At 44.9% G+C, this 72085-nt stretch overlaps 1 protein-coding gene across 1 annotated transcript; it reads left to right on the top strand.

Moving 5' to 3' along the window:
- The first annotated feature begins 13519 nt into the window (after nucleotides 1–13519).
- On the top strand, nucleotides 13520–68055 carry STOX1 (storkhead box 1). Its single transcript, XM_054983954.1, has 4 exons — nucleotides 13520–13841; nucleotides 61190–61342; nucleotides 64337–66677; nucleotides 67730–68055. Exons 1-4 carry the CDS (start codon nucleotides 13520–13522, stop codon nucleotides 67887–67889), a joined length of 2976 nt encoding a protein of 991 aa, XP_054839929.1. The 3' UTR covers nucleotides 67890–68055.
- Nucleotides 68056–72085: the final 4030 nt, after the last annotated feature.

Genomic DNA, 72085 nt, shown 5'->3' with positions numbered 1-72085 from the left:
TTAACTTTATCGACTGATAATTCTTGGTGGAATTCTGGTGAGATTTTAAAATTATACTATTGTTTCCTTCTTTTTGAAACTTTCCACAGACTGGCAGTTGAGGGCTCACAGTCCTCCACTGAGTACCAGTGATCTGGGGTTGAGCATTCCAATAAATCTATAACTAGTATTTTAGGTTTGTCAGTTCCCAGAGTTCTTTTCATTGCCAGCATTTTCAGCTGTATACTGAAAATGGAATCACTGGGGGGTTCTTGGGCTCCTCCTTCTCCCTCAGAACTATTGTGAGGTGAAAGGAATGAGAAGTAGGCTGAACTGGGCTTAGGTCATTCAAATTAGGTCCCTTCCAAAGCTGATGTTTGTGTGGAGTAGGCAGGGCTTATTGCAAAGACACATGGACTAAAATATTCACAAAGTGAAAACTGCAGTAGTAAGAGAGATGATGAAGTTTGTTCCCTATAGTCTAATGACATGTTTTAAGTATTCTTCAACGTAGCCTATGAGTAGACAATAGAGAAAGGGCTCTGAATAGTATTCCTGGCTGCCGTCTTTGTTTCTCATCTCTTCAACTGTGCAAAATTACTGTACTCATTGGCCTACTTTCTTCTTCAGAACTATAGCTGAAACAGAAGCTTTTGTGGGTGACCTAAATAAAAGCCTGATACATCTGTGCCAAACACCCCAAATCATTCCAGCTGCAGGTTTTTTTATAGCTTTATTTTTTATAATTTTTTCAACATTAACAATATATAAACTTTTAACACCAAATGAATGAATTATATTACAATATTTGAGATATTGAGCTAAATAACCTAATATAGCAGGTTTTTTTAATTGTTTTGATTCCCCTTTGAAAACCTCTGATCCCTAAGGCAGAGTCTGTGTTCCTCCTGCTGATGACCACTGCAATCCTAAGCAGAGTTACTGCAGTCTGTGTTACATGCTGTCAAGCCGCCTCTGACCTTTGCCGACCCTATGAATGAAAGACCTCCAAAACATCCTATCATTAACAGACTTGCTCAGATCCTGCAAACTGGAGGACATGGCATACTTCAGTCTAAGCTCATTGATTTCAATGGGCTTAGACTGGAGTATCTCTTCTTAGGATTGTGCTGTACCAGACTTCCCATGAATTGTAAAGGACAGTGGTGGGAAGTGTGTGTAGGGCTCTAGCAATAAAAACAACAAACTTTGTGACTTTACCTTTAGAGCCAGTTCTGTTTACAACATGCTTCAGGGTTTAGGTAGTCTATGTATACTTTGACCTTTTAATTGCTGGAATAAGAGGTAAACTTAATGTGTGGATGGTGCCACTAAGGAGGCAGTGCTGTCTAAATTGAACTATTTATTCCAAAATGTCCCAATCAATATACTAGTGTTAACTGTAGTCTGGGAAAAGAAAATACCAAGGATAGATAGGACTTTGGTTGAAGAAAAATTGAAGTTACAGTGGGCTAGCTCTATGTACCAAATCTGACATTTATTTTGCTATCAGGGTGGTTAAATATCAGGATGGTTAAAAATAAGTCTGTAGCCATACTGATCAAACTATTGATCAGATCAAGTGAAATTAGCTTTAAAAGCTTGGGCATCCCTAAAGAAAATAGAAAGGAAGAAATGTTATGGCCCGTGACTTATACGCAGTGATACGGCAGGCCCTTATATTTGGTTGGTCTAGGTTAGAGAGCAAGTGATCAGAGGGAGGATGCTTGGTTAAGCAACTACAATGAATTAATTCAAGAAAGGAAAGAAATTTCTTATGAAAAAGTATCAACAGCCTCTCAGTTATTATCCAATTTCATTTATTATCTAATTATTATTAGTTTTCTCACACAATGGATGTGCAGTGGAAAATTTTTAAGAGAGATGGGTGAGTTTGAACTGTTTGTACTTAAATTTTTTTTTTTAATAACAAACTTTTAGGGTTCATAGAATTATCCCATAGATCGACTTCAACTTTTGTTTAAGAACGCCATGATGTCTGGGTTATGATACCTATTCTAATGTCTGGTCTTTATGATTAACTAGTTCTTACTAGCCTCTTGTTAAGAGAGAGTCTACGCTAAATGCTGCGTCAATGTTATTTGTCATCTCTGAGACTTGCTAGTAAGGGTGTGCACTGCCAAAAAATTCGGGTTTCCTGCTTCAGTGGAAAAACTCCGTATGCGCCGTAAAGATTTGGAGGATGCTGAAGTTAGGGGGAGCAACCCCCCCACCCCTCCGGGGCAAACCCCCACCCCCGGGGCAAACTCCCCACCCCACTTACCTGGCAGGCAGGGAGAGGAGAGGCTGATGATCATCTGGGCAGCACAGAAGTGCAGAGCCAGCTCCTGCGGGGCCCGTGCTGCTTCCTCCACCACTGCGTGGCCCTGCAGGGCAGTGGGGAGGGCTGGAGCTGGCTCCTGTGGGGCTCACGCCTCCTCCTCTGCTGCTGTGCGGCCCCGCAGGGTGGCAGGGAAGGCCGGAGCCAGCTTCTCCAGCCCTTCCTGCCCCTCGAATGGCCAGCACGGTGGCCATTTGAGGGGCAGGAACAGCCACTGCCACACCACCTCCTCCAGGCCCGCAGCAGCCCCACAGGGCAACAGGGAAGGCCAGAGCCAGCTTCTCCAGCCCTTGCCCCTCAAATGGCCACCGCGGTGGCCATATGAGGGGCAGGAAGGCTCTTCTCCATCTCCTCCGCCACCCCGCAACGGGGAGGGCTGGAGAAGCCACTGCTCCCAGCACACCACCTCCTCCGGGCTTTCAGCAGCCCACAGGGTAGCTGAGAAGGCCAGATCCAGCGGCCCGCAGGACGGCAGGGAAGGCTGGAGCCACCACTGCCGCGCCATGGCCTCCACCACTGCAGCAGCGGAGCCAAGGTAAATGGGGTGTGTGGGGGGTGTTTAAAGGGCCCTGCTACTTGCAACCAGCAGGCCCCTTTAAACTATCAGCTGTCAGGTGGGGGGATTCCCCCCCCAGCCGCCTGCCAGCTGATAGTTTAAAGGGACCTGCCGCTTGCAAGAAGCAGGAAAGGGGCCCTTTAAACTATCAGCTGTCAGGTGGCGGGGGATCTCCCCCCCCCCACTTGCCAGCTTATAAAGGGACCTGCAAGAGGCAGGGAAAGGGCCCTTTAAACTTGGCCCGAAGCTTCTCGAAGCAACCCGAATACTTCGGGGAAGTTTTGATTCGGGATTTTCAAATTAGGGGCCATCATTCTGGCCCCAATTCGGGAATCCCAAATCTTTACAAATCGGGTCCTTTCTTTATTATTATTACAGTACTTAGCCAGTACGTTAACCATAAAATTTAAGTGCACATCAAATCGGGTCCGATTCGAGTATTTATCCAAATCGGAAACCTGAAGCGCACACCCCTACTTGCTAGGATGTACAAAAATAATACAAATGACTGTGGTTCTGTGATGAACTAGGGGCTGACTTTTGGAAAGATGGAAGGCTGAGTCAACCTTGAGCTGGCTACCTGAACCCAGCTTCTGCCGGGATCGAACTCAGGTTGTGAGCTGAGCTTGGACTGTATCATATGCATCTGAATGGGCTATATATGCTCTATGTATACCATTTCAAAGTTTGCAGGAGGAAAGCTAGAATGAATTTAAGTCTGTTGCTGATTATCTGAGAGCCAAGCTACAAGTGACGAATTACACTTGTCTGGCAAGTGAACAGACTCACGTGTATTCCTCCCTGTTGGAGGGCAAGTGAACAGAGAGGAATACACGTGAGTCTGTTCACTTGCTAGGCAAGTGTAATTCGTCACTTGTAGCTTGGCTCTCAGTCTTACAGGACTGAGGAAACACATCAGCTCTTCCCCCCTGTAATAGTTGCCATCTTGCAAAGAGATTGTTTAAGTTGTAATGGTCTCTGGGTTTCTTTTCAAGATTAACCTAAGACTTGACGTTGTGTTGCTATTGTGAAGAGTTAGCAGGGAGCACAGCTTTAAGCAAACTTAAAAACACAACTTGGAGTAATAAATTATTTTAGCATTTGCAAAAGTCATAACCTAAAAGAAATTCAAGTCCAAATCCAAGGAAAGGCATTGTGTTTCCTCCAAATCTTCCTGGTTCTAAGTCTGTCAAGTCAATATGTGGAATAATAAATTGGCTGGCCACTGTATGGATAACAAAAGCCTTACAACAAGACCACATTGGGAGCTGCTGCAGTGCAGGCCAAGTCTGACGATGCTGGGGATTCTGATTTTTAAAATCAAAAAGAGTCCAGTAGCACCATTAAGACTAACCAACTTTATTGTAGCATAAGCTTTCGAGAATCACAGTTCTTCGTCAGATGCATCCGTCCTGTGATTCTCGAAAGCTTATGCTACAATAAAGTTGGTTAGTCTTAAAGGTGCTACTGGACTCTTTGATTTTGCTACTACAGACTAACACGGCTAACTCCTCTGCATCTATGATTTTTAAAAAGCTCTATGCTCTTATCACAGAAATCCCAATATCTTGTCTGATTTGGCTTTGAATGGCCAAGGAAAATGGGTTAGTTGTAGTTTTGAGGAGAAATCCATCAGCCCCAAGCTCTAGAGAATAACCTTTGTGTGGAAGAATTTGAGAGTGGGATTTCCAGATTGTTTCATAACCTGCACCCCAGCTTGCCTAACACTAATAAGCAACTCTAGATACTAGAGTGGGGAATATTTTGAAACTACTCTCTTCCAAGTCTTTATCTCTCAGTAAGTTTTATAGGAAAGAGAAAACCTTTGTTCTTAGAACTCAGAGTAGGTATTTGTAGAATTTGGCTCTCTTTCGATAATGAAGTGTTAAATGTCCTTTGTGTGGAGAAGATAAAGAGGCCATTTATCTGTCTTGGCTAACATTTTAAAGAATGACCCTGTGTTTCTATTCTGCTAAAATAGTCTGGATAATTTAAGCCAGAGAATCATATTTTCCACAGGATAGTGCCACACTTAGGAAATTACGAGACAAAAGTGAAATATTGCTTATTACAGAGCAAAAAGTGTTTTGACATATAGGTATTATATGATAGACTTGTGCAGGAAGGGGAAATCCCTTCTCTCTTGCTATGCACCTAGCCCTCCCTTTTACATACCTTCCTCCCCTCCTTAGCTGCTCCCTACCTTTTTCTCTTGTACACATTTCTTTTAACATTTCAATTTACTTAGGGTTGTGTGCAGGGCTTTTTTTCAGGGGGAACGCGGGGGAACGGAGTTCCGGAACCTCTTGAAAATGGTCACATGGCTGGTGGCCCCGCCCCCTGATCTCCAGACAGAGGGGAGTTTAGATTGCCCTCCGCGCCATTCAGCGGCGGAGCCACCAGCCATGTGGTGGGGCCACCAGCCATGTGACCATTTTCTCTGAGGGCAACCACTGCCGGCACCAGGGTTTCTGGCGCCTGTGGGACCGCGTGATGATGTCATCACACAGCGCAAGCTGGGGGCATTCGCCGGGGGATGGCTGGGGTGGTGGGCGGAGGCTGCTCTGCGCTCTGCACGCCGCCCCGGCAGCGGCTGGGTCGTGTGGCGGCGGCGGCAGCAGCACGGGGCTGGCTGGCTGCAGCAGCTGCGGGCCAGCCATGCCAGCTTTGCGGCATGCGCCTCCGCCCGACATCCCCTCCGGTGCCTCTCCAGTGCTCTCGCACCTGAGGCCGCCGCCTACCTGGCCTCTATGGGCGCGCTGGCCCTGAGGGCAACCCACTGAGTTCCACCACCTCTTTTCCCAGAAAAAAAGCCCTGGTTGTGTGGTTAAGACCCCATTATATATAGTGGTTTATATTTTTCTGTAAACCTGATGATTAATCTCATGTTTGCAAAAACATACCCCATCCCTGAGTGGTGCACCCTTGCAATTTTTTGGATCTGCATGGTAAAGCCTCTAGGGAATTAGAGAGATTAATGTTCAATACTTGGCTGATACAAAATTCAGTATCCTTGTAAACCCCCTTCCCCACGTTTCAAATTACAGTAGACAGGAGGGTGGAATTATGGAGGTATGGCACGTGTGGATATTGTGACTATTAAACCCACAAGCGCACATTTCAGTTTCCAGCTTACCCTGTTAGCCACCCACCCCTTACAGTTTATTCACTAGAAGAGAGGAACTTAATTCAGAGAATATGCATCTTATAAGATTATACTGCTCTAGACCCTTGGACTCGTGGAGAGGCAATCACCTTAAAATGTCTCTGGGAACTGGAGTTGGACTCAGAGGGCACGTATTTGTCAAACGCTGTTCCATCTAACCTTTCTGATTTGGGCTGTAGAGATGCATGTGGCTTTTTTTGCAGGCAACCCTCAGTCCTTGCCCATTTTTGGAAACGCAAGGTTTTCTTGCATACCTCAGGACCACCTCCAGTCCTTTGCCTTCTCCTGTTCTGGCCCCCAAACCATCTCCTTGTGGAGCACCCATTTCGCAAGCACAGAGATCTGTGTAGGCATACTTCTGCTTTCATGAGGCCACAAAGGACTACAGAATCATTCATCTATTTTCTCAGCCCCTTTGAGAGGGCTTGGATAGTGGCCAGCCCTATTTACATATAAAATTCCAAAACTGCCACACATTTAACTGGTGAATGAATTATTAGAAATTGAACCACTGTATATAAATTAATGCATTAAACTGAAATTGTATTTCCTGAGATAATTTCCTGATAACCTCCACATATAGACATTTTAACAGACCTGGTATATGAATAGAAAAATCGGTCAGATCACTTGTTATGCCTGAAGAAGAACCATCCATAACATTTAAGTATGTGCGGAAAAAAATCAAATGCACATCTATAAAACTTTAATTTCTCTCAATATGGCAATGGGCTGAAAGGTCTGTTTAGTTCTGTTTGGCATTGTACACTAGTTTTGGAAGGAACTGGCAGCGTATGCCTGCTTGGCAGTTAATGAATAAAGTAAATAAACCAATTACAATATTTATAGCCCTTCTTGCACAACAAAATATATTCCCTCCCCACTTTTTAAGTGTTCATCACTGCAAATGCAGTTATACACGTAACAAATACCCAGAGGAGTTAGCCATGTTAGTCTGTAGTTGCAAAAGAGTAGAGTCCCGTAGCACCTTTAAGACTAACCAACTTTATTGTAGCAGAAGCTTTCGAGAACCACAGCTCTCTTTGTCAGATTCCAAGATGCAAAATAGTAGAGACTAGTAGCGCCTTTAAGACTATCCAACTTTATTGTAGAATAAGCTTTTGAGAACCATAACAAATATGATTGCCATGTAAAGTGTGGACTGTCCCTTAGTTTTGGGACCATGACAGGATAACTATAGAATGAATGGCTGCAGGATTACATTGCTGTAGTCAAGTCAAGTCAAGTTTATTATTACAGTCTGCGACCAGTACATATAAAACCATTTGCAAATCAGTTTAAAAACAGTTGAGACTGGATACAGGGGAAGAACGATGAATAAATATAAGAGTAAAAAAATAAAATCATCATAAATTAGTTAAAAGGTTAAAATACATTCAGTCTGCCTTATGCAATTTATGTTGCTTGTGGACCTGGGCACAGAATCTTGCTACTTGACATGTTGTCTGGTGATTCCGATCAGACAAAAGATAATCAAGTTTGATTTTATTTGAACTTCCAGGGAATCTTTCTACTAATGGACTGATGGTTTCCGCTCTAATTTTACTATGACTTGGGCAGTTAAAGAAGATGTGCTCCATTGAGTCAATTTCTCTTAGGGGATAGGAGCAAAACCTAAGAGAGTAATGGACAGCTTTAAACTTTCCTTCCAGAACGGCAGAGGGTAGAGTTGAACTTCTAGCTAAACTAAATGCCCTTCTGGAGTTACTGGATTCAAGAAAGTAAAAATAGGCTGCAGGAGCGGCAATATATTTAGTAGAATCTGAGGAAATAAAACCTGGTGCTCTAAATAAATCTGTCTCTCAATGTCACTCTCTGCTTGCCCGGTCTAACCCCATGACCAGCAAACTTTGAGGGGAAAGACCCAATTTTCCCAGGGATTTCAGAGTCGCTTTTTGCCAATTAGATTGAAATTTGTCTTGGAATAACAGAGGGAGCAGACCTTGCGGGTTTAGACGTCCTGACAGCCATTTGAAAATTGAAAGGATGGTGATTCTGGCCTCTACCCTTAACATTCCTGTTTCCAGTCTAACCCATGAGTTAGGCACACATTTGGGCTGTTGTAATAGGGCTCTAAGGAATTTGGAGAGCACTCTCTCAAGTTGAGAGAAAGAGGAGGATGGCAGCCCCAAGAATGATCCATATACTAATTGGGCCAGTGGTTTGGCTTTAAACAATCTGAGTGCAGCCGGTACATACTGCCCCCCTTGTGATAGATAGAATTTCAGTATACTGTTTGCTGTTTTTTCTCCCACATCAGCAACGAAGCTGCTGTGTGTTGTTTTGGTACCTGAGGCTTGCAAAACTACACCCAAATATTTGAAGCTGGTAACTTGTTCTAAGTGATGCCCCTGAAGCTCCCATTGTCTGATCTTTGGATTTTTACCGAAAGCCAGGATCTTAGTTTTTTGGTAATTAATTAGAAGGTGTTCAGTATCACAGAATTGGGAGAATTTTTTTAGGGCTCGTTTCAGCCCTATTGGAGTCCTAGAAAGTAATACAGCATCATCTGCATACAGCAGTACATGAATGTGCCTATTAGCTAATTTGGGAGGGTGCAATCCAGGGTCATTCAAAAGGTTTACCAAATTCTTGATGTAGAAGATAAACAGAAAGGGGGCTAGAAGGCACCCCTGCCTGACTCCCTTGTAAGTTTGAATGGGGTCAGTTAAATGCCCAATTCTGCTGCACCTCACAGTGCATGGCCCAAATAAGGAACAGCAGTCGCCTATCAATAGAGGAGGCCTGCAGTTTTTCCCAAAGTCTATTTCTAGAGACTGTGTCAAAAGCTGCTTTTAAATCAACAAATCCCTGGTAAAGTGATGCTTGGCCTCCTGTAGCGTATTTCTCTACAAGGTGTTGCATTACTAGGCAGTGATCTATTGTTGACCTGCCAGCTCTAAACCCAGCTTGCTCATCAGCAATTATATCCTCCTGTTCTAGCCAGTCTAAAAATTTCTCCAGCAGATGTTTTGTATACAACTTGCTTACAATGCTTAGTAAGCTGATTGGTCTATAATTGGATGGATCCTCCTTCTTTCCCTTCTTATGGAAGGGGACTACTATAGCCATTCCCCAATCTTTGGGGATGTGGCCGGTTTCATCAATATAAGTAAATAGGGAGGCTAGGAAAGTTTCCCACCAGTCCTTATTTGCTTTTAGTAATTCTGGAGATATTTCATCAAGCCCAGGGGCTTTTGCGTTCTTTAACTGCCTAATATAAGCTTTTACCTCTTCGGCATGAACTGAGGGCCATTTGGCCAGATTTTCTATTGTTAGGATAGGGGGGTGGTTGAATAGGATTGTCATACATTTTTTGGAAAAAAGAAGTCCATTTATCTGGGGGGATACAGGAAGCCAAGGAGGAGGCGGCTGTGGAGGCGCGGTTTGACACTAGTTTCCAGAACACCACTGAGTTTTTGCTCTTAGCTGGTTCAATTATATTGGCCCACAGTTTCCTGGTATGTTCTTTCTTACAGTGGGAAACCAGTGATTGATATTCCTTTTTTAAAAATGAAAGAGAACGATATGCATCCTGTCTGGTCTTTTCATCAGCTCTCAGTGCTAGCTTATAGGCATAGATTAAAGCATTTTTAGCACAAATACAGCTTTGATCAAACCAAGGTTTAGATGACAAATTGGTCTTGACCGGTTTTCCCTCTCGAGCACCTACCAAAACGTGACATTAAGGACTGGACGAAGTCATCATAACTCTTTAAAGGATTTTCAGATTTTGAGGAAACCTTAAAAGCTTGACTATATAGCTGTAGGTTCTCAGCTGTTAGCACTTCCTTCACCTTGAGATCTAACTTAGGGGGCCATTTAATACGACAGCCTTGGCATTCTAATGGCAGAATATAGGGTACATAGATTGTAATACCCTGATGTCTAGGCATACCTGAAGAAATAGTGGGAAATGGTCACCCTCTAGGTAAGGGAGAATTTGGAAATTTTCTACCTGTGGTAGCAAAAGCTTTGTCCAACAGCATATAATCAACTGTGCTAGTTCTTGACCCTGCCATAAATGTGTATTCACCTGGGATGTCTACTGATAGAGCCGTTTAAGATGTGCAGGCTTAACCTGAACACAAATTTTGACGGACAAGCCCCTGCATAATTTGAGGACTGATCCTTAAAGCTCCGTGATTGGCATGGAGGTTCAGGGGCCATTTCCATTAAGTCCAGGAGTGTCTTGTATTTAGAGGCCAAAGAGGGGTTATTGGGCCCTAATTGAGCATTTAAGTCTCCTGCCACCAGAACTTTGGCCCCCGGATGTTCAATAATAAGAAACCTAACATATTGTTCCAGCCGCCGCCAATTTCCTTCAATCTCTGCCCTTTTGCTTGTGGGTGGAAGATAAGAGTTTATAATTAGAAAACTATCTTTGGGCCAGGTAAGAATGACGGCCATCACTAATTGTTTCAGAGGTGGTGGTAACTCCATACAATCTGCTTTAAGGGAGGTAGAGACAAGAATACCCAACCCCCCTTAAGCCTATCTGGACCCCGACCTGGAACTGCCTTGACTGCATATGTGAGATACCCATCTAATTCTAGAGCAACTGCAGTCCAGATCTCCTGAAGCACAAGAACATCAAAGTTTTGGCGAAAAAAGGGGATTGCCGTCATCTGATCCCAAGATTTAAACAAGCAGCTATCCCATTCTGAGCCTATACCAGCTGGTAGGCTGGTTACTAATGCAGCACTGCTAGACTATATTCAGTCTTCTCATCTGCAGTTTCAGCTCTTTGGCAATGAGGTGTTGGCTACTGTAGTTAAGCCCAGGAATTCCCCAATGCATCTAGCCTGGGTTGTCCTCCCCCATTACTGAAAGAGCCATTTCCTCTTTTCAATGTGATCAGGGAAACAAAAAACAAAAGGGCACTTTCCTAGCCTACACTGTAATTCTGAACATGTTTGCTCAGAAATAAACCCTGCTGTGTTCAGTGGGCATTATTCCTTAGTAAATGTGTTTCGGAGGGCAGCCTCAACGAACTCTCAAGCTAAATCTTGATGACACAAAAATAGGAGTTGCCTTGATTTTGTTTACCTTGAGTTGCAGGAACAAGAAATAGAATTTTTTAAAAGGACTTTGTTTGATAAGAAAAAAAATTATGTAACAATGCCTACCATTTCTACCTTTAACCAAGCACATCTTTTAGTATCTCCAAGCACATCTTCATATCACGGAAAGTAAACAGTTGAGATGGGGGGACTGACCAACTTATTCCAGTAATCCTATGCAGGTCAACTCAGAATCCTACTCAAGTATATTAAATGGGGCTTACTCCCAGGAAAGGGTTTTTTTAGGATTACTGCTAGAGCCATTTGGGCCTCTAGGAAAAGTTAAGTGACTCCATTTACAGATAATTTTAAAATCCTGTAGCTTTCAAAATAGAGAGGATTAGCTGAATGAAATCCTCAGATTTAATAATGTATGCTTGTGGATTTAACCAGCATTCTCTAATCACCCACTGCAGCAACACTTTCAGAAAATGGATATTGCCATGATGACACCACCAAGCCATCTCTTTCTGTTTCTACAACAAAAGAATCTAAACTTTAACATTTTTAGAAGCATATCACTCATGCAGAATATGCAAACCATAAATTGCAATGGTCCCATCACTAAGCAGAGAAGAAAACTAATCGAACATGGCTGTTTATACAGTAGGGTACCCCCTGTGTTGTATTGTTTTGATCTGATGTGCTAAAAAGCTTGCTGACAACTATTATTTATTGATTTGGTGGAATCATGACTATTTGCGTTCATCTTTGCTCTTGCATTAGCTGATGACACTACTGGATGAAGGATTTGGTGTACCTCAAATGCCTGTATATTCTTATTCCAAGTTATTCCAAAAAAGTATACCACCCTAACTATTCTGTCTTTTGTACAACATGGGACTCAGAAGCATGCCCCCATGATGCCACAGGAATTTATAGCAGCATGCTTAAGGTTTGCAGCCTTATGATATAGGACTAATGAGCATCAACGGTCTTCATCAACATTCATGCAAAAATCATCAAACTGAAGTTTTAAATCAGTTGCCCTTTTAACAATGCCTTAAACAAGTAGCCAAAGCAAGACATTCATTTGCAAACAGTTGAGGTCGATTTGGATCATGCAAAATCTTACAAGTAAGCCTAACAACATGAGGAACAGCTTAAGAAGTTTCTTCCATGAATCCACTGAATAATTTGGCTATCAAATGTGAAATAATGAAGCCAAATTGCATCTTAGTGCAGTCCTGGAAGAGTGAGTGTGAAAAACTGCAAATCATCTGATTTAAAGCTTTTTTTTTTAAAAAATGGTAACCTTGGCTCCCACTCCTTCCCCATCTGTGGTGATTGTTTAGGCCAATTTTATTTATTTTAATAACTTTTAAAACATTCTTCAGGCAATGCACTGGCTGGATCTGTGCACTTTTAATAAGTGCATGGCAGGCAGAGACTCAACAGAGACAACTGAAGTGCAGAGGTGACGAAAATGTTGTCCTTTTTGAATTGTTGAAGGAGCAAGAATCTTGGCAGGGGAAAAATGCAGCCACCCTAGAAAATGCATTCTCCTGACAGAAAACACCACACCTGTAATACACTTGGCTGCTTTGCATCATTAGAATTGTTCCCCCTTTTTTCTTTCTTTATATTTAATTGCCACTATCTGACACTTGGCTGAAATGCCATATAATTTTGGGGATGTGATTTCCACTCCCACATCGTTTTTATCTTTCTCCCTGGCAGCGGTTGATATAGCTGTCCAGAGTACTGTACCGCATTTCTGCTGTAATCCTGAAAACTTTCGTGTGGGGTAAACCCCAGAGAATAAAACGGGGCTTACTTCTGAACAGCCCTGCTCAGGACTGCTTTTGCCCTCTGCTTCCTGGGCCAAACAATACGTGAGAAAGCGGCAACTGAGCCAGCAGTCTGATATCCCAGCTTTTGACTATATTGTATTCACTTGCAGTACGTAATCCGCCTTCGATCCCGGTGAGAAAGGACTAAAAATAAACAGCAACAATAATAATATTCCTTCGCACATCACTTTGCCGGCGACAGAGCCATTATTTATTTACTGGCATAAACACGGTAGAGGTAGACTTCATCTCGGCTCTCCCAACAACTGGAGGAAGGATCTGGCGTGATCCCAAAGTTTGCACAGCCCACCACAGAAGGAAGACGAAGAGTTCGGCGGCACTGGAAAGCGTGCGCGCTGTCGGGCTTTGCCATCCCCAGCGCCGCTGCCTACTTTTAGGGCGGGGCAATTTCGGACCGCGCGCCGGGAAAGCCTCGGCCAGTCGCCTGCCGGCTGGGGCTGGGGCGGCAGCAGGTGGCTCGCCCTCCGCCGCGAGCCGCAGCCGCTCCTTCCCCGCCCCCTGCCTCTCCGCCCGAGCCGCGTTCCCTTGGCAGCGCGCTGAGCGCCGGGCGGCGGCGGGCTGCGCGCTCGCCGCTCCGGGATGCCGCCTCCGCCGCGGCGGGCCGTGCAGCTGGCGCCGAGCTCGCTGGCTCTGGTGCTGCGCCGGCGGCGGGAGCAGGACGGCGGGCCCGGCGGCGACGAGGCGAGCGGCGCGGCCGTCTTCCAGGCGTTCCGGCGCGCCAACGCCGCCTGCTACTGGAACGCCGGGCTGGCGCGCGCCGTGGCGCGGGTCTGGCTGCAGGGCTGGCTGCGCGGCGGCGTCCTCCTGCTGCAGGGCCCCGCCGCCCCGCTGCAGCTGCTCCGCGACGCCTGGCTCCGCAGGGCGCTGCGCCCGCCCGAGGGCTTCCTCATCAGGGCGGTGGGTGAGTCCGGGGCGCCGCGGGACGGGGCAGGGGCGGCTGCCCGGGCGGGGGCTCCTGGCTCGTCCCTTTGGCCCACCTTCGGGGAGCTGCTCTCTGGTTGCCCTCAGGTTAGCCGGCGACCCGCCCCATCCCGGGACAAGAGGCGCCGAGGCACCGCCGGCGGTGAGGGTGTTTCATGGAGCCTGTGCTCGGGCATTCGGGGAAGGGGCTTGCGGGATGACAACCCCCGCCATGCCCACCCCCTTCCTGTAGGATGCTTCACCGGTTTTGCATGTAGAATGGGGAAAGTATGGGGCCAGTTCAATATAAAATGAAATAATGATCTTGTTGTTTATAACATAAGGCAAAATCTGGCTACAGGTGGAGTGAGCTGGTTGAGAACTCTCTTATATACCCAAGGGGGAGAGCACAATGCCCTTGTAAGAGAAGTTACATCCTTCTAAGCCCGTTGATTTAAGTGGATTCAGAAGGGTGTCACTCCGCTTAGGATGGCCCTGTGTGCCATGTCTTTCGCAGTTGTCTGAAGAGGATCTTGGACAGATTGGAAGGTAGCAGGGCGCTTGTAGTTTGGAACTGTTTTCAATGCCAGGACTCCACCTCTGTACTTGTGGAAGAGTCATGTGCACACACAGAATGCATGTGTAGTGGAAGGGTGGCTCACTGACACAGCGTCTGCTTGGTATGCTTTGGTATGGAGCTTGGTATGGACTTCAGTCTGCAGTTCAAAGCAGATGATGCAGAAGCGCTCCAATTGAGATCCTAGCGAGTTGCTGCCAGCCAGAGTGAACAAGACAGACCTTGGTGTATCTGTATCTCTTTATACTGATAGATAGATTCTCTCTCTCTCTCTCTCTCTCTCTCTCTCTCTCTCTCTCTGGCTTTGCTTCTGTGCCTCTAGCATGAAGGATGCAAAAACTTATCAAACTTTTTCCTGCACACCCAACTCTGTTTTGAAGCTTCCAGGGTGACCTTGGGCCAATCATTCTATTCACCTAGCCAACCTCACAGCGCTGTTGTGGGGATAGATCCAGAGGAGTTAGCCATGTTAGTCTGTAGTTGCAAAATAGTAGAGTCCAGTAGCACCTTTAAGACTAACCAACTTATTTGTAGCATAAGCTTTCAAGAACCACAGCTCTCTTCATCAGATGCGTCTGATGAAGAGAGCTGTGGTTCTCGAAAGCTTATGCTACAAATAAGTTGGTTGTGAGGATAGAATGTGGAGGAGGAGTGGCCTAATGTGCTACCCTGTGCTTCTTGTAGGAATGTTGGGATAAAAATGAAACTGGTAGAAAGGGTGGTTGCACACCCCAATGTTAGGGCCGTGAGTTACACCACATCACCTAATTTTAGACATTGTCTTCATAATAAAATGAGAAGAGAATCGAAACTGGAAAAGTGTGTGGTTGCTGTTATTTGAGGAGTTGGAGTTAAGAGGCTGCATGTCATGCAAATTTGAATGTGAAGGCAAAAGCAGATTCTACATACCGTTGGTGGGGATGCACCATTAAAGGATGGTAGAGCCAGAGATGAAACCTCTTCCAGTTGGGGCCTTCTCCATGTGGTATGTCTGTTTGTTTATTAACATCATTCACCTCTCCTCCATTTTACCCTAACAACCACTCTGTGGTAGGTTAGGCTGAGAATGTGTGACTGTCCCAAGGTCACCCAGTGAACACCATAGCAGAAAACGGATTCGAATCTGGGTCACCCAGATCCTAGTCTAGCCCTCTGACCACTGTGCCACACTGGCTGTCCTTGTATGCAGCAGCTCATCATGTGGACAACGTTCTCTGTTGCTACTGTAAGCATTTTTGAGGAGGGGTGGGATCTATTTGTACCATTCAGTTGTGTTATGAGCCACTGCATATGAACCATTAAGAATGAGGATTGTTTGTAAAGTGGCCCCCATTTGTGTACTAACCTTTAGTTTGCTTATTAAGTAATTTGTAGTAAAACTGGGTAATTTTTAATGCCTTGTTTCTTCTCCACAAATGCCCACATGCTTGTGGTCCATTGAATCCTTGGTTACTGTAACTCGGTAGAATTGTACGTTCTTATTGCAGTAAGTGGGTTTGAAAATACTGGAAAGAGCATCTGTGTGGGTGTTCATTATTTGGGTTTAGGTGTTTGCAGCACCCCTCCCCCCAAACCCCCACATTCACTCCAGTGTTTCCTGCCAGTTGCCTGTCCCTTTATATATCATCTCTTCATTGCCCTGAGGGTTCCTTCGCTCATCACACATGGCTTTGTAAGACTGCTGTGCGGGGTGAAGCGTACAAGGCTCAGTGTAGGAGCCCTGGAGATTATTAATCTTTCCCGTTTTTGCTGCCTCTGTGAGGCTAGGAAGAGCAAACTGGACATCTGGTTGCACTGGGTGCTTTTTTTTTAAAACTATTTTTCATTTTACAATTTACAATATTCATAAATACACATAACAATAATACAAGAAACAAACCTTGGAACGGTCAATAACAATAACAAAGCCAATGTAATAGACTACAAAAACAGTGCAAGGGGGAACAGTGAGGAGATATTCTCATAATATAGCTAAGAAGCTAAAAGTATTGATGTCAGCATTAGGCAGTTGATTAGTATTGTGTAAGTAATTCAAAAAGGGCAACCATTGCGTAAAGAATGATGACTGATTCTGTGGTTTATCGATAGAATGAAGGTGGTCTGCTATTTTTTCCATAGTAAAAATATCCCATACTTTCCAAACCCACTGTTGTAGCTTTGGAAGCTTGTCTGATTTCCAGTGTGCTGCTAGAAGCATTTTTGCAGCAGGACTGGGTACTTTTTGATGTGAAAAGGGGATGGTTTACTTATTTCAGAGAGGCATGATTTGTTCTGGAAGCCGCCAAATTCCCTTTAGGTAAATTGCTGATTAATTTTTTAGGAAAATAAGATATTCAATCATGATGAGAATATTGCTAATTTTAACCACTAACATTATGTGTAAAGAGTTCCTGCGTACCGCTCCTGCCTTCAACCCAGCCTCTTAATGTTTCTGTTTGTGTGGTCTCACTATGGTCAATATTAATCTGCCTAAGAGTAGCAGAAGGGAGAGAACTTGTGTAGATATTGACACCTGGTGAACCCAGTAAGGGGAAGAAAGTATTACTGTTTCTCATTAACATGGCAGCATTCTGTAGTATTTTTCTTCCATTTCAGTACTCTTGATTCATATGTACTGTAAGTGAAAGCCAGCACGTAAAGGAAATAGTTACAAATGCTGAATTCTACAAACGTTGTTCTAAGTTTCCAGTTAAAGGCTATCTCCTTGATCCTGCAATTGGATCCATATGGGAGGCCCTTGTGCCCATAGGGAGTGTTGTTGAAGTTAACTGCTAAGTAATACAATTCCTTCAGCGTTAGTTGGTCAGGAATTTCTCGCTAGAGTGGATGTAAGTGGTCTCATATTCATGTGCTAGGATACCTTTAAGAAAAAAGTTGCATGAACTTCTCAGTAGAATCTCTTTACTGGTCAACACAGCTGAAAACTCATTTTTCTGGATCCTCTCCTAATTATGAAAGATAATGAGAGGCTATGAATTTAGAGCAAGTTTGTATATTTTGTCACATCTGAAAGGGCAGCACTGATGCTTGCTAGGTTTTTTATCTTCAGATGAAATAGAGGAGACACAAAAGGCCCCTGATTCTTTAGGGGTCTTTTTGCTTTTACTGACTTCATTCCTCTGCAGAATTACCCCTGTGACAATGGCCGATTCCAGATGGCCAGAAATTGCGGTTTTTCTGCGGAAATAATCGCTTACCGGCCACACGTTCACTTTCGTCTCCATCCGCTTTGTCTCGCAGCGTGCCGTGCCATCCCGCTTCCGGATGTTCGCACGGCCAACAGGTACCCGGGATTGGTTGTTTCCTCCCCGTCACAGTTGACGTCGGGGGCCTTCATTGGTTCGCATTTCAGGTTTTTTAAAAAGTTTTTTTACGTGTTTTGCGCAAATGCGCAAATGTACAGGTATGCGAATACGCAGCGTCAACTTTTGTGCATTTGTACATTTGTGCGCATCTGCGCAGTTCAATGTGCGCAAACATGCAACTGCGCAAATGGCACCCGGTTTAAAAAAAAAATTAAGGGAATATTGTTGCCGGCCGGCCGGCAAAGGAAGGAGGGAAAGGGGAGGGCCTCTCCACGGCGACGAAGCGTCCAGAAGTGTGCAAACCCGCAATACGGCGTTCACACCGTCCGCTTCTGAAGCGCAACACAGCGCCATGAACCGGAGGTAAGCAGGGACGGGACATTATGGGTTTTTACGAGTGAGGTCACTGGAAAAGCGAAAGCACTCGCTTTATTTGTGCCCGTCTGGAATTGGCCAATAAGGGCCAAGTTAAGATTGATCGACTGCCCAGCTGATCCTGCGGTGGCCATGATTATAAACTCTGAGGGAAGGAAACGTGTCCTATATCGGTTTCAGTAATGTCAAACTGAGTCATACGACATAGCAGCATACCTGTGGGCACAATCTGCTGCTGAACCCCTGTCAGAGGGGAGGAGACCATTTAAAGGGCAGCATAGATAGGTGGCAGGTGGGATGCAAACCTTTCCCCCATGCTTTTCTGCCCAAACCTCCTTGTTTTAAACTGTTTTCCCCTCTTGGTGCATCACACATTTGGTTATGAGAGAAAAATGCCTGAAAAAGAGGGGCTTATCTTCTCCTCCTTGCCATTTTCCTGATTGAACCCCCACTTTTAACCCCAGTAGGGAAAAAAGACAGGCACCTATAGTGTGTCTTCTTTTTGTCCCTACCAAGACTGAATGGGGAAACAGTGTTGTTTAAAGAAAAGGCCCTGCACTGGGGAATTGAATCCCTCTTCCCCAAGCTAATGTATCTGCAGGGTGGAGTTGGAACCCGAAAATTATCTACTATCGTGGCATTTTGACATGGAAAGCAGTGGTTTGGGAGGCTACTAAGGTTATGTCAAGTATGGGAACTGCATCTACAGTTCCCAGGTGGAGAAACCAATTCTCAAAACTCTGCAGTTTGCTTGAGTGTTGCCTAGTTGCAGCTTACTTTGGGGCAGTTGTAAGTGTGAACTAACCCCCATGATTCAACTAGGTGAGGAGTAGCTCTTTCAATTTCCACTCTGCCAACAAAGCTCGCTAGGTGACCTTGGGCCAGTTACAGTCTCTCGGCCAGACTAACTCACAGGGATGTTGTGAGGATAAAATGGAGGAGAATGATGTAAGCTGCTTTGGGTCCCTGTTGGGGAGAAGGGCACAATATAAATGAAGTAAATAAATAAATTCCCTACTACGTAGTCTTGAATTCAATGGCTTTGATTCCTTAAGTGGAATGCTTTTCCAAGGACTTTGCTTGGGATCAAGGCCCTCACTATTTGCAACTTGATTTCTCTTTAGGGTTTTTTGTAAATGGGTTACTTTTTTAGTATACTTTCTGAATACTACATGAGAGATATTTTTGCTGCAGCTTTATTATTGAGCACTTGCAGAGTTATGTTGCTGCAGCTCAGGAAGCAGGAAAGAGCCAATTTAAATCCATTGTGCTTGAATTGGGAAGTGTAAAAACTTTTAAAATGTAACTTATGAAAACGAATCAGTGGTTTGCAACACTTATCTGTCATGGCTTGTGTGTATCAGTGGCATATCTTTTTGTCATTGTTACATATATAACATCTTTGGAGGGGATAATATTTGCCATTAACATTAATAGTTCTAACAGTTGCACTTGCACAAAAAGTTTGTAAATTGCACCCTGTTTAAACTGTAATGCACCAGAAAAGAGGAGGGTTTTGGTCAGAGATTATCGTTTTCTGCTTGTTTTGGATCACTTTTGACATGGTAGTCTACAGAGAGACTAGAAAAATGTAACAGATGTATTATGTGCTACAGTTAAACATTAAACCGCATGCTCGTTCTGTGTCAAATTACAGGCTTGCTTGAGCTTGTAGATCTGAGGTATATGTACCTTACAACAAAATGCCCAAGTTTATAAGGTGATAATGATTAACACATGCACAGGAAATGTTGGAACAATATCTTTGTGCTGGAGAGAGAAAACCAGCAGCTGTCCGTCCAGTGAGAGTTCTCTCGGGGCCTTTGCTCTGTTCCTTACTTTATTCTTAGTGCTCATTTTGACCCCGTACTAAAGATACAGAGTCGTGTCCTTATATCTCCTGTGTTTGCCATCACTTGGCTTTTCTGTTTTGAGAAAGGGAAGATGTGAGTCTCCTACCCTGAAAAGGGAGAGCCCCCACCTTCCCCAACAAGCGAAAGGAAAAAGAACAAAAGTTCTGAGAACTATAGGCTTGTTTGGCTCAGTGAGCCTTGTCGACCTCTTCCATTAGCTCCTTCGGTGTTTTCCTGCTCCCTGTGATGTTTCTCTCATTCCATAAAAATGCCGAGTGGCCTGTGGAACGTGCTCAAGTAACTTGCCTTTGTGGCTTTACCTTGTAACGTGTTCCATATGTGTGCTTGGGCTTTGAGTGAAATGGTTTCAATTTAAACCTGGTGGTTCCTTTCCCTCCCTACTCGCACACCAAATATCTCCTAAGGGCCAGAACAAAGTCTGTGTTATGTATGTGCTCCAGAACCACAGCTGGTGCCTCATATTTTGATTACGGAACTCAAATAATCCTGTCTTCCTTCCTCATTGCGGTCACTGCCCGTTATCATTTTCTAGGTATTTTGTATAAACTTTTTGACTGAATAACTGTGTTCCTGCATACTCTCTAGAGTATTTTGGTTTTATGTTTCCTTGAAATAAATGGCCTCTTTCACTTACCAACAGAGTAATTGAAAATGTCAATCCCTCCTTGTCTCTTGAAATACCTCATGCTTCATTTTCCTATCCTAAGACTTTATCGGCCCTCTGCTAAGCAGAGGCATGTTGAAGGCATGTAAATGTCTTCTCCCTGCCTGTGTCTATATTATACCTTATTTATGGCAAATTAAAGGTCTCGCCACAGTTCCCAGTTGGAAAGTGTCCAAGTATAGTCTGGGTGTAGGGTTGCCAGCTCCAGATTGGGAAATACTTGGAGATTGGTTGTGGGGTGGGAGCCTGCAGAGGGTGGGGTTTGGGGAGAAGCTGGAGCTCAGCAGACTATAATGCCATAGAGTCCACCCTCCAAAGCAGCCATTTTCTCCAGGAGAGCTGAACTCTGTAGTCTGGAGATCAGTTGTAATTCCGGGAGATCTCCAGGCCCCACCTGAAGATTGGCAACCGTATCTGGGTGTGCGATGAAATCCCCCAGAAAACCAGCTTGTCATAGAGTAGTGGGGGGGGGGGCGGCGGTCAGGGACCTTAGAAACAAGCAGCCAGGCATGTGTTGAGTGGTTGTATAAACCAACTCTCATATGCATGTACCAATGAAATGCTGTTGCAGAACATTTTGGCATGAATCTTTTTGGGATTTAGAAAAAAACACTTTCTTGCTATTTGTGTCTTTTAGAGATGCAGTTACAGCAGTCATTTCTTACTTCCACTGTCTACAGTTTTTTTTTTGTTTTGTTTTGTTTGTGGCAGTATCCACCAGTACTGAGTACTGGCGGCTTTGAAGGTGGGGGGGGGGCTCTCACAAGTCCTTAGAGGACACGAGAGAGAGAGAGAGAGAGAGAGAGAGAGAGAGAGAGAGAGAGGCACCTTTTTAAGAAACAAAAAAGCAACAGTGTACAAATATTGCCTTGACAACCAGTTACATTCAGAACTATTAACTCCAAAGTACATTCGCTAGAGCACTGAAATGTTTTGAAAAAACATTTTGTTGTAGTTTCTTTACCTGCCAGCAGATGCAGATCTCACTTTACTCATGTGAGAACAAACAACCTTTAAAAAAAAGGAATTGGGGTAGAGGCCTCAAAATAGTAGGTCTCTGGCCTGTTGCCCAGCTATACTATGGATATGAATAAGGCCACACTCTTCTGAGGCTCCATCCTTTTAACTATGTTTTCTTGAGAGATGTGGACCCTGAGTTGTAGTTACAAATGAAGAGTGAAAGGCCCATGAAGTTGCACAAGTGGGTCTGTGGGAAGAGAGAACCCCTCCAGCTCTCTTTATCTCCTTCCCTGCCCCTAGATGCTCTGCCAAATGAATGACCAACATTCATGTACACAGGAGAAGGGAAGGACTCAGGGTGCTGTTAAGGCAGAAGCTAAATGTGTTCCTTGCACCTAGAGGTGCTTCATAGCTCCATCCTGGATTCTGCTCTTGTTCACTAAAGTGGAACAGAATGTTGGGAACATTCTCTCATATAGATAATAGACTAGCTTGATGCCCATGCTTCGCTACGGTATTTAACTACTTTAAATCCAGTTATAATACGGGTATGTAACATTTTTCTGTTTGCGGGGTGGGGTGGAGTTGGTTTTGTAGTATAATAGCATAGTACCTGAGCTTCACAAAGGTGTTTGAATAAAGCGAAGTGTGTTGATGCTGAAAACCGATGAAGTGAATTTTGAAGTGTAACATTTATTGAAGAGATTTTAAAAGGAAAAGATTGTAGTGCAATAAATAAAGTGAACAATACGTACAGCCGGAGTTTTTTTCTACTGAAGGACCTCTTTGTAGACCTCATTGATGGTTTTCCCCTCAGGTGCTAGGATCACCAGGCTGCTGGGTGAGCTCACTCTGGAGCAGGCCACATAGAACTGCCCATGTGAGAAGCAGTCCTCCCTCCAGTCAGTTCCTGCAACCTTCAGTGTCTGGCCCTGGGACTTGTTGATTGTCATAGCAAAGCAGACCTTGAGGGGGAACTACAGTCTTTAATTTGAAGGGGTTCTCTGATGGTATGAGTGGTATGTGTGGTATGAACACCTACTTCCCCTGAGCACTACCACTGAACAATACTGCCTCAACGATGTTCCTGTGGAGGGCTTTCACTCGCAGTCTGGTTCCATTGCAGAGTTTGGGTGGGTTGAGGTTCCAGAGCAGCATCACTGGAGCCCCCACTTTGAGGAGAAGCTTGTGGGCTGGGAAGCTAGGAAGGTTGAGCGTGTTGAGGAACTTCAACTGAGTTCACAGTTCTGTACTCCATTTCTGCCCCTTTGAAGGAGTTAAATTGTGTTTCATTAATGATGGCAGCCTTGTCATTCTTGAGGGTCAGAATGGCACGCGTGCATAGCCAGTCCATGGAGTTCTCCATGATAGTGCCAATACCAGGGTATATCATGGCTGTTAAGTCTGCTAGGGTCATCACTACTGTGCCCAGGCCTGCAGGGATGGTCACCTTTCCCTTGGACTCGGGATATTTTCTGTCACCTATTTTTAATAGGAGTTCAGAGAATTCCCCAGTGATCACTTCACCTCTCAAGTGGACCCTCATGTTCTTTCTTAATGAGAGTTTCCTGATGAGGGGCCATAGATGTGATGCCTTGACACACACAGTAACCTCGTCAGCTCGAGTTCCCCTTGGGACTACTGGCAGAGTCTGCCAGAAGTCTACAGCCAGCATCACAGTGACTCCCCCCATCACTCTCTTGTTTCCCCTGGGGTTAGGGTTATGCTCAGTACCTCAAAATACCCCTTGTGCACCATGGTGCTCTCATCCCAAACAATGAGCTTACAGTTCTGCAGCACTTGGGCCATGTTGCTTTGGTTTGAGATGCTGAACAGGGATGTTTCTGAATGGATGAGGTTAAGAGGCAGCTTGAAAGTAGCGAAGGATCATAGGCCATGTCTGAGTGAGCCTTGACCTTCCATGGAAGTGAGCGCCTCTCTACTTGTCTTCCAGGATTGCTTTGCTCATAGAGAGAGACTGCCACTCTGCGCACCTTGGGGTGATCTTGCTGGTACTTGGCCACTGCTACTCAGTGCACCACAGGAGCACGATGTGCATATTTCTTTGCCGCATCTCTAAGTTGCTTCCTCCTTTTAGCATTGGTGTATCTTGCACGTCTGCCAGAAGGCTTCTTGGTGGCATCAAGAGGTGATGGCTGCGAGAGGTGTGAGGTGGAGTTGGACTGAGGGAGGGGTGGTGTGCTGGGCACTTTGGCAGGTTTATGTGAGAGGTTCACATCGAAATGGCCCCTAGAAAGATTGTGCACCATCTCCCCATGAACATTTAAAAACTCAGTTGCCATACTGACTTTTATATAAAATCCCTATTCAAGAGTCTTGTACTGTCTTTCTTCAACTGTCTAGTTTCCTTGACTTGATTTTTACCTCAGAACACAGAGTTCCACAGCTGACCCATCAGAGAGAGGGCAGGCAGGCCTCACAGTAGGGTTGCCAGGTCCAGGTTGGGAAATTCCTAAAGATTTTGGGGGTGGAGCCTGGATAGAGTGGGGTTTGGGGAGGGGAGGGGCCTCAGAATGGTATAATACCATAGAGTCCACCCTCCAAAGCAGCCATTTTCTCCAGGGGAACTGATCTCTGTCACCTGGAGATCAGTTGTAATTCTGGGAGATCTCCAGCCACCACCTGGAGGCTGGTAACCCTACACTACAGGGAGATTGGCAACCCTAGTTAACTTTTAGGGGAAGATTTGAGGTGCATTTTACCTCAGGACACATTCAATGACTCCTTAGCAACTGTTTAGAATGTTGGGCTGATCCCCAATCAGACCACATATGCAAATGACCTTGAAAGCTAGCACAATCAGGGAAGAGTGTCTGAGCTGGCAGTTGGCAGGGGAGGAGCACCCTGCCAGCCACACAGGGAAGCTGTATCCCCTATGGGGAAACACATTTTACCCCTTTTTACCCCCTTAGAGGGTGAATTTCTTAAAATCCCTTCTTATTGAGCCTCTACATCATGAACGGAATGTTCTCCCCCAAATTTCATATTTCTAGGAATTGGGGGTGATGGTAGTGGAGATAAACTGCTTGGAAGTTCCCCCACTCCAGCCCCCCCAAAGATTCTCTCTTAGAGGTTTGAGCAAGTCAGTTTCTCCTTTGTTTTTTGCCCTCCTTTAGCTGTCTTTTAACTGCTCTGAGCATGTTCAGTCCTAAGTGAGCCGTTGGGAGGATGAATTCTCTTTTTTGTTAACATACCACATCATGTTTTCTGCACATCAGTGGATTCCCCGAATATGTTGAACAAGTATTTTTCTGTGAATAGTCTGGTTTTGCTGCAGTTGTGATTGGCACAAGCCATCTGCTTTAATGCTAATTAAACAGTAATTCAGATTAGGTATTTGTAGTGATGAAATACCATTACTATACATTTCTTTGGATTAGAGACCATGTCACAGGTGTGTTTCTAGTAAGAGTTGCTGTAGAAACTCCTGCTATACTGGGTACCCATGAACCTTGGGTCAGGGAAGGAAACTTTCAGAATGGAGGAGAAAAACCTCTCTGCTTTGCGCAGATTTTATGGATTTAAAAATATAGAGGGATGTCAGCGGATCCTAGAAATTCTGAAATAACAGTTCTCAGACACCTGGATGAAGGGTGCAGTGGTTCCTACCATAGCTAGACCCTGTGAGATTTGGGTGAAAGTGGATCTATTTCTCCTCACCCTCAGGATCGAGAATGCCATTTGCACATTGGTCCAAAAGGGCTTACTGCTTTTCCTTCTTGACTTTAGCCTTTGAGCTACATCAAATATTTCTTCTGGGGATCCTCCAGATTTCTGGAATATATTTTCATGGTGGTGAGTGGTCTGAAGTGGGAAGGGAAACCTGGAAAGGCTTGGCCTCAGGCACTTTAGGTCCTGGTCACTGTTTTAAGGAAATGCAGGGCTTTTTTTCAGCAGGAACGCAGGGGAACGGAGTTCCGGAACCTCTTGAAAATGGTCACATGACTGGTGGCCCTGCCCCCTGATCTCCAGACAGAGGGGAGTTGAGATTGCCGAGCGGCGCGGAGGGCAATCTCAACTCCCCTCTGTCTGGAGATCCGGGGGCAGGGCCACCAGCCATGTGACCATTTTCTCCGAGGGCAACCCACAGAGTTCCACCACCTCTTTTCCCAGAAAAAAAACCCTGAGGAAATGTATTCACGGTCATGCACTGGCTACCAACTTGTTTCTTTCTCTGTTAGGGGAGCTGAGAACGTTCCCTCCTGGTTAAGGAGTAACCACTTTCCACCATTGTCAGTGGCCTTGAAAATAATCCTCTGTCTACAGAGGATAAGGATTGAAGCTTGACGATTAACTGATGCTAACTAGGGACCGTGTAATTAGTGCTTGCTTTATGTTATTGGGTATAGATGGTATTTGCCAGATGCTGTGCAACTTGAAACCCACCCATCAAACCCCTTTTGTCAGTAAATAATTTTTGCAGCTGTCTTTTTGAAATAAATTTTGTCATTAGTCACTTCATTGGATCTCAAGGTTCTTTTGCAAAACTGGAAAACACAGACTCAGAGGAGTTTCAGCTGCAGCCGGGGATCTAGTCTATGTCTTTTACAAGTTCTCCACGGAGCAAACCCGTGCTCCGCACAGACACGCATCAGCTCTGAGGATTGGCTTCTATTAAAAAATGAGAGTGCAAATGGGCTTGGAAAGCTCCTGCTGGGAGAGATCCTGCTTTTCCCCTAAGCTTTTTTCCCTGTGCAAAAACAGTGCATAGGGGAGAGATTTCCCCATTTCTTCTGCTCCATGTGGAGGTATGGTGTACATGAGTGGTGCGGCAGCAGAAAGGAGAAACCATTCCCCCACACAGGATAAAAAAAAACTTGAGAGAAAGGCAGCAACAGCTTTCTGAGTCCATATATACTTCTCATTTTTGTATAGAAGCCAATCCTGGAGCTGACATGCGTCTGCACGAAGCACGGGTTAGCTCCGCTGAGAACCTGTAAAAGAAGTAACATGTACAGTTGAGAGGTCCAGAGGCTGCAGAAGGCAGCAGAGAGCAGTTCACAAGCTGAACTTCGCTTGTGGTGGTTTTGATTCAACAACATTACATTTTCTACAGACTTTTAAAGAGTGACAAAGGACAGACATTTTGCTTACTGCCTCAGGGACAGCAAATGAAGCAGTCGGTGGGGGGGAGGGAGCAGGAAATAATGTTCATTTTGAATGTTTGAGCAGCCTGTGCACTTGTGAACAACTTGTTTGTATTGTGATGTTAAAAGTAGGGGATTGTGTGGTTTTTAAGCAGCATAGTTGAACTTTGCTTAAACATCAAAACATTCATGAGTCCTGCTAGCTGCTTTTTCCATGGTGTTCTATGCTGAACCAACCAAGAGCATGCAAGTCTAATGAGGGACGACAACTCAGCAGGAGGTTTTGTGTTTATATGTTGCTTGGGTTTCTTTTGCAACCGCCCATCTTTCATCTCAGTTTTGTGTTTTGATCCCATCTGGCAAATAAGCAAAAGTTTGAAAATTCAAGGACCATTAATATTGGACGAAAGAAGCTGTTACAGTGCACAATAATGACATTTATTCATACTTCTTAATTAGGCCACCCCCAAATGTTCCGATGGTTTGGAGAAAGATTATCATTTTGATTAAATAGTCATTAAAACATCATTGCTGATACTTTGCTCCTTCTGCTTCATTTAGCCCAGCATTCTTGTCTTTGACAGTGGCTAGCCAGACGCCCTAGGGAAAACTCATGAGCAGAGCAGAACAAAGGGATGAATATCTCTGCCATCTGGTAGTTAACGTGCCTCTGAATATGATTCTGTTCTTAGCTATCAACTATGATAGGTAAATAGTTTATGGTTTTCTAGCATAGTGACATCAAGGCTGTGTTGCACCACATCAAGTCATATTGCAACCAGGTCCAATAGTACCGGGGTCCCCAAACTTGCTACCACAGAATAGCTGCCATGGGGCAAGGCAAGACCATCACAAAATGACTGGGAGATGAAACCAATCCCAAAACATTAAGAGGTTCAAGACCAAACATCCTCCTATGGCAAAAGCTTCCAAATGCAAAGGCAGTTCCTCCTGTGCTTTTCAAAAGAAATGCATGTAAGGGGTGTACACAGGCAAGTCTCACCTTTTACCAGTTACGGGTGGCTATGGGGCTCTGTGTCCAGTCCTAGCCTGAGCCTGGACATCTTTTTGCTTGTGGTTCTTAAGGGATGCATTCTTGTTATTAAATCAAGCATTGATTTAAACTCAAGAGATTTATTATTATTCTGGCCATCTAATTGCTTTTGTCACTGTGTCAGCAGTTCAAAGATGACCATAAGATCGTTCATAGAGAATGGCATTGTGTGGCTTTGTTGCCTGCCTTTTCAGCCGGTTCATAATTTTCCCATGCCTAGGAACCCATCAAAAATCAGCATTGTGATCTGGGGAATGAGGGGCTTTCCACTGAAAGAAGGTGATGGGAACTAGTGGGTGTGAGCTGAAGGTGAACTCAACCAAGGCCAACCTTAAAGTGTGGGAGTCAATATATCAGCTACTTGCCCTAGCCTAGGAACTTAATAGCGTTCAAGGGCAATGAGATCACAAAAAAATTCTGCAGTAATCAAGAGTCCTGAGCATGGTTGGGGGGGCATATGATACAGCAGCGCTGCTGAAGCTAAGTGCTTCTGGGACTAGTCAGTGCCTGCACCTTTTGGGAATCCCATGTAAGCTACCTTGAGTCCTCTGATGGAAGAAAGAGGATATAAATAAATGTTAAACTGATTCAGTTGGTATCTTTCTTACTGTTGTTCAGTACTTGTAGATAAATTCCACTTCCATGTGTTCTAGGAACTTGGAACCCATCTTAAAATTACATCAGTTTTTGGTGACCTAGACGATGTATTTAGATATTGGCCCTGCTATTGATACGGAGGCATACCAGGCCATGAAAGCTAGACAGTGAAATAGCAAGCCCAAAGAGAACTTATGGTCAAGGATGACACTGCGGTGTTGGTGTTACAGTAATAATATTATTTATCAATAACTGCAGTTCTTTTAGGATTTACTTAAGTCTAAATTCAAAGGTCAGAAGTGCAGATAAATATTTCCACTAGTGGAGTAAACAAACTGTTCAAAGTGTTGATGGCCAAGGAGAGATTGCATTTTAACAGTGCACCATGGATAGAGCTGTACACAGGACAGGCCTAGGGTGGGTTCAAATGCTTCAGGATAGAGGTGGTTTGCAGGAGAATTACAAATGTGCTCCTGGTCCTGCTCTGTGCTTCTGATGGTGGCTAGGTTCATTTTCTTTAAAGCTGATAGCCTTGCAGATTTGTGCATGTCGTAATCTAGTTTGGAGTGGACCAAGACCCTGTAGATATGCAGCATGAAAGTATGGTCTGCTGTCTGATGCACTTTCAGAATATTTAGTACCATTGTACAGTTGTCTTCAGCAGGTTTGTATGTTCTAGGAATGCAGGCTTCCGGTCCAGCATCATTGCCCAGATTTTAGTCTCAGCAGCCATTGGGATGACCATCTCACCAAGTTCGGTTCTGGTTTAGACTATACCCATGGCAAAAGTATATAAAGCAGTCTTCGTTTTCAACAGGGGACTGTTTCGTACTGCCTACTGAGGTCAGTGGCTTGCTGGAGATATCTTTTGCAAACCACATGCTAGAGGATTTGCCGGATATCTGGAAGTCATCCACATATGGTGAATTGCAAACTGAAGGAAGTACTGAGGTGGTGATGCCATTAATCTTGACAGAGAAAAGAAACACAAGCAGATCACTGCCTACAAGCATTCCTTGTGCTGAAAAGTTCTGGAGTGGTTAGAGGCAAACTCAGAATGTATGGTTATTCCAAACAGATTGCATGAAGACAGGATTAGCTTTTGGTCCAAAATTATAAAGGTCTGAGGTGTCTTAACTGGAAAGTGTCAGAAACATTTTAAAATACATATGGACCAATACCAGATGTTTTCATCTTCTAAAGGTGTGATGAAACAGTTTAAAGATGCTTAGGGAGTCTGCATTGGGTGCTTGGCAGCAAGTTGCTATTTTAAGATACGCTTTAGGTAGGCTGGTTAACTTTTTTTTTATTTGTTCAACATAGTTAAAAAGGGTAAGAAACCAAGCTGGGGGTGGAGGGGGGGGAGATAGCTTATATTATAAAAGCCTGTGACTAAATCACTGGCTACTGAAGTGAGAGGTTTCTCAGAGCTTGGTCAGACAGGATAAGGGACTTTCCTGAGGTTCCCTGGCCTTTAAAAAAAACAAAACACTAAACTTGGGGGGGGTATTTACTTGGCTCTGTGTGAGTTGCAAGTAATGACTGTGGCTAGGGTGAAAAATAAACTCAGGGGGGGCGTGGCGTCGCAGCGGAGAGGAATGGACGCATGTTAAGAGCGCTCCGACCCTCCCGATCCCAAACCCTGTCAATAAACACTACAAGAAGAAAAAAGTAAAAGAAAATAATGCTTACAAACCCCATCAAGAAAAAGAAAAACAACACGAAGGCGGTGAAAAACTTACAAGCATTCTTTGCGACCCCGGGAGAGCCGAAGGGGAAGGAACGCGGCAAGACGGAGGAAACTAAAATGGCGGAACTCATTGTAAAAAACGGCGCGACTGAGGTAAATCAACCAGAAAAATATTTGGACCCCCAGCTAGCACAATTAAAGCAGGACATTATAGACCAAATGGCCAAACTCATTAATCCGATCACAACACAACTCACGGACATAAAACACGATTTACAAACAGTTAATCATAAAGCTGATAAAGCTATGGAAGTGAGTGTGAAAGCTCAACAGGACGTCACAGACATGCAAAGAATAATTACAGAACAACAAGACAGACTAATGAAACTCGAACTAAATGCCAGACAAAATCAGGTTAAGATAAGGGGGATAGATGAACTGCATACGTATAACACAGATCTCACAAGCTTTATTGCCAACTGGCTAGCTAAGCAATTAAAGCTTGAGGAAGGAGTCTATCTCTACATCACAAAAGCCTATCGTGTGGGACCCTATCACCAAAATAAAAATAAAGACCACCCGAGAGATATAATTATCGAGATACCAGATCAAAGAACAAGAAGAAAGATAATGGAAGAAGCCAGAACACGAGGATCATTCAAATGTGAAGGCAAATTGGTATATATTTTTGCTGATCTACCAAAGGAAGTACTTGCCAAAAGAAGAGAACTCAAGCCAATTTCTGAGACTCTGCAAAGAGCGAACAGAAGATATAAATGGCTGGATCAATGCAAACTTATGGTCTTTCATCAAGGCAAAAGGTATACAGCAACAGATATCGACACGGGACTGGAGTTACTAAACGCAGTCGGGCTGGAAACGCCGATGGAGACGAACAAGCAAAACCAAAAAAGAAAATCTTCTGAACTACTATCCCCTCAGAAAGGGAGCAAGATCCCCATCAGAGACACTTGAATTATCCTATCATTGTCTCTCAAAGTATTGGTAAAATGATTGTTAGTATGATAGCCGGATTAAATAAGAAGTAGTGTAACTGTAGATAGAAGAACAAACTCAGAGGTTTTTGGGGGAGGGGGGGGCTCTTAACATAGCTCATATAGATCTGTTTAGCTCTCATAAGTGGATAAGGAGGGAGGTTGATCTCCACAACCGGTGAGTGAAGTTAACTCATCAGTTTGAGAGAGCTAAACTTGAATAAATTTTTATAGGAATATAGTACATTGATAATATAATTAACGAAGTGATACGTTTAGTTCATCACGGTACAAGGTGGTTATAGGGAGGGAGTGAGGGTGGGAGTGAGGGTGGGAGGGAAGAAAAGGGGGGGAAAGGGAGGGTGTTGGAATAGTTAATTAGTTGCATATATCAGTCATATAGATTTATATAGTTAGCAATCTTTATAACAAAAAACAATATTTGTTAAAAAAAATAAAAATAATTAAAAAAAAAGAATATTTATATATAAATATTACAAAAATTAATAAACAAAAAATAACAATAAATAAAAAAAATAATAACAATATTTTTTAAAAAAAGTAATAAAAATTTATATTCTATAGTTCATTGATACAGTTCATTAGTATAGAAGGGGAGAGAGGGGGTATAGGAAAGGGAGGGGGGTTAGGGGGGTTATAGGGAGGGGGAGGGAAAAAAAGACAAATACAAGCAGTTCAAAGTTTGCAACGAAGATAGGAAACCAAGAGAAGGAAAGGTCATAAAAGGGAGAAAGAACAACACTACGAGGTACTTACACAGAGAGGAATTGAAACAGTACTAAGAGCTGAAGAGATATAAATAGTTTCATTGGACTGAATTCTAAATAATTTGAAAGGTTTATGATACAAGGAGAATAAAGAAGAATTGTATTAATAATATATATACATTGATTTGAAGAGAGTGGTTTAAACAGAATATCTTTGAAACAGCATATTAGGGAAAATATTGTGATAATAGCAACACCTTTTTAAATAACTTCCCTTTTTTTTCATTTTGAGACGGATTAATCAAAAAAACCGGTATTATAATGTATGCCTGCTTATAATTGGGAAAATTCAACTTGCAGTAGTAGTTTATACTTCAGACTATAAAATATAAGCCAAGTCGGAAAACATAGAGTGAGTCAACAACAATATAGTAAAACAAGAGTAGAACTCGAGTAATTACTACAATCTAGGATAGAAATGTGTTCTAAAATCAAAACTTTATCTTTCAATGTTAGAGGTTTGGGAAATCCTGTTAAAAGAAGGAGAGTGATTTCGAATTTAGCTCATACTAAAGCACAAATAATTTTCCTACAAGAGACCCACCTGCGGTATAATAATACTGATTCATTGAAAGCTAGGTGGCTACAAGCACAATACCATGCACCTGGTAATTCCAAATCAAGAGGAGTAGCCATCCTAATTGCAAAACATATACAATTTCAACAAACAAAAACTCTTAAAGACAAAAAAGGTAGATACATCTTTGTTAAAGGGAAAATAGGGGAACACAAACTTACATTAGCCTCGTTATATGCTCCCAATATACACCAATTAGACTTTATAGAGGAAGCATTGCAGAAATTAACTACATTTCAGGAAGGAGACTTAATAATCGGGTGTGACTTAAACTACATAATAAATCATCAATTAGACAAATCGAACTTCAATAACCAAAACACAAAAAATATACACAAAACAACAAAATTAGCAGCTATTTTAAAGAAATATCATTTAATAGACACTTGGAGACACTATCATGAAGGAGAGAAAGATTTTACATATTTTTCACAAAGACATAACACATATACAAGAATAGATTACATATTAAGCTCCAATACTATTATAGACAAGGTAGAGGAAATAGAAATTGGAAATAATACAATCTCAGACCATGCATGGGTAACAATGACACTCAACCTAGATGACAAGACACAGAAAAGCAATCAATGGTGCCTACCAAAACACTTATTATTTAATCAATACGCAACTAAGGAAATTGGGAAAATAATAGAAACAGCTATTGCAGAAAACCTATCTAATGAAATTGGGGCGCACATACTTTGGGACACAATAAAAACAGTGACCAGAGGTCACATAATAGCTCTTACAGCAAAAATCAATCGAGAAAAATTGAAACAAAAGCAAGAGTTAATAAATAATATTAAGGCTCTAGAAATCAAACACAAGTCAACAGGTAGTAAAAAAACATATAGTGAGCTCCTAACGCAAAGGAAAATCTTAGAAACCTTGGAAAGTCATACAATATATAAACAGCTGCTGGCTGCTAAGCAGACACACTGGTCCAACTCTCCCAAAACTCTTCGCATTTTAGCATACAAAGTAAAACAAAGAAGGTCACAAAATAATATTAACAGAATTTATAACAGCAAAAATGTAATACAATATAAATCAGAATCAATCCTCAAGGTCTTCCAAGACTACTACACACAACTGTATTCTTCAAATAATCCTGACCCAAAGAAAATAGCCTATTTTCTAAAATCACTAAAAAGTCTCAAGAAATTAGAGGAAGTACACAGAACGCTTCTTGACAAACCCATCACCATACAAGAAACAATAAATGCAATAAAAAATGCTAAAAATAATAAAGCAACAGGACCGGATGGCTATCCGGCAGAATTTTATAAAAAATATACGAATCTATTAGCAACACACCTGACTAATTTGGCCAACTCAATTCTAGATATAGGTAAAATGCCTCCTACCTGGGAGAGAGCTGACATTATTGTGATTCACAAACAGGGAAAAGACCCTTTGAAATCAGCATCCTACCGTCCTATATCGTTGCTCAACCACGATTATAAAATTTTCACTTCCATCATAGTGAATCGTTTAAACACATTTATATCTAACTACATACATACAGATCAATCAGGATTCATACCAAAAAGAGACATTACAGATAACATTTATAAATCACTAAACCTTATAGATCATTGTACACACAACAGCATGGAAGCTATTTTGTTATCATTAGATGTCGAAAAAGCTTTCGATTCGGTAGAACTATCATACCTCTTAAAAACACTGTCATACATGGAATTTGGAGAAAAATTTTTAAATATAATTAGAGCAATTTATCATCAACCAATAGCAAATATTAAAGTAAATGCTATGCACTCAGAAAACATATATATTAAAAGAGGCACAAGACAAGGATGTCCCCTATCTCCCCTATTATTTGCTCTTGCCCTTGAACCGTTCGCGGCTGCCCTCAGAGAAAATGATCAAGTAAAGGGAATAAAGGTTAATTCCACAGAATTCAAAATTAGCTTGTTTGCCGACGATATGTTGTTATACATAACTGACCCATTAAATTCGCTGCCCTATCTCTCAACCCTACTTACAAATTTTGGAGCAATATCAGGATTAACAATTAACCAAACAAAATCTTATTACCTTGCCATTAATATCCATAGCAAAATGATCCAACAAATAAATAAATTATATAATTATCAGTGGTCTCCATCACACATAACTTATTTAGGTGTTAATATCTCTCCTAACCTAAATGAACTGGTAAAATTGAATCATCTTAAATTAACAAATCAAATTAAAACAGACATTGCTAACTGGAATAAATTAAAACTCACGTGGTATGACAGATTTCATTTAATAAAGGCTTTTATACTACCAAAATTTCTCTATATGTTTAGAGCGATCCCTCTTACCATAAACAGATCGCTAATAGTACAATGGCAAATACTGATCAATAAATTCCTATGGCAAAACAAACATCTGAGAATTGCGTTTAATACTATGAGGAGGAAATCAATAAATGGAGGTTTCAACTATCCAGATTTATCACTATACCAATCAGCAGCAAGACTGGCCAACCTCTTGCAAATAACATCTAATTCAACTCTGCCGGATTGGATTAAGATTACGCAACCCTCTTTAAGGCATTATGACATCACAGACATAATTTGGAATAAACCAATTAATAGACCAAAAAATATTAAAAACGGTCTTGTGATATCGTCTATTTTAAAGACGTGGGACCAAATTAAGAGCAAATTAGTCCCAAAACTATCCAGATTTTCATCATTTATAAATCAAGAATGGTTCTCACCGGGGTGGGACCGGTCCCTCATTCTAACACTGCGACAGGCAAAAGTAACCAGACTAATTGACATCACCACACAGTCAGGACTATTAGAGAAGGTAGATATAGAGAGAAAACTAAAAAGTAAACTACAATGGTTTAGCTATCTACAACTTTTGCACATGACAGAGAAAATAAAACTAAGGAACATCATGAAAGAACCTCTGACAGAATTTGAACAAATTTTAAACTCCTCTTCACAACAAAAAAAAGGGATGATAGCTCGTCTATACAAAATACTATTAAACGCAACGGAGAACAAACAATTAAGTTGCCAAAATAGCTGGAGTAAGGACTGCTCGATTGAGAAATCCTCAGAGGCTTGGAATGAGGTATGGTCATCTGGCATATTTACCTCAAAAGTCATTGTAACAAAACTTCAAACATTCAAAGTGATACATAGATGGTACCTAACCCCCCAAAAGTTAGCATTAATATCTAATAAATCGTCCCCTAAATGTTGGAAAAATTGCGGTGAAAAGGGAACCTTTGCCCACTGTTGGTGGGAATGTAAAAAAATTAGACAATTTTGGGAGGTGATATTAATGAAAATTAAAGACATTACTAATTATGAACTTCCTTTTGACCCGAAAATGATTTTTCTAGACCTATGGGGAAATTTGCACATCCCTAAAATCAGAAAGGAACTCATTGCATCACTCTTTATTGCAGCTAAGAGTACTATTGCAACAGTCTGGAAATCAAAGAGACTACCAACAATTGAGACTTGGTTCTCCAAAGTTTGGAATCACTTTATTTTAGAAAAAATAAGCAACGATATACAAAATGCAAAGCGTTTCACAGAAAATACCGGTTTTATTGATAAATGGCTCCCTTTCTTGGAATATATAGAAGAACACAATTTGCAGCCCAACTCAAAAATTTTCCAAGTTATAACAAACAATGGTTACCTCTCGTTCTACTAAACACTGTATATTTGAGTCATCATAAAGAGATATTATTGTTAATTCTCAAGAACACAAGGTTAATAATGTATTGTAAACTAAACTTTTGATCTGACTTGAAATGATGTTTATGATTGTAAGTTATATGTTGCAACAAAATTCAATAAAAAAAAAATAAACTCAGGTTAACAGATCATTTTGCACATTTACAGAATGTAATCTAAACTCCTCTCTGGCAATCTAAACTCCTCTCTGTCTGGAGATCAGGGGGCAGGGCCACTGACCATGTGACCATTTTCAAGAGGTACCGGAACTCCGTTCCACCACGTTCCCGCTGAAAAAAAGCCCTGCATGTAAGAATTACAAGTTAGGCTGAGTATATAATGATATTACATCCATAGTAACTGCTAGGATGCCCCAGGAATCTTGGTGATTGCACTAATGCACTTTGGTCAATGGAGTCTTTTAAATAAAGTTCTGTATGTATAATCAACATGGATGATGGTTTAAGTATCATCAATAAGAAATAATTGTTTAATGAGATTTTTTAAAAAAATTGTTTATAATTTTTTTGTTTTCAAATCATTAAATATAACAAATGAACTCAATACTACAATATACTAATACAAAATACTATAAACTATACAAGACATAGGAGAAATACAATGAACTATCAAATATATACACAGATCAGAGCTTCTATAGATGGTATGTTTTCAGTTAACTGCAGACTTGAACTTTGGCATATCTTCCGTATAGTGAGGTGGTTTCTCAAAAGCTGAAAGGGTCCACAGGATATGGCTTGCTTGGTTTGATATCATAGTTGATCAAGTAGTCAAGATCTGGTAGCCAGTCCTCCCAAAAACCGGACTGTAAGTTTACCAAATTGGTTTGTTTGAGTTGACAGTTATTTTTTCCATTAAAAAATAGTCCCAGATTTTGTTATGCCAAATTGTGATTGAAGGAGGTATGGGATTTTTCCTAATGAGAGATTTTTTGTGTCTCTTGGCTAACACTGCTAATTGGAGAGATGTATGGAAGTGCCTTATCAGAAGTACAATGTAACCTCATTTAATTGTACAAGTACTAATGTATTTCCAGAGACAGTAATTTGTATTAATTTGTCGAGGGCTTTCATGGCCGGAGAACAATGGTTGTTGTGGATTTTCCGGGCTGTATAGCCGTGGTCTTGGCATTGTAGTTCCTGACGTTTCGCCAGCAGCTGTGGCTGGCATCTTCAGAGGTGTAGCACCAAAAGACAGAGATCTCTCAGTGTCACAGTGTGGAGAAGATGTTGGCAGGTAATTTATATCTACTCAGAAAGGTGGGTTTGGGCCGAATCATCCTGTAGGAGTTTCCCAGGGTGTGGAATGCTAATGGAGGGAGGTGTCACTGTATCCTAAGGAGGTTCTTTTGCATATGGATTGGTGCTTGATATGCTAATCTTCTCTGCAGGGCTATTGTGGGATGTGGAGTATTTTGTTAGCCCAGTGTTTTGCAGGGCTGGAAGCCATGCTCTATTTATTCTTAAAGTCTCTTCTTTCCTATTGAAATTGTGTTTATGCTTATGAATTTCGATGGCTTCCCTGTGCAATCTGACAAAGTAGTTGGAAGTGTTGTCAAGTATTTTAGTGTCCTGGAATAGGATACTGTGTCCTGTTTGAGTTAGGCTATGTTCAGCCACTGCTGATTTTTCAGGATGGCCAAGTCTGCAGTGTTTTTCATGTTCTTTTATTCTTGTCTGGATGCTACGCTGGATGCCACAAAGCATATGCATATGCAAAAGAACCTACAATGCTATACAGCCCGGAAAATCCACAACAACCACAGTAATTTGTATTTATCAATATATGTAATTCTCAACATTGCCCCATCTGTGAATACTCAAATCTGGAGATTGGGGCCACGAACAGACAAGACATATTTTTCTACAAACCTGAAAAAGTCCCAGGTTTTTAGAAAAATATGACATCTTAAAAAAAAAAATCATTGGGGAGTGGGGGTAAAGCCTTGAAAATGAGAAAAGAAACACCTGGAGCTTTAAGAAACAGATATCTTCAGTGGCCACTGTTAGGCAACCACGACAGTATTGCCAACCTTCCAACCTTGGTTGCCAGGAGGAGAAAAAGAGGATGGCACCGCACAACAGGGCTAGACTTTTCACAGGGAAAGGCTGCTAGGAGGAGAGAAAACTGAAGATGAGGAGGGGGAGAAAATAAAGGTAGGTTGGCTGGTGAGTGGGAAGGAGAGAAGGAAGAAGGAAAATAGGAGACGCTATGGGGCTTTCAGGGAAGGGAAAGAGGAAAGAGTGGAAATAGGGGAAATGATACCCCTCCCATACAAGTCCTTGTGGGTTCCTTGCTTCTTTATTTATAAACGTCATTGGCTATTGTGTATGAGTCCCATCAGAGGTGAATCTCCCTTGTTATAATTACTTTTCAGGGATTACTTTTTAGGGATTGTTGGAAAATGTCAGGAAATGAGTCCCTCTTCCATTTCTTGTAAATTAACAGACTCCACAAATTATTTGTTGGGTGTTTACTTGCATTTTCTTAGACTTTCCTGTACACAGTTGTAAAGATTTTAAAATCCTGATCTAGATCTAAATAAATGTGGAACTTTTTCCTAGTTGTTATTTGAAACCTACATACGTATTGACTAAAAAACCCTGAAAGAACAAATTGTAGCTGAGGAAAAGGTTGGGTGAGATTTAAGCAAGAGCACACACACTAACAAAAGGTAGGGGGGTTGGGAATGGTTGGGGATTAACTTTGAAATGGAATCTGCATTAGTCATTATTCACCTCTTTAAATCCTGAGCTAATCCTATAGTGATGTTGGGGGGTGGGTAATGATTTATTTGTTTCATTTGACAGGCAAGGCAGGGGAAAATCCATCACCTAATAAATCTCCTGTTACCACCAGACAAATCTGTTAATGTTCTCATAGCACCTTTCCTCTCTCTGCCTTTTAAACTGCAGATGAACTTGTAAAGGTTTATGTATACTGCATTCTGCTTATTGAGCAATGTGATGCTTTGATCCTAAAAAAAATTAAAGTTGTGCAAAGTTAAGGCTTTTAGCTCAGTAAGTATTCCATGCAGCAGCTGAGGTTAGATTTCATAGTTCTCTTTATCATTATGATTTCAAAAATATTCTTAGTGAATACATGGTATAGTGGTTAGAATGTCAGGCTAGGACTGAGCAGCCCTGGGTTCAAATCTCCACTAAGCCATCAAACTCCCCTAGGGCTACTCACTTCTTAGCCCAGTCTACCTCGCCAGGTTGTTTTGAGGATAAGATGGAGGAGGGGAGATAAGATAAAAATAAATGCGATTGATTGAGAGTTGAAGCTTGGCTGCATCAACATGTCACTGGATATTGTGCTGAAGTAATTGTTTGTAACTTGATTCATGAATTTATTCATTTATACCTCACCTTTTCCCCCAATGGGGAGCCAGAGCAGCTTACCTCATTCTCTTTTCCAAGACAGTTCAGCTGCAAATTTCTGTCACAGTGCAATGATAGTAATCGAATGATGCAGGAATGCAGCCTTTCAAACCCAACAGATCCTGTTATTTCATAGTATAATGCTGTAGTTCAATTCATGGTATTGTGGAGAGATTTGGTTATTTTACTGTAGTTGATGATGTGGTGCTGAACTGAAGCTTAACCTGTTTATGCAATACTATAATGTTGATGGATGCTGTGGGAAGTGGACTGAAGGGTAGGAATGGAGGTGGGTGCAGGTACTTGGATCAGATAAATGAGAGCTGTAAGTTGTATCCAAGGAAGCAGTAAAAATGAGGCTAGGATACAATTAGGCTAGGGAAAATGGCAACCATGGTTGTAGTACATAAAGTCTCAGATAGAGTTTGCAGCCCATTAGCGGATTGAGAAACCAGGGTCTAGTATTTGTTATGCGTCATAATTTGTGAGGATCCTAAAATTGCGTATTATATGAGCAAAGCCAACTTGCTAAACATGGATACATGTAATTTAATATACATTTGTTTTGGAGTTGAGCATCAGGATGGTGGCTGTAGTAGGAGCCATGGGGTAGAGGTACTGCGCAGGGAATGTTTGTGGGGCCAGTGGAGGCAATAATTCACAGGCTCCTGCTCTATCCTGCTCTTTCAGCCATGATGCCCCCTGAGCTCCTGGAGGTGTGGGCTTGGCGAGAGTAAATTTTATTTCTGGTGACCAGGGGATGAAAAACCAAAGAAACAAATGATTTACAAAATACAATATAAACGCCATAATGACCCCAAATTACACAAATCATCTTTAAAACAAGAAAGAAAAAGTTGTACATATCAGCACTTAAGATTCTGAATTCATGGGATATTAGAAAAATTAGATTACAGGAAGATAATACTAGACTTCAATAGGCTTAACTCAGTCTTGTGTACACTTGTCTGGGAGGAAGCCCCATTGAACACAGTTGGACTTACTTCTGAGTAAATGTGCTTAGGAATGTGCTGCACTTGGGATCTAACTTGACCCTTTGATTTCTTGGTAGTTTTTTCCCTTAATTTAGTTGGTATCTTTTGGAATTGATAAGCCTATGACCTTTAAACCCCTTTTCCTTTCTGATCCTTCCTGGGACGTCAACTATACCATGTGCAGGGCTGGCGCATCAATGGAGGCAAGTCCGGCAATCACCTCTAGCGCAGAAGCACCGGAGAGGGTGCGGGGGCATGTGCCGCAGAGCAACTGAGTGGGAGGGCTGGGAGGACGCACGCACGCCAAGCATTCCCCCCTATCCTGCCTGTCGCCTCACAAACTGGAAAAGAGCGGAGGAAAAGTGATAAGTTTGTTTGGGGGGACTGGGGTTGGTAGGATGGAATAATGACAGAAGAAAGCAAAGGGGAAGGGAAAGGAGAAAGCAGGAAGGACCTAGATAAACAGCTGCGCCTCAGGCCTTGCGCTTTGAATGAGCTGCTGAAGACTCAAATCCTTCCAGGCACAAGTCTGCTGGACGTAAGGGCACCCAAAGACCATTCTGGGGTGGGCTGCTGCTCTCTCCCAGGATGCCCTCGCATCGGGGGTGGGGAGGGGGGCTTGTGCCTGGAAGAAGGATTTGCACGGAAGAAGGATTTGATCTCTGTCTGGAGATCAGGGAGCGGGGCCACCAGCCATGTGACCATTTTCTCTGAGGGCAACCCACTGAGTTCCACCACCTCTTTTCTCAGAAAAAAAGCCCTGCTCCATATTATTCTCACCACAACCCTGTGAGTTAGGTTAGGCTAAAAGCATGTAATTGGCCAAGGTAATCCAGCAAGTTTTCATGGCAGAGGAGCAATTTGAACTTGAATCTCCTAGATCCTAGCCTGACTGCTACACCACGCCAGCTGCCGGTGCCTGGGCCTCGTTGCGTATTGACTCTAGCTACTTCATTTCACTTTGGAATGAACCCAGACAAGACCCTTTCTGTTCAGTCAGATAAGGGTTGTTTTATCTCAGCCCAAGAGGCAGTGGCTGATTTGGAAGAACACAGTATGGTGAAACATTAGGAAGAACTGAAGTAACGAAGATGTTGGGGGCAATGGGAAGGTGCCCTATGGCAGGAAATGCCTAAGAATGAAATTTTCCTTTAATAGAGGTTTGTGTGCGTGTGTGTGCGCGCGCACGCGTCTGTCTGTCTTACGGCGACCCCAGCAAGAAGCTTCCAGGCAATTGAGAAGCAGAGGTGGTTTGCCATTGCCTTCCTCTGCAAAGTCTCCCTTGGTGGTCTGCCATCCAGGTACCTAACCCTGCTTAGCTTTTGAGATCTGACAAGATCAGGCTAAATCCTGCTGCCTTCCCTCCCAAGGGAAATAAATGAAGCTGCCATATATCTAGTGCAGCGCTGATTTCTCTGGGTGAGAGTGGCTCTCTCAGGTGGCAGGCACTTTTCTGTCTTGGTACTGCTACCTGAGACCCTCTTAGCTAGAGATAATAGGGATTGAACCTGTCCCCCTGGATTAGGGTTGCCAGCTCCAAGTTGGGAAATTCCTGGAGATCTAGGGGGTGAAACCTGGAGAAAGTGGGGTTTGGAGAGGGAAAGGACCTCAGCATGGCATAATTCCATACAATCCACCCCCCCAAAGTAGCCATTTTCTCCAGGTGAACTGATCTCTGTGGCCTGGAGACCTGTTGTAATTCCGGGGGATCTCCAGCTACTACCTGGAGGCTGGCAACCCTACCCTGGATGCATAGCCCCCTGGCCATGGCTCCTCCCCTTTGTAGGAGGAAGAGAATCTTAAAGAAGCAAGGAATAATTGCAGAGGTTGGTTAGGCTGAGTGAGGAAGAGTCCAATCTCATGACTGTCGTCGTAGAGCTGACTGGAAGGGGGGTTTTTAGCTGCAGTTTCAACAGTGCTCCCAGAGTCATCACATGATTCATTCTGCAAGCTTCCCTCCCGTTCTGGAAAGCGAGTTTGAGTTTGAGCTGGAGATTAGTTTGGAGAACCAAGCTGATGTGAATGTTTTCAACTATTTCCCTGTCCCACCCTCATGAGACTTTCTCAGTCAGTTGATTCATATCACTAGAGCTGCCACTGTATTGATCCCATTCAGCCAGTGGGCCAATGAAGAGAGATGCTGGCTTGTAGTGATGGAAAAGGATAGCATGGAATAATCCAACGAAGTCTCAGTGCAAGTGTGTAGCATGGTTGTGAGAGCTGAGAGGAGCCATCTTTTCTATGATTGGTAGCCAACCAGAGGTACACTTGCAATCAGCGTTACTAGCCTGAGCACTGAGAAGGAGAACTTGCAGAGCTAAGACTCCCTCATCTCTCAAGGCCCTTTCCCTAGGCAACAGCTCACAGGTGCAATTAATTAACTGGGCTGCACATTCCACTCCCAGGGTGTCAGGCCAGAACTGGGCCTGTGGAAACTTAGAAGCCTGAACCAATGTAGGCAATGGGCTTAATGTAGCTCCACTAGCCACCCACCATCTGTGGCTGGATTAGTGGCAACCTGGAAAAGAGTCTTCTGTGGCAGGAAAACCGTCCAATTTCCATCTGTCCTCTTCTATCCTTGCCTTCCACCAGTGGATGAAGACTATTTTGTTTTGTCTGGCATTCCCTCACTGATTCTCATTGACCCTTCCTGTTTTGTTTTGTTTTATATATATATTTGTATGGTCCCAATCCAAATCAGACCCTTGTGCTGTGCTGGAGAAGTTCTCTGCAGCTGCTTTCCGGCTGTGGGGAAGGTGAGTTGGCTTGGCAGGACCCCAACCGGACTTGTGACCCAATGTATCATCTAGTTCAGTCCTCAGACGGCATTCCTAGTGGATAGTATTCAGGATAAGTATAATCAGTGATGCAGGCTATCATGTATACTTAGCTTTAACAGTGTAAAGGGGCACTGCAGTGTGCAGTGGATCTGCTAATCATGACAGAATTGTGCTGACTTGTACCACAACAGCATTTGTGTATCAAAGGCAAGACAGAAATGTGCTACCTGCTTTGTAAAGGCACTGTTAATCCAGCAAAGCTTGAATTACGGGGCCAGAACAAAACATCTTTTTATGTTGGCCAAGCATATCGGGAGACTTTTTGTTCTTTGTGTTTTGTTATCTGACGCTTGTATTTCAGGCGACTTTCCCACATTGAACTTCAGTAGATGCCCTGAAAATGTGTTCTCGGGTTTCATGTGTGTAAACAATTAGCTGTTTGAGTAGGCTAGTAAAATCATTTGAAAGTTTTAATACATGAATTTTTGGCAGGCTGCCTTGGCTGGAGTTTTTATAAACAAAAGTCTTTTTTTTAAGTTTTTTTTTTTTGCATTTGCAGTATGGAAATTGTGCTGTACTGTAGCAACCAGCGGGCTTGCCTTTGCTGTACTTGATGGGTGACAAGTTCCTTCTCTCTGGGCCAAAACAAATATTCTTGCTAAGCCTTAAAGATATTTTATGAAAAGTGCTATGCCAGAAGGTATGCTTCATTTCTGCAGAACAGAATGGTAAGTGCTACATTTGAGGTGTGGGTGGCAGCCAGCCAATGATCACTAGATACATGGAGCAGGCTGTCAAACTTAAAGGGCTATTTATGGGGAGAGAGGACTGTGCATCCCATTTTTTTTTGTAGTATGGTGAAAGGTGTTTTATACGGCAACCCTTTCACCACACTGCAAATGTGAACCTAGAATGCATAGTATTGTGAGACATTAGTAAAAAAAGAGTACTGCCATCCTTGCTCGCTACGCACCTAGAAACCAGAACATGAATTGTTCCGTTCAGAGCTGGTGCTGAGCCTCCTGTGCATTGTTTGGAGTAGAAGAAAGGCCAGGGAAGGACCAGTACCTGTGTGCGTTTGTAGTACAGAGTTCAAAAGGACATCAAATGCTCTTCCAAGCCCTTGGAACTGTAAAAGTGATATGGCAAGCAAACTTTTCCTTGCCTCGCAACTATTTTTATAAAAAACGTGAATGAGTGAGGAGAGTGGATGTCTAAAAGTGTCTTTTAACCAGGGTTTGTGGTTGTAGAAAAGTGTTTGCTGGTGCCCTCACGTAGCTCTGATTTTCATTGCTACTACTTGAAAAGTTCCGCCTCAAATACATTTGTCTCCCTACTCTATCCCCAATCGTTAGAATACTTTTCTTCTATGGGGAAAGGCTGGATTGCAACACAATCCTAAATAGTAGATGATCAGAGATTATGGGAAAGCCACCAAAACACTCACAGTAGCAATTCTATGAATGGAAGGTTTGGGCATGAAGGGCATGTCTCCATGTCTGCTTTGTGTCAGAAAGGCAGAACCGAAGACTAAATGTCATTTGTGGCAAATGAAACATTATGCTGTCTACCTCGAAGTGCAAAGTCTAATCAGTCTTGCTTCTGGTTCTTCGTATTCCAAGTTAAGCAGGAATCCATTCAAACTGGTTCATATTATACTTGTGCCAGTGTGAGGCAGCCTCTGCCAAGGTGCTATCCTGGGCTTCTGGCTTTCTTAATTCTCAAAGGTCATCATGCTCTCGTGAGGATATTCAGTAATGGGAGGTATTCATTCAGTAGGGGTGGTCTTCACCAACATCTTTCAGTGTCTTGTGAGTTCCTCCGCTTTTGATAGATATCATTTCCATTTACATCTTTAACAAAATTTAATCATTGGACTGCGCAACCAAAATTAGTTCTTGACATGATCAGCAAGGCAAAGGTTGTGATCATTTTATTCCCTAAGATACCTAAGTAGAACATAGAGCAGAACTACAAGTTACGAAAAGCACGTGTTTAGCACGTGAAAAGGTTTACACGTGTTAAAGCTTTTTCCTCACCTGTTCACCACAAACACTGTGATCACACTGTCTTTGTTCCCGTGTCCTTTTTTGCACGTGTTTCTCCAAGGTCCTCCCGCAACGAGGAAAGTATCCCATGAAGCACTGCGGCTTTGCGCATGCTCAGCTCTTTATTCTGATTATTCTCTGTGCGGAATAATTAAAGGCCTTGAACACCAGGTGGCGCTCTTATGGACCTTCTCCACAAGCACCTTAGTATATGGAGTGCAGCAGCAAGTGATTGACCTGCTTGGCTGCTCTGCCGAGGGAGGGGGTGGGGTGGGAGAGAGAGAGAGAGAGGCGCCCGAGTGTGCAAGGAGAACCTGGCAACTCACCCGGTGCAGCCCTGCTGAGGGCCGCACCGAGCGAGCTCTAGGCTTGCCTGCTCTGCCGAGGGAGGGGGGGGTGGGGTGGGAGAGAGAGAGAGAGAGGCGCCCGAGTGTGCAAGGAGAACCTGTCAACTCGCCTGCGGGGGGGGGGAGGGGTTGAGGGCCTCACCGAGCGAGCTCTAGGCTTGCCTGCTCTGCCGAGGGAGGGGTGGGAGAGAGAGAGAGGCGCCCGAGTGTGCAAGGAGAACCTGTCAACTCACCCGGTGCAGCCCTGCTGAGGGCCGCACCGAGCGAGCTCTAGGCTTGCCTGCTCTGCCGAGGGAGGGGGGGTGGGGTGGGAGAGAGAGAGAGGCGCCCGAGTGTGCAAGGATAACCTGGCAACTCACCCGGTGCAGCCCTGCTGAGGGCCGCACCGAGCGAGCTCTAGGCTTGCCTGCTCTGCCGAGGGAGGGGGGGTGGGGTGGGAGAGAGAGAGAGAGAGGCGCCCGAGTGTGCAAGGAGAACCTGTCAACCCACCCGGTGCAGCCCTGCTGAGGGCCGCACCAAGCGAGCTCTAGGCTTGCCTGCTCTGCCGAGGGAGGGGGGGTGGGGTGGGAGAGAGAGAGAGAGAGGCGCCCGAGTGTGCAAGGAGAACCTGTCAACTCGCCTGCGGGGGGGGGAGGGGTTGAGGGCCTCACCGAGCGAGTTCTAGGCTTGCCTGCTCTGCCGAGGGAGGGGGTGGGGTGGGAGAGAGAGAGAGGCGCCCGAGTGTGCAAGGAGAACCTGGCAACTCGCCTGCGGGGGGGGAGGGGTTGAGGGCCTCACCGAGCGAGCTCTAGGCTTGCCTGCTCTGCCGAGGGAGGGGGGGTGGGGTGGGAGAGAGAGAGAGAGAGGCGCCCGAGTGTGCAAGGAGAACCTGGCAACTCACCCGGTGCAGCCCTGCTGAGGGCCGCACCGAGCGAGCTCTAGGCTTGCCTGCTCTGCCGAGGGAGGGGGGGGTGGGGTGGGAGAGAGAGAGAGAGAGGCGCCCGAGTGTGCAAGGAGAACCTGGCAACTCACCCGGTGCAGCCCTGCTGAGGGCCGCACCGAGCGAGCTCTAGGCTTGCCTGCTCTGCCGAGGGAGGGGGGGTGGGGTGGGAGAGAGAGAGAGAGAGGCGCCCGAGTGTGCAAGGAGAACCTGTCAACTCACCCGGTGCAGCCCTGCTGAGGGCCGCACCGAGCGAGCTCTAGGCTTGCCTGCTCTGCCGAGGGAGGGGGGGTGGGGTGGGAGAGAGAGAGAGAGAGGCGCCCGAGTGTGCAAGGATAACCTGTCAACTCACCCGGTGCAGCCCTGCTGAGGGCCGCACCGAGCGAGCTCTAGGCTTGCCTGCTCTGCCGAGGGAGGGGGTGGGGTGGGAGAGAGAGAGAGAGAGGCGCCCGAGTGTGCAAGGAGAACCTGTCAACCCACCCGGTGCAGCCCTGCTGAGGGCCGCACCAAGCGAGCTCTAGGCTTGCCTGCTCTGCCGAGGGAGGGGGGGTGGGGTGGGAGAGAGAGAGAGAGAGGCGCCCGAGTGTGCAAGGATAACCTGGCAACTCGCCTGCGGGGGGGGGAGGGGTTGAGGGCCTCACCGAGCGAGCTCTAGGCTTGCCTGCTCTGCCGAGGGAGGGGGGTGGGGTGGGAGAGAGAGAGAGGCGCCCGAGTGTGCAAGGAGAACCTGGCAACTCACCCGGTGCAGCCCTGCTGAGGGCCGCACCGAGCGAGCTCTAGGCTTGCCTGCTCTGCCGAGGGAGGGGGGGTGGGGTGGGAGAGAGAGAGAGAGAGGCGCCCGAGTGTGCAAGGAGAACCTGTCAACTCACCCGGTGCAGCCCTGCTGAGGGCCGCACCGAGCGAGCTCTAGGCTTGCCTGCTCTGCCGAGGGAGGGGGGGTGGGGTGGGAGAGAGAGAGAGAGAGGCGCCCGAGTGTGCAAGGAGAACCTGTCAACTCACCCGGTGCAGCCCTGCTGAGGGCCGCACCGAGCGAGCTCTAGGCTTGCCTGCTCTGCCGAGGGGGGGGGTGGGGTGGGAGAGAGAGAGAGAGAGAGGCGCCCGAGTGTGCAAGGATAACCTGGCAACTCACCCGGTGCAGCCCTGCTGAGGGCCGCACCGAGCGAGCTCTAGGCTTGCCTGCTCTGCCGAGGGAGGGGGGGTGGGGTGGGAGAGAGAGAGAGAGAGGCGCCCGAGTGTGCAAGGATAACCTGTCAACTCACCCGGTGCAGCCCTGCTGAGGGCCCTACCGAGCGAGCTCTAGGCTTGCCTGCTCTGCCGAGGGAGGGGGGGGTGGGGTGGGAGAGAGAGAGAGAGAGGCGCCCGAGTGTGCAAGGAGAACCTGTCAACTCACCCGGTGCAGCCCTGCTGAGGGCCGCACCGAGCGAGCTCTAGGCTTGCCTGCTCTGCCGAGGGACGGGGGGTGGGGTGGGAGAGAGAGAGAGAGAGGCGCCCGAGTGTGCAAGGATAACCTGTCAACTCGCCTGCGGGGGGGGGGAGGGGTTGAGGGCCTCACCGAGCGAGCTCTAGGCTTGCCTGCTCTGCCGAGGGAGGGGGGGTGGGAGAGAGAGAGAGAGAGGCGCCCGAGTGTGCAAGGAGAACCTGGCAACTCGCCTGCAGGGGGGGGGAGGAAGTTCTAATGGGGGTGAAGCCTGCACATTGATTCTTGAGTAGGGAGACAGGGAACAATTTTAAGCCTCCTTGCAAATGCCAGAATCACCATCTCCAGAAATCATAATGCATTCAATGTTCTCTAGACCCAGCTAATTTCTCTTTCCCCCAATCTTAATTTTATAATATTATCGCAGAAAACACTAGAAATTTGCCAACAATTCCAGCCTTATCTTCCCACATTTGCCATCTTTCTCCACCTGCGAAAACTTACCACATGAAAGCAAAGGAGAATCTGCATCAGAGAAGTTCTGCGATGACAGAGGGAGAGTTTTTACATTCCTTCAGTTTCTCAGATGGCAGAGTCTTTGGCTCATTCTTAGGGGCTTCTGTTACTATTGCAATAATCAGTAACCAATAATATGCCAATAACTCAGATAGAGAGCTCTGAAAGACCTTGGAAGCAATTCCAGACAAGTCTGCACAGTTATCTGGTGTTATTCAATTGTATCTAATATTAGTGTGTGTTTGAGAGAGTCACAGAATTATTATTTCAGCACTGTCCTGAAATAAACGTACTCAGTGGTACATCTATCTCAGACTGACTGCACGAGTTGAATCAAGTTGTGGAATTATTAAATGGTCTGGAAAATTTAATATGTGGCAACAGCTTTGATGGCAGTACACAATTGAGCTTACTTCCAAGGATGTGTTGCACCACACTTCAGCCTGTGTAAAAACGTCTCTGTTGTGGATGCCCTTGTGGCAATAGAAAAGCAAGTCCTGCTTCAAGTGCATGTCTCTCTTGCCCACTTTTCAACTGGTCCTGCGTCTACAGGGTGGCTACCAAGGAACTTGCAGGTAAGTAGAGTTGATGGGATCAGCATCATATATCTGGATGTTAAACATTGATTGCTGATTTGGGGAAGAGAGGCGAGATGCTCCTGGCTGTAACTCGAAAATGTGATTGAGGGGGGTCTTTTGCTAGAATTTTTTTTTGGGGGGTGCTGGTTAAGACTTTTTGTTGGCACATCTACACCCACACTCCTGGGATGCCTTTTTTTAAAAAATGGATGACCCGAGGGGACATGTTTGTGTATTATTCATCCGCTATTATGACCCAAAAGATGTGAATCCAATTGACTTGTGAATTTAAAGGCAACTAACTAGCTTTAGATCGCCACAATGGGTGGTTGTTCATCTCTGATCGCCAGCATATCACGCCCCCCACCCTTAAAATGCACCAGCAAAGAATAGAAATAGGGGCTGTTGTAAAGTTTAAACTTAATTTTTATTACAGTGAACAATTGGTGAGGTATAGTCACCTTATAAATCACAAATTGGAAACTTTAGGGAATGCAATAACACACATCACACAGCCGAAACAAAAACAACTTTGAAATTTTTTTTTAAAGAACAAAACCTATAAATTTTTAAAACATTAACTATAACTGTCACATATGGAGCAAGCTCCTGCTCTACTGAAATCTATGAAGTGGAATTTTTCCTCTAAATCTGGAAAGGGATGGATGAGCAATGCAGAGCAGCACTGGAGATAAAGCCACCCCTCCTCAAACCGCCACAAAAATGGAAAATTTAACGAACAAATTCAGAACAGCCTTTGCATTGCCATTTCACAGCCTAAAACGAACAGGGGCAGTGCGTTGACGCTTCTTGAACAGGAGATCCCTGGGTAGCTTCTCTGGAGTGGGGCGCACTCCAAAGCGTTTCCTGGGCTTACTTCTGGACTCTGCAACAGGGGGCGGTTTATTCTCATCCATAGGTATGGGATCCCTTGTTCGCGATCCGGATGCTGTGGGGGCTTCGGGAGTTGGGCTTTGAGAGCTGGAGAATGTCTCTGCTGCCATGAAATCCCCGATGGCTGATGGCTGAGGATCGTGTTCAGTCAACAATCTCTCTAGCAGCAAATTGTGACGTTCGAATTGTCCCAAAAAAGCCTCCTGTGTCTCACGGATGGCTCGAACCATGTCCTGCAGCCCACTCTCTGCATTTATGGCCTGTCTTTCTGCTGCCTCCACGGCTCGGTTGAGCAGCTGAATTTGAGCCCTTCGTGCCTCTCCCTCTTCCCTGCGCAACCCCATCTCTTCACGACGGAACTCAGCCTCGGCCTCACTAGCTTTGATGGAATCTTCTGCCATCTTCTCAACAGCAACTCTAGTGGCATCAAGGCTGGTTAGAGCCTCGTTCCGTGGCCGTTCCCTGCGACGCAGGCGCAAATTCGCCATTCTCTCTGCTGGAGTATAGCAGCGGCTTCTCGGGGTGCCAGAATTGACCACTTTATGGGGAGAGGGGGAAAGGGGAAAATTAAATTTAAGCCAGATTTCTACTCAGTAACCTGTCCCTTGCTCTCAATGCAATTCTTGCTGTGCCCGTAGATCAACCATAGCCCCCCCCCCCAACCCTCAAGCAGAAAATGTTGCAAGGGATGCTTAGAGTACCGCAATGAGTTGGCAGGATTAGCGACCCTCACCCAAATGCCATTCAAGAGCATTCACAGGCACTTTCCCGAAAAGCATCCAGATGCAACCATCAGTTTCAAGGGACAAAATTGTTTAACTTACCCATGCTTTCCACATTGTGTCCACTGCTCTGCTCACTGTTGGCTTCCCTAGCAGGCATAACATCACCACTGGGCTCCTCGAAGCAGTCGCTATACTCCTCAGCTGTTCCATCTCTTTGGACGTCGCTCCCCTCATTCTCGCTCCCTCTACGGGAAGACATTCTTCTGCGGTCCACCATAGTTGATGGCACAGCAGTTCCCATCACCCTTGGGACAACCAGATCTTGCTCCATCCTGAGAAATCGGTTGAGCTCTTCGAAGAAGGGCCACACACGGCGTCCATGGCCAGACCTACTGTTCCCGTCCACACACTCTTTGTAACCGCGGCGCAGTGATTTTGCACGTTGTCTGCATTGTTCCCAGTCTCTTGAGAAACCACGGCTGGCCAACTCATTTGCGATCCACTGAAACTGGCTCACATTACGGTAGCTTTTTGAGAGTTTGCTTTGCACAGTGTCGTCACCCCATATCTGGATAAAAGCTCGAGTTTCTTCCTCCGACCATTGCACATTCCTTCCTTTTCGAGATCCAGTCGATGATGAAGCAAAATCTGTTCCATTGGAGGGTGGGCTTGTGGACAATGTGATCACCAGTGGAACAGAGCCAGGAGCCGATAATGTGGCAGTGCCAAATGGAGTTTGTGTGTCTGACAGACTAGTAGATGGCATGTGTTGATCCATTCTGAGGACTTATTCGGGTGGTAAACACAATTTGCCTCAATGTTGTGCACACCTCAGAATTGTCTCCTCTGCTGTCCCTTTGGCTCAGTGGCACAGCATAAACGGTTAGAATGTAGCAGTTCAGAACTGTGGTTCACTGCAAGATTCAAATTCAGCAACTGCCGTTGGTCACTGCTGCAACCCGACTTCCATGGTTACAGCAGAAAGAAGACTCTTTCTGATGCAGTATGTAATCTTTTGGGAAAGGTAGGAAGGAACATTTTCTTGCATCTCAGGTCACCTGTTGCATGAACTTCCTCTTCCCAGAGGCACCCGTGGGAAGCCATTACTTGCACTACACGTTTAAATGCACCGCATTGAGTCAGCATGCAAAAGGATATGCCACAACATGAGCTTGCTCCTTCATTCCCAAACACAAAAATGTGTCATCTGTCGGCCTCAGAACCATGCTGGGGACCATTTGCTGTGGGAGAAGCAAGAAAATTATCATCTAGGCGGCTGGACAAAGCCATTTATGCGGCTGAGCATTTCGCCACTCTTCAGAAGCAGAGACATCAATCTCTTTTTACTCTTCTGCATCTCTCTGTTCACAAGGTGGCTGTATCCCTTGTGAAAACGAACCTGACCCTGTGCAAACTATATGCACAACTGCAAAGTCTGGGCCAAGTGGCTGACCTGGACATGAGGCGTAAAAAACGTCTCGAACAGGCGATATTGCAGCTGGTTGCAGTGAAACAGATGTCGTACCTTGTTCTCAAGCTCCTGAGCTCAAAAAGGTCTGTGTGGATACTTCCCAGAGCAGATCCGTATTGGTGGCCATGGTGGAGTAAATATCAATTTGATGACTCTCAATGGCTTCAGCAGTTCCGCATGCGTCGGAAAACCTTTGAGTACATAGTTGAAGAGCTTCGTGAACACTTACAAAGGGAAACCTCACCAATGCGTGAACCGCTACCTCCAGAAGAGCTGGTTGCCATCACCATCTGGAAATTGGCCATGGGCACCACTAATGCTGCATCAATTCCCGCCTTTGGCCGAGGGGTATCAACCATCTGCACTGTCTTTGATGAGGTATGTGAGCTAATAGCAGCCAAACTAACGGAGAAGTGGATCCGAGTAGATGACATTGACGCCATATTAGATGGGTTCGAGGAGCGCGGATTTCCGCATGCGTGGGGAGCTGTGGATGGAACCCACATTGAAATCAGGTCCCCCCCGTTCTCAGGTGAGCATTACATCAACCGCAAGGGATACTGTTCAATGATTCTACAGGCTGTGGTAGACACCCGAGCGAGATTCCTGGACATATTTGTTGGGTTCCCGGGGAAAGCACATGATGCCCGAGTTTTGCGGAATTCACCCTTATTCAAGAGAATGGAGGATGGTTCAAGAGTGCCAAGAATACTGGGTACAATAGAGGGAGTAACGTTTAACCCTGTCCTCGTCGGCGACCCGGCATACCCCCTCCGGCCTTGGCTCATGAAGCCATACCCCGCTGCATACACCAAATCACAGAAAAGATTCAACTACCGACTAAGCCGGGTTCGTATTTCGGTGGAAAGGAGTTTTGGGATTCTGAAAAATCGTTGGCTTTGTTTGCAGAGACCACTCCAAGTTGGGGAGAGACTCTTGACCGCAGTCATCACTACATGCTGCATACTGCACAACATATGCATCGCGCAGGAAGATCTTGTCTATGGTCCCTTTCCCCACGACCCACTGCTTGAAGCAGGAGAGGACAGACCGCTGATCCCCTGGACTGAGGCTGCATTGACAGAAACAGCTCTCAGCATTCGTTCGGCATACTGCAAATACTTTTCACGTTAACCTGCTGTTGATATGGGAGGTGTTTGCCCATCTTTTCCTTCCCCCAGAGATTCACCGATGCAACACTGGAGGGGGTCTGGGGCCCATTTTAAGTATTTAATTAACACTGCCAAACATTTTTTGTTGGATTCAAGACTGTTATGTTCTAAGTTTCTGTGTCAAATTGATAAAAATAAAGTTACTGCTGTTCTGATTTGTGCTGTAGTTGCCCATTTAATCTGTGCATGTTAAGAGATACTAAATGGGAAGCAGATTGCAAAGGAGAGAAAGTGTAGAAAAATCTGTGGGTGGTGTGGGCTGTCATATGGTGGGACAGGAAAAAAAACTGTGTCCACTAGGGATAACAAACAGGCATCTAGAAAATCTTCCCCAAACACATCTTCACTAGCCCGGCAGCGCACCGGAAGTAGCCATGACAGTGTTGCCTGTGCTTCGAATACTGTGTCTTGCATGGTGTTCCTTTTCCCCCATCCACAGACTTCATTAGGAGAGTTAACAAGCGCAGACGCATCCGCCTGCTTCCTTCCCCCTCTCCTCAGGCCAGTATAGAATGGTTTCCCCCCTTCACCTGGCAGAGCCGGTGAGCCACCAGCCCTCCCTAAACTATGAACTTGACTTTTCAGGGGGAGTGTAATCCCATTTAAGACAGGGGATATCTCACATTGCTGGGCAGTCTATTAAGTCAGAGAACCTCTGTCTTGTCAAAATTCAGTTTCAGCTTGTTGACTCTTGTCCAGCCTGTAACTTACTTCAAGTATCCATCCAGAACATGCACAGCATCCTTGGAATTAAGTGAAAAAGAAAAGTAGAGATGGGTATCATCGACTGCAACCCATTACTTGATGCCTAGTACTTTTCTCAATAAACTGATCCCTAAGATGCTTCAGGCCCTTTTAAATTTAAACAATCTTGATCTCACTTGCCATATTTCAAAATGCAATACAAATATTAATGCACTCAGAGCAATGACAATATACTATAAAGAATATAAGTTTGGGACCTAATCGGCTGTAAAGTCCAGTGTGTCAAAAAGAGTCACAATACTGGTAATTTGTTCTCCATGCAATTATGAGCAAAATATCTCGGTTTCAAGTAGCTTCTTGAATGCTGGAAAACTGTCACTTGGTTTATTATTTTGCAAAAGAACTCATGGGTTCAAAGCTGCAAGGACCACAGATCATTCCCACTTTCCCTTTCTCAGAACAGTCATTTCAAATGGACACACATTGTTTAATAATCCTCTAGGTTGGAGAGCTGTTGGGAGAGGGGAAACATTGCACACTCGGGCGCTTCTCTCTCTCCCCCCCCCACCCCTCCCCCCCCCCGCAGGCGAGTTGACAGGTTCTCCTTGCACACTCGGGCGCCTCTCTCTCTCTCCCACCCCACCCCCTCCCTCGGCAGAGCAGGCAAGCCTAGAGTTCGCTCGGTGTGGCCCTCAACCCCTCCCCCCCCCCGCAGGCGAGTTGCCAGGTTCTCCTTGCACACTCGGGCGCCTCTCTCTCTCTCCCACCCCACCCCCTCCCTCGGCAGAGCAGGCAAGCCTAGAGCTCGCTCGGTGAGGCCCTCAACCCCTCCCCCCCCCCGCAGGCGAGTTGACAGGTTCTCCTTGCACACTCGGGCGCCTCTCTCTCTCTCTCTCCCACCCCACCCCCCCTCCCTCGGCAGAGCAGGCAAGCCTAGAGCTCGCTCGGTGCGGCCCTCAGCAGGGCTGCACCGGGTGAGTTGACAGGTTCTCCTTGCACACTCGGGCGCCTCTCTCTCTCTCTCTCCCACCCCACCCCCCCTCCCTCGGCAGAGCAGGCAAGCCTAGAGCTCGCTCGGTGCGGCCCTCAGCAGGGCTGCACCGGGTGAGTTGACAGGTTATCCTTGCACACTCGGGCGCCTCTCTCTCTCTCTCTCCCACCCCACCCCCCCCTCCCTCGGCAGAGCAGGCAAGCCTAGAGCTCGCTCGGTGCGGCCCTCAGCAGGGCTGCACCGGGTGAGTTGACAGGTTCTCCTTGCACACTCGGGCGCCTCTCTCTCTCTCCCACCCCACCCCCTCCCTCGGCAGAGCAGGCAAGCCTAGAACTCGCTCGGTGAGGCCCTCAACCCCTCCCCCCCCGCAGGCGAGTTGCCAGGTTATCCTTGCACACTCGGGCGCCTCTCTCTCTCTCTCTCCCACCCCACCCCCCCTCCCTCGGCAGAGCAGGCAAGCCTAGAGCTCGCTCGGTGCGGCCCTCAGCAGGGCTGCACCGGGTGAGTTGACAGGTTCTCCTTGCACACTCGGGCGCCTCTCTCTCTCTCCCACCCCACCCCCCTCCCTCGGCAGAGCAGGCAAGCCTAGAACTCGCTCGGTGAGGCCCTCAACCCCTCCCCCCCCCCCGCAGGCGAGTTGCCAGGTTATCCTTGCACACTCGGGCGCCTCTCTCTCTCTCTCTCCCACCCCACCCCCCCTCCCTCGGCAGAGCAGGCAAGCCTAGAGCTCGCTCGGTGCGGCCCTCAGCAGGGCTGCACCGGGTGAGTTGACAGGTTATCCTTGCACACTCGGGCGCCTCTCTCTCTCTCCCACCCCACCCCCTCCCTCGGCAGAGCAGGCAAGCCTAGAGCTCGCTCGGTGCGGCCCTCAGCAGGGCTGCACCGGGTGAGTTGCCAGGTTATCCTTGCACACTCGGGCGCCTCTCTCTCTCTCTCTCCCACCCCACCCCCCCCTCCCTCGGCAGAGCAGGCAAGCCTAGAGCTCGCTCGGTGCGGCCCTCAGCAGGGCTGCACCGGGTGAGTTGACAGGTTCTCCTTGCACACTCGGGCGCCTCTCTCTCTCTCTCTCCCACCCCACCCCCCCTCCCTCGGCAGAGCAGGCAAGCCTAGAGCTCGCTCGGTGAGGCCCTCAACCCCTCCCCCCCCGCAGGCGAGTTGCCAGGTTCTCCTTGCACACTCGGGCGCCTCTCTCTCTCTCCCACCCCACCCCCTCCCTCGGCAGAGCAGGCAAGCCTAGAACTCGCTCGGTGAGGCCCTCAACCCCTCCCCCCCCCCCGCAGGCGAGTTGACAGGTTCTCCTTGCACACTCGGGCGCCTCTCTCTCTCTCTCTCCCACCCCACCCCCTCCCTCGGCAGAGCAGGCAAGCCTAGAGCTCGCTTGGTGCGGCCCTCAGCAGGGCTGCACCGGGTGAGTTGCCAGGTTATCCTTGCACACTCGGGCGCCTCTCTCTCTCTCTCTCCCACCCCACCCCCCCCCTCCCTCGGCAGAGCAGGCAAGCCTAGAGCTCGCTCGGTGCGGCCCTCAGCAGGGCTGCACCGGGTGAGTTGACAGGTTCTCCTTGCACACTCGGGCGCCTCTCTCTCTCTCCCACCCCACCCCCTCCCTCGGCAGAGCAGGCAAGCCTAGAGCTCGCTCGGTGAGGCCCTCAACCCCTCCCCCCCCCCGCAGGCGAGTTGACAGGTTCTCCTTGCACACTCGGGCGCCTCTCTCTCTCTCTCTCCCACCCCACCCCCCCCCTCCCTCGGCAGAGCAGGCAAGCCTAGAGCTCGCTCGGTGCGGCCCTCAGCAGGGCTGCACCGGGTGAGTTGACAGGTTCGCCTGCACACTTGGGCGCCTCTTTCCCCCACCCCCTCCTCCCCGCAGGCGAGTGGACAGGTTCGCTTGCACACTCGGGCGCCTCTGTCTCCCACCCCACCCCCTCCCTCGGCAGTGCCAGCAAGCCTAGAGCTCGTGAGTTGACAGGTTCGCCTGCACCCTCGGGCGCCTCTCTCTCCTACCCACACCCCTCCTCCCCCACCTTCACAGTCGGGCACCTCTCTCTCCCACCCCACCCCCTCCCTTGGCAGAGCCGGCAAGCCTAGAGCTCGCTTGGTTGGCCTGCACACTCGGGCGCCTCTTTCCCCCACCCCCTCCCCCCGGAGGCATGACATGTTCGCCTGCACTCTCAGGCGCCTCTCTCTCCCACGCACCCCCCCCCCCCGCTCTTGCACCCCTACGAACCCGCCTGCAGCTCGGGCGGTGAAGCCCTGCTTTCAGGGCTGCACCAGGCGGGTGAGCAGGCGCCATGTCACCAAAGTGAGTTGAGTAGGCACAGTCACAGTAAACGCTTTATTATGCTGCTCCACTGACAGAATGTTGAATCACACAGTAATAGAAACAAAACACTAATTTAGCAAGAGTCATCTCATCAAGATGAAGACTGGTCTCTGTTTTTATAGATTCATGTATGTTTGTAAGGAAAAGCAGTCCTTAAACTGTGCCCTCGGCAAAAGCTGAGTGATATTCATAAAGGGAAATGACAGTTGAAGTCAGATGAGGTTATCCCCCCCACTAACACTCAGATACAATAGCGCCATCTACCTGTTCTAGAGAGAGTGACAGGAAGGTGAAAGCGGAAGCTTAAGAAAATCGACCGTCTGCGAGTGGAACTCAATGGTATCTCATCGGACACGGGCTAATATGACTAGACGTATTTCCCAACACGTGCATAGGAGCAACACACGTGTTCATCATGGAGCAGAAATGAACACGGGCAGGTATGATCAGATGTGATTTATTCACTCGTTGTACTCGTGCTTTTCGTCACTTGTAGTTCTGCTCATAGCCTTTTTTAAAAAAGGAGAATAATCCTGGCATTTCAAGACTGCCCTGATAAATAGTTAAAGTGAAAATATAAGGGACTTAAAAAGTGTGTTCATGAGATACCCAAAGAGAAGCATGATTATGAACTCACAAATTCATAGTAGAGCTTGGTGGAGGTCTGCCTTTGGCTTCGTAGTCTGGTGTTTTCTGTTAAATAAACTTTGTAGAACTGGCAAAGACAAAGTAGGGAGGGGGAAGTAAGCTATATTTTGTGAAGCCAGCTGTACTGCTTACAATAAATAACCCAAATGATGTGCTCTTTGCAGTCTTCCCTCCTAAATTCTCCTGGGCCACACAAAGCAAGCTGACACTGATTTACACACCTGCTGGTAGTAGCTTAGCAACGTCATAGAGGAAATAGTTCTTAGGAACTCCTCTGAACGCATACTGTTAAACATAATCATGACCAGTTGTAAAGTGGAGGTCAAGAACTGTTTTACAATTAATTCAGAAGGTGCTCTTGTTTGTTTTGTTGATGTAAGATTAATACGCTTCAAGCAGTTTTCCCCCTTTTCACTATAAGAGGAGAAAACACAAATAAGAGACCTGCTCAGTTGTTTTTAAAGGCTGTTCCTTAAATTAAACCTGAATGGTACTGCTTTATGCAGAACTGCACAAATATCTCACAGAAAGTCTTGCAATTACTTTTAAAATATTGCAGTATATACATTGCATGCTTTATGTAATTCCAGGGAGGGGTAGTGTTTTCAGTTTAGTTGATATGGAGGTAGGTCATTGCAGAAAGATAGAATGTGCTAAGCATTTGAATCTATGTATCTTGCTGCATAATCAGTTGATCATGTTTGTGAGGACATGTTTGTAGTTGTTGGCATTCCTCATTTTAGCTCTTCTGGGCTAGCAGAAAAAAATGTTGGTGCACACATTAGATTGGCCATGGGAATGTCTGTCTCCCCCACCCCACATTCACCCATACATGGCTATAATGTACAAAATGGCTCATCCTGTCATGTGGTGTGTCTTTGTGCTTGTGCCTATTCTTTGGGTACAGAATTGCTCTAATTGGCAGTTAGAGTTTTACAGAAATGCTGAGAATTTTGTTATAAAGTCTGTACTATTTCACAGGGTTATTTCCAACTGTTCTTTGAGGGGGGGTGCTTATAGCCAGTGTGGTGTGGTGGCTAGTGTGACAAACTAGGATCTGGGCAACCTAGGTTCGATTTCCCACTCTGCCATGGATGCTCGCTGGGTGACCTTGGGCCAGTCACAAACTCTCACCCTAACCTACCTCACAAGGTTTGTTGTGAAGAAAAAATGGAAGAGAGGAGAATGATGTAAGCTGCTTAGGGTCCCTGTTGAGGAGAAAGGCAGGGTATAAATGAAGTAAAATAAAAAATAGTTTTTTAAAGGTTCATTTTGATAGTATAGGCATCACCTTAGTACTGGATTAAAGCTGATTAAACACATTGCTCCTGTTGTACAGACAATGTACAAGAAGAGCTAGTTTCATTATCGAAACCTAGGGAGGTTCAAAAATGTGTGTAGATACAAGCCATTTATTAAGCCTTGGCACATGACTGCCTGGTCAAAAATTCTTGCGGCTTCCTGATCTTCTCCTTTTTTGTATTTGTCTTGTCTTGAGGATAAAATAGATTCCAAAGCTCCAACGTTGGGGCAGTGCTGTTGAGTCATGGCTCCATCAGGGCTGGCCCAGGAGGCTTTGATACTTGAGGCAGAAAATTCAAGTGGCATTATCCTTTCCCCATGATAACAACACCATGTCATTCTTTAAGAGCATGTAGAATTTTCTACATGGAGGCTGCTGCCACATTCAGTCTCAGGCACTGACTGCCTTGAAAATGAATAACATGCAAATTGCGACCATACTGCCTTCCTATTCCAAAATAAATATATATTGTGTGAGAGGCATTCAGGGCCACATTCCACCTACAGGGAAAAGCAAACTCTGTGGCTTATGCATAGTGATAGTGATTTATGATCCATCTTAAGTCTGTAATAAAATTGGTACAGAATTTGGCGTGACACATAAGGGGTTTGATGCCAAACAATGTTTTACCAGACAACTTCTTTATAATGTGCAGAATTCTGAAGGCCTAATGAAACAGTTTTTGTTTCTTGTTCAGAAATCATATATTGATAATTAAAGCCATGATGTAAAATTTGCTGGAATTTAAAAAGGGAGAAATTGAAACCAAGGGTCATCTGCTTTGTACTGTCAGTACAATTGACAGGATTTTTTTTTATCTGATGTAGTGAAATACAAGAGGGGCCCTTGGCGGGGAGAAAGAAGAGTTGGCCTCAGAGGAAGTATGACCTCAAATTCCCCTCCTCTGCAGTCTTTCAAGTTTCCCCCTCACAGCTTGAAGGATGGGGGTGGGGGGAAGAGGGGTTGGACTCAGAAAATGCATACCTGAAGGCCTCTGAGCTCTGCCTCCGCTTCCTTTTTAGACCCCAGGTGGAAGAGAAGGCAACAGCTTTCTTCACCCTGAGGGCTGGTTAAGGACTCAGGGTGGCTCCTGCATGCTTATTTCTGTTGCCAGTGTTCCCTGACAGAATGAAGGAGACACTCCTGCCCCTGCCAGTCTGGAGGGCACTGGGGGGAATTGTTTCACTCTCTTAGTATTTTTGCAAAGGACCCTCCCGCCCCAGTCATAGTTTGGGCTTCTAATGGCTCCACGTGTGGCATACCAACTTTGCTAGTCTAGAAAGTGGTTATATTTTTATATATTTAAAACATTTATTAGCTGCCTTTTTACCTTGCAGGAACTCAAGGATGCTTACAATGTAAATAAAATAACAATATGTATTGTCGAAGGCTTTCACGGCTGGAGAACGATGGTTGTTGTGGGTTTTCCGGGCTGTATTGCCGTGGTCTTGGCACGTCAGGAACTACAATGCCAAGACCACGGCAATACAGCCCGGAAAACCCACAACAACCAAAATAACAATAACTTGTTGTGTCCTTCCTCTTCAAAACACAAGCAAGCACAATTCCCCAGTGCTGTTCCAGGAGTCATTGTTCTTCAGGTGCATTATATAGCTTTTGAACAAAAATATTGACCTGCTGTTCTTCTGCCTACTGGGGGTGGGGGGCAGGGAGGAGAGGAGCTGTTTGAGCTGAACCCTGCTGTGAGGGTTTAACTACCTACTACCCCAGGCTAACGTTGAAAAAGGCCAGTGTTTTGAGAGCAACACTAAGGAAAGGAACACCATATTCAAGGTAGAAGACTCATTTTTTCTTCCCTCTTTATGTTCTTTTTAGGTGATGTGTCTCCAGTTCACATGAATCCCATTTTGCAGTCCCAGTTTGTTCCTCTGGCAGAAGTCTTGTGCTGTGCTATATCTGATATGAACCTGGCTCACGTGACTGTTACACAAGAGACTTTACTGGATCAGTTAGGCAAACACTACCCAGGTAACTTGTTCAGTCAAAGCATGCTGACACTCAAATATTCAGCTCAGAAGGCTCGCTGTCAGCAAAGCCACAGACATGTGTTACCTGGGAACTGAAAATCAGTCGTGATGTTCATTCTGCACAACTATATGAAAAATAAAGTGTAGCATGTAAGGAGTCATACTAGAAGTCGTGGCAGGAGACCTATGAACAGATCTCCTGTTGCTTTTGAAACTGCAAATACTTGCTGTGAGACTTCCTCCCCAATTTTACTGAGAGAAGAGTTTTTTAACGCTTGCCCATGCCATTTTTTTTGCATCTCGAACCACTTTCTAAGCTGCTGCTTGTTCCACAGGAGAAACATATGATGCAGCCCCCCCACACACACACCTGCGTATGGTACATAGCATCCCAAGGGGTAAATTAGATTCTACAAGTAGTGTGTGTTGTGGTGGTGGGATTTAAAAACACACACACACACACACTTACTCACTCATGTACTGATCTAGCAGGCCTTTAAAAACTTCTAAAAGCAGCAGGAGAGCCACTGAGACTTCCTGTCATCCCATCTGGCCTGACCCTTGATGTTCCACATTGTTTTGCATTGCAGATAGGATCTGCTAGTTTACAGATGTCAAATTCATTAGGGGAAAAAATACTTTTAAAATGTGGGCCTAAATGTGACTATATAGAAGCACCAGGGTAAGGGTGAAGGAGTCTGATATCAGTACCTTTCCAATATGTGTGCTGAAAACACGTTATCACAACAATAATAACAATAGTGATCACCTTTTACATTTATAGGTTAGTTAGGTGGGTAAGCTGTGTTAGTTTGCAGTAGAGCACAGCAGGATTTGAGTCCAGTGACACCTTAGAGACCAACAAGATTTTCAAACTGTAAGCTTTCGAAAGCCAAAGTTCTGTTCTTTTGGGGAGTTTGGACTGTCAAAAGCTTACACTCTGACAATCTTGTTGGTTTCTAAGGTGCCATTGAACTCAAATCCTACAATTAAAAATACTCATTCTATAATGACATTCGAACTCAGCCTATAGCTCCGATTTTGTCAACGTTACCAGGAAGATCTGAACAACTTTACACCTCCCTCCTTGTAGACTCTTCCCAGGTGATAACCAACAAAGTCTCTAAATTTTGCCTTTGGGCATGTGGGGATACATAAGCAACTGACTGAGCCTCAATAACTTTCTTTGTTGGAAGAAGGTATTTTCTCTCTGTACCCCCCGCAATCTGCATTCACTGCTCTGTGCTCGTCGTACTGCATGTGCCCTCCCTATTTTTAATTTCATTTTTACCCTTATTTCCATTATCGCTGACTTTCCAGCGTTGATCTTATATCATAATTAATCAATCAAGTTTATTATGATGCACAGCTCTTCTCCCCTTCGTGGGACTCCTGTATCTGTCCTATATTTATGTAGGCCTCACCCATCATAATAATGAATACTTTACAGACCCAAAGATGTCATCTCTGCCTTTATGGGTAACCCCTCACACAGCCATTTCCAGAAGGACAAGGAAACTTGTTTTTGGCTTGGCCAACTCTGGTCCAATCAAAGAAATGGGAGTCTCTCAGTATCAAAGCTATGGATTTGCCATGACATCTTCAAATGGGTCTTTCTTGCCTTCTTGACTGTGGCTGAATCTGAGTCTGGAAGACTTTCTCTAGAAGGTGTTCCTGATGGCACAGGAGAGAAAGTGCTCTTTAGAACAAAAGGAAACTTCCCTTGGGCATGGTATGTGGCCTTCTGCTCATGTCCATTGTTCACAAACCATACTGAGAGCCATTGCAGTACAATGACTCAGTCTGAGTTCATGTCATGCCTGTGCCATGAATTGGGGAGACGGCTAGAGGTGAGTTAAGAGTCTCCCTGCTGCAGATTGCCATCTGCAAGAGGAGAAAGAGGCTGACCTTATAGGGCTGTTGTAAAGCAGGGACATGACATCTGCAGGAAGAGGGTTTCAGTATCTTTCAATTGCCGACAGTTGAGGTCTCTCTGCTCAGCTTTGCAGAGCAGCAGTTCCAAAACCTCAGCTATGCTTTTTGTTTAACTAAAAAAATCAGCCAGTTTTCACGCGGAAAGTTTAGTGGCAGGACCAATAGCTAATTTCTAAAACTCGCCTTCACCATCAAATCACAGTGTGGCACTAAGATGCCTCGTTTCACCATTACCCCCACTTACCAGCTTTAGCTTTGCTAGGCCCAAACACCTTCCTAGCCACGAGTATAAGCAAATTGCACACTGCGCTTGGCTTGTTTCAGTGCACTGAACTCAGCTATCCATGCTCTTCAGACCAGGGGTGGGTGGTGGTCGCTGAAGTCAGCAAAGGATACCATCATCACAGCCCCTTTGGGTGCAATAGGTCAGCGTATCATAGACTACAGGAGGCCTCCTATATGAAAGCACCCTGTAAGAGTTAAATGTATATCTGCTGCCCCCTAATGTGCAACTAGGAGAATGCCCTTGATCTGCATAAAAGTTTGCATCCATAGAAATATATTGAGTTCAGAATTTTGAATGTGTGTGGTTCACTTCCTCTGTGTTCAGGATTAGCTTTATTATGAAGCAGTTCATGTGAGCAGTAGAGACCACAAGAAGTGCCATTTTTTCCCATACAGTAGTATGTTCCAATAGAACTCCAGATCAAATCTCAGATTTTTGGATATACGTTTTATTCTTTATTAGCTCTTTCATAAATATATTTGGAGTGGATGCTAAATTCCCCTTCTGCTTGTGCTATGCTTCTACTTGTGGAATAGGAGGGGGCTGATTTTTGCCAATTCTCCTCTTTTACTTCAGCCCCCTACTTAGGAGTCCCATGGTGTTCCAAAGGGTTCACTGACCCACCACGTTACAATTTGGGAGTTATAAAAGAACATAGTGAGTGGGGGGACCATTTGGAGCTGCATATGATCCCTTTGCATAATCCTAGTTATTACAAATTTGTATAAAAACTACTGCTACTGATGTAACATATTCTTATCTTTACTGTTATAGGTATTGCAACTCCCACACATGATATTTTATACAATACACTTGGCTTGCTAATTAAAGAACGGAAGATCTATCATACTGGGGAAGGATACTTCATAGTGACCCCAGATACCTATTTTATCTCTAATAATACTGTGAAGAGTCCTCGGGAGCCATCTATCATGTATCTTGTAAGCATGGAGGACTCTGCAGAGCTGACAAAAGAGGATTTTCCTATTACATACCACTGCAGGTCCTGTCATTGTTTCCCTGAGCATACTGCAGTGAGTGAACCTCAACAGCTATCGAGCCATGAACTTAATGGAAAAAGTCAGAAAGGATCTTGCGAATCCAGATTCTCAGTCCAAAATCCAGGCACTAATACACTGACTGGCAACCATTCTTGTGAAACTGCTCGCTCCTCACAATCGGTGAAAGAAAAAGAGAAAGGTAAAAAGTTTGGACTGGGCCTTTTCTGGCGCAACACTTGTAAAAAAGAAAAACCTAAAAAAGTATACTCCACATTTTCCGCCCAGTTTCCCCCTGAAGAATGGCCAGTCAGGGATGAAGATAGTTTGGATAATATTCCACGTGATGTTGAGCATGAAATTATCAAACGCATCAACCCTGTGCTGACAGTAGACAATTTAATTAAGCACACAGCACTGATGCGGAAAATTGAGGAACAGAAAAAATACACCAGTAAAGGAACCTCTACAGAAGTGCTGACTGTGAAGCACAAACATCTTTCCAAAGGGGGTGTGAGGCGAAAACACAGCAAAGCTGCAAAGCATCGTAGGAAAGTGCAGTCTAGCAAAGAAAAACAGATCAGTAAACCACCAAGAGACTTTAAAGTGGATGACCTAATACCAGCGAATAGCAAACTGGGAAACTGTGTGGAACACCCATCACCCTGTATTACAAATGAATGTGATGAACGGCTGTGTGGGAATGCAACAGAGGCTGAATTTTGCTTTGTACGCAAGAAAGAAATTAATAATCCATTTCAAGATATTCTGTGTAAAGGAAATAAATCCACAAAAGGACGTAATAGTCAGAAAAATGACTATGTAAAATCCACAGTTTCTAGATCAGAGAGGAATTTTCTGCGGCCCCAGTCTTTGGATTCCTCAGAAACTATGGACTGTAAAACAAAACACTGGTTTGCTAGCAGATGTGATGATGAAGATGTCACAAAGGAACATCTGGTCACTGATTATTCCAGTCACTATCATGTCTTGGACCATTGTGCTGAACACTCCGATTACTCACAGTACCGAGCTTTACAAACAGGTGGCAAATATGGGTCTTCTGGAAAAAGTGTAACTTACGAACATAATATGTATCAAGGAGCAAGCCTAAAAAGTATGGCAAAGGACCAGAAGGTTTCTGAAACTTACAATGCACCCTTGCATGAAGTAGGATCCATAATTAAGTATCCACAAGCTTCCAGTTGCACACATCAGTGTGGCAAAGCTGGCCTGTATGGCTTAAAGGATCAGAATTCAGGTCAGTTAAAAAGTGTGTGTTTATCCAATGATACAGAGGCTGCTCACCAACTGAGACAGTCAGAAAATGCTGCTGCTCACAGACATAATTGTGATGTAAAGATTGAGCTACAGTCGAGCAACGATAGCAAATGGCTCGAGTTTGTTAACCCACAGTGTGAAGAATGTTCTTATGAAGAGCCGATTCCATACCCAAAACTAGATGGTGCTGATGCTTGCAGTTCATTGTGTCAGGGAGGTGAAGAGCAACTACATAAGGAATCATCGGAGTTGTTGTCCAGCCAAGTTCCATATAGTTCTTCAGATACAGGAAGGCGAAGTAACATAGAATGCAAACTGGACACTGACATGTTAGGAAGTGGGAATATAAATTCTCACTTCCCAGAGCATGGAATTGATGCAGACAACGTTGATTCTTGTGATCATGAAGATAATGTAATTTTTAGCATTATTAGGTCAAACGGCTCCAAAGAGTATCAGAAGGCGAGCTGTGAAGGAGAGAGTTGTGCCTTCCATCAGATACCTCTGTGTGTTTCCAAAAGCAATGATGAGAGCAAGCATCTTGATGGACATGGGCAAGTATTGGACACTGTTGAAGCTCCTGTGTTTAATTTCTGTGATTTACATGAGGCAGAGACCAAAATTTGGCAGAAATCAGTAAATGAAGTGGATGAGAAACTGGCATCCTTGACACTACCCCCCAAAAGCAGAGAAGTTAAGAGGGTCATTATGGAAAAGCCACAGACATTTGAGGATGCAGCAAGTGTTCTAGATCAGAGTGTCCAGCATGAACAAAACCATTTGCAAGGTACAAGTAGCCAAAGCGTAACAGGAGACAGTGGAATAGATTCTCCAAGGTAAGAGCACATATGAATGCCATTTCCCCCCTACACACATCAGTTTTATGCAGCTCTCAGGGGGCACCATTTGCAGCCAATTTATGGCAACCTTATGGGGTTTTCAAGGCAAGGAACATTCAAAGGTGGTTTGCCATTGCCTGCCTTTATGTTGCAGCCCTGGATTTTCCTGGTGGTCTCCTATCCAAGCACTAACCAGGGCTGACCCTGCCTAGCTTCTGAGATCTGACAAGAGTTAGGCAATACTTAATTATGGTTCCTTGTGTAGCAGGCACCCATCCTTGTTTCACACATGCCTCTCAGGAGTGCATCTTAACCTGGCAAAGCACAATCCTGTATTGAAGCATTTTGTGGCCTTTGCTTTTTCCCATGAGCACACTGAATCCAGGAGTTCTGAATGAACATTGGAATGATATGTCCACATCACTTTAACACTGTTTTTGCGAAGGGTAAAGACAAAGTCGTGCTCTGCACAGCTCAAGCAACCCCCCCCCCCATGTCAAATGTCTAGTGCTCTTGCCTTTTCATTATGCGTTAACAAGTGAGCCCTAGGCTGATGTTTATTCTCAAATTCCTTAGATGATAAGGGGGCTGTGGGGCACCTTTCCTATGTCTAGAACTTTTTAGCTGAGAAAAAAGAGGACTAAGGACTAGGTAGCCATGATAGTTTGTTACAGCAAAATGAAATGGGAGTTCAGTGGCACCTGAAGGATTGATTCCACAAAAGCTTGTGTTGATTCACGGAAACTTATGTTGGAATAAACTTTGATAGGCTTCAAGATGTTGCTCGACTCCTGTTTTATTTAAAATAGATGAATTCACATGCGTCTGTCTGAAAAAGTAGCACCTTCGAATAGAAATGTGTGAGTTTCCATAATACTCTTGAGCTGTTGTGAAGTAATGATTATGTTATTTTATTGAGTCAACCACTATTTCTTTTGAAAGCCATGATTTTGCTTCTCGCTAGCTTCTAGGGAATCATTTTGAGTGGCTGAATGTTGAAAAATTAATTTCTTAGTGAATCTTCTGTTTTATCAAATCATTATTTCTAGGACACAAAGTCTAGCATCTGCTAATTCTGCCATCTTAGAAGGACTGAAAAAAGGAAGACGTTTCTTAATGAACTTGGAAGACATAGAGAAGACAATACAGAGTGGGAAAGCTCTCACGCGGAATTCATTACTTCAATTGACTCCAGTCATGAATGTTTAATGTTTGCCCCCTTCTCACTAAACTTTTGTGAATTGCTTTGTAAAAACGTTATGTTTACAGTAAATCTCTAAAGCTACAAATATGTTACAGATATAGCAGAATTCATGGTATGTGCTTTTAAAATGTATGAAAGCTTTTGTAATAAAATCTTAATATTAAAATGGTATCCTCCTAATAATTATTGGGGTAACGCTTGTAATATTGTCAAAATAACAGATTAAATGTTTTTCATGGTGGCCTTTAGAACCAAGCTATGGTAGCTTGAAAATCTTTAAGACGAAACTGTGGTTGCCAACCAACTGACAAAAGCCTGGCCTGTTTCTTATTTTTGTTGTTAGGCCAGTTGCAAGAGAACACATGAAGGTGTCGTATATGGAGTCAGACCATTGGTCAGTTAAGGTCAATATTGTCTACTCAGACTGGCAGCGGTTCTCCTGGGTTCTGAGGTAGAGGTCTGTTCGCATCACTTGCTCCTTGATCCTTTTTAACTGAAGCACTGGGGACTGAACCTGGGGTTTTCTGCTTTGGAAGCAGATGCTTTACCACTGACCCACAGTTCCTCTCCCTATGGAAGCCATGGACAAAGCTATTCTCAAGCCATCCCCCCAGCCATTTTAAAGATGTACACTGTAGGTGAATAGACAGCTATTTCTGCTCTCCTTCACTCCAGACCTGGCTTCAGGCCTTGGAGCCTCAAGTAACACACATGAAAAATAAAGATTTTAAAGAACTAGAAATAGGTTTACAGAGTCAGTGTCCTCCAAAAGCTCCTATGTTTAGGGCACTCCATGGCACTTGCTGTGGTTAAAGAACATCCATGTTCTTCTATAATATCTGTTGTACCATTGATTAGGATCACTGCTGAAGCAGTACACTGTAACTACTGGTGGATAGTAGGAGCTTCTGCCTTGGAAAGAAACACACAATAGTGTTAAGACAACAGAGTATAGGCCAATGTATAGATGAAATCAGAATTGTCAGAACACAACCTTGCTGGTTGATTGCTGGCTGTTGAGGCCTGTCCAGAAGGCTGTTAGCTAGGCCCTGCTAGGCCACAGTTGACAATAGGCACAGTGCTGCATCCTAGTGCCAGGGGCCAGTCGATTGGGAGATGTTTAGTTAGCAGGGGTACTCTGAAAACTCTTGTCACCGTGTCCCACGGAAAGTGGTGACTTGGAATCAGATCAATTTAGAATGGGGGGCTCTTTGAGCAATGAAAATGCTTTGTTTTCTTTGTAATTTGAAAATATATTTTCCCTAAATGATTTGAAAAGGAGGAAGATGGGGAAAGCAGAAAAGGAACCCAATTTTGACTATTCATTATATTTGCTATACATGTATGTTTAGGAACTTTTAAGAAAAATCACAAGTTCAATAATTAATCATTAAAGATAAGAGTTGGGCAGAGGGAAAGACCACCAACTAGTCCCAGAGACCAGACAAAGAAAAATTTGTAATCACACAGAGGTGTTTTAAAACCCAGGCTGCAGGAAGAAGTGGGTTGGAATCCTCTTTACATTAAATACTATCTTTAAAGGAATAAAATCCTATTTAGTAAGCCCTATGGCGCACAGTGGTAAGCTGCAGTACTGCAGCCCAAGCTCTGCTCACAACCTGAGTTCGATCCTGGCAGAAGCCGGGTTCAAGTAGCCAGCTCAAGGTTGACTCAGCCTTCCATCCTTCTGAGGTCAGTAAAATGAGTACCCAGTTTCCTGGGGGTAAAGTGTAGATGACTGGGGAAGGCAATGGCAAACCACCCCATAACAAAAAGTCTGCCAAGAAAACGTCGTGATGCGATGTCCCCCCATGGGTCACTAATGATTCAGTGTTTGAACAGGGGACTACCTTTACATTTTAGTAAGGCTTCATGGTTGAGGTAATATATTGGTGAAGTGAGATAGACCTAAGACTAGAAGAACTGGGCCATTTCCACACTGCTTACCTTCCCTCGGAACAACCCGGAACATCGCGCAAAAAACACAGAAGATCGCGTTTTCTGCACGATGTTCCAGCACGATGTTCCTGCAGAATTAGTAGAGATTTTTCCTTCTGATGTCTGAGATTTCAGAAAGAGATAGTAAAAAGCTGTGTGGGACAGTAATTGTTTCTGAATGGTATCTGAGACTGTTTAAGAGAGCATAGTCTTCCTTTTGTGCCTACAAGATTTTTGTGTTTTATAGGCATCCTTCCAATGAATATGGTCTCTGTCAATCTCTAGGGTTGCTAGGTCCTCTTACCGTCCTGGCTGGGGGTCGGGAGACCTGGGGCTTGCCTTATTCTTGTTCCCAGCATGCTTCTCATCTTGCACAAGGTGGGTGAGCATATGCACGCTTCACAGGAGGCCTTCTTTGAGCCCCAAAGAAGGAGGGAAAACCTGGTACTTACTGGGAGTACATTCTTCAGGAGTGCACACTCCCAACACCAATGTGATATCATTTCCAAAAATTACATCGTCACAGCAGCAGAGGGGAGCATTCCTGTGCTCTGCATGTGTTCTCCCAAACAAAGTGCAGAAGCACTCCCACAGCAGGCACAATGACATCATTTCTGGAAGTGATGTCATGCCCACTGTTGCACGTATTCCCAAGTACCTGCCAGTGGCAGGTGATCTCTGGGTGGCTGAAAACCTCCTGCCAGTTGCCAGCGACCAGTGGGCAAGCAAGTAAACTGTTGGGAGGTTGCCTGCCGTTGGCAGGCATCTGGAATCCATAGGCATTGACCTAGTTTCTTGCAGATTATTTCTAGGGGGAATAGGAGACATGTGACTGACCAGCTAATACTGATTGGAGAGTCAGCTGATTTTTGCATAACAATGACAGCAGGCTGCCACATGCTTCTGGTTGCTAAGCAACAGCTTGAGGGTCAACTGGCAAATGGGCCTGAAGGAGCGAGAACAGGGACTCTAACGGAGAAGGCTTTGGCCTGGGCCAGAGAGAAAGAAACAGGAACCCAAAGTGGCACACATGATCAGAAGCAGTGGATGGCAGAGGTCTGGACTGCTGAACCCTGAGGGAGGAAAACTGCTGTGTGAGAGACACTCTGGGAGACAGAGCAGTAAGTCCCACACCCAGACACACACAGAGCCCCTGTGGAGAACAGACCTTTAAACCCAGAAGTCCTTGATGAAGAATGAAACACAACCTGTAAACCTTTTGTTATATATTGGGGGGCCCAAGGGTGCATTTGTAAGGAGGACATCGCTACTGGTAAAATGAAGGGGTACTCTGTAATAAGTTTGCATTAATATCACATTGCAATGTTTGAATACAGGGGAAAGGTCAAGTTTTAAGAGAGCTGATTCACTGGGAACCTTCTAACATCCAGAAATTTATTACTATATATTTCATACCTTCGTATTACATGATTTCCTGTTACAAGATAAGTCAAATTCAATTTTTGATTTATATGACTTTTAAAATCCTGTTTTGTAATGAGCCCCACTGCTGAGGCTGTTGTGAAGATACCACAGCCATGGACTCCACAGAGGCTGAGTCTGTTATACAGTTTCTGAAGAGGAGTTGTCTGGCTGAGAAATGAGAATGTGGTATTTCAGCAGTCTTAACTCTTCAAAATGTTCTTCTGTTGCCAGTTCATAGAGCAAACATATTAATTGCTCATTATAGCACAAAACAATAGTTTAGCCAAATTTATTTATTCAGTTTTAATCCCACCTTTCCTCCCAAGAATAGTTTATATTTTAATATTATATTAAATGGCTCTCCCTTCTCCATTTGTCTTCACAAGAAGCCTGTGAGGTAGGTTAGGCTGAGTGAGTGACGGAAGCGAAGTCATCCAGTGAACTCCATGGCAGAGTAAGGATTTGAACCCAGGTCTCTGCAGTTTTAATCCAACCACAATCAGTTTGCCATTAGGGGCCCAGGAGCAGGGTCCAGGGAAAAAGTTGGCCACCTAGCCTCCTTGTGCCACAAACGTAGGGTTGTAGTGGCTTAGTTTGGCACGATCACCCCATGTATTTCAATATAAACATGACAGTCCAGTGCTACATGGTTGCCAAGACAGCGAGATTCCGAGCTGACCCAACTGACAGTTGCTGGGCTTCGATACTTGTAGAAGCACTTTCCATTCTCTCCTGCTGTTGGCACCTGGTTGAGCCAACATTTGCAGGCATCAGGTCTGGTCCATTTGGCCCATTGGGGTAGAATGGCTAGTGTTATAATTTCCTTGCAATGTAAAAC

The sequence above is a fragment of the Eublepharis macularius genome, chromosome 6, assembly GCF_028583425.1.
Source record: "Eublepharis macularius isolate TG4126 chromosome 6, MPM_Emac_v1.0, whole genome shotgun sequence".
Classification (NCBI taxonomy): Eukaryota; Metazoa; Chordata; class Lepidosauria; order Squamata; family Eublepharidae; genus Eublepharis; species Eublepharis macularius.
Note: the sequence above shows the minus strand (reverse complement) of the source record. Positions and strands in the feature narration are given on the sequence as shown.

Excerpts from the sequence above, each read along its gene's own strand:
- STOX1 (XM_054983954.1), top strand. The coding sequence starts at position 13,520 with ATGCCGCCTCCGCCGCGGCGGGCCGTGCAGCTGGCGCCGAGCTCGCTG. Across the intron at positions 13,842-61,189 it reads CTTCCTCATCAGGGCGGTGG|GTGATGTGTCTCCAGTTCAC; the intron begins GTGAGTCCGGGG and ends TGTTCTTTTTAG. Across the intron at positions 66,678-67,729 it reads AGTGGAATAGATTCTCCAAG|GACACAAAGTCTAGCATCTG; the intron begins GTAAGAGCACAT and ends CATTATTTCTAG.